Source organism: Gallinula chloropus, assembly GCF_964237585.1.
Source record: "Gallinula chloropus genome assembly, chromosome: 16".
NCBI lineage: Eukaryota > Metazoa > Chordata > Aves > Gruiformes > Rallidae > Gallinula > Gallinula chloropus.
The window spans coordinates 10,848,017-10,915,918 of record NC_140101.1 but is presented as its reverse complement, the minus strand read 5'-3'; the positions used below and the strand labels follow the sequence as shown (position 1 = coordinate 10,915,918).

Below are 67,902 nucleotides of genomic sequence, written 5' to 3'. Positions count from 1 at the left end.
GACAGGAGCCCTCGGTGTTCAGAACAGCCCCTGTTGTCTGCTGGCTCTGGCGTTTGGTGGGTCAGACAGATGGGTCCCAGTACCCGTTTGATTCCACCCTCTCACTGCTTCCCCAGTACCAGTTTAATTCCAGCCTCTCACTGGTTCCCTGCTCCAGGCTCTCTTCTTCTCCTCCCCAGGATGCTGACACCAGGCTGCACTGCTTAAAACCCAGCTTAGAGTTCTGCTTTAAATTCAGCATTTTCTTTTTCTTCCTTTTCCTTTTTTTTTTCCAAGCTACATAAAGGCAGTAGCAGGAGGACAGGACAAAGTGTGGCAGACACAAGCACTCTGAAGTTGCTTTGAGTTCTCAGTACAAAGAAACATCACCAAAATTTCCCACACAAATAACAACAGTATTGTGCTATGAGTTTCCATTTCAGACCTGTGCTTCTGTCTGTGCTCTGCAGGGGAAAGAACAGCATTGCTGCTGCCCTGGGCAGGGACTGCAGATCACTTCTTCCATTTTAATAGGTGAGGATGGGGTGGTTTTATCTACCAACCTGGCCTTCCTATGGGTTACCTAAAGGGGGGTTAATGCTTTAATGGGATTGTAACTATTGAATGAGTAGCACACACAGTACCTGAAGTACCTTCCACAGCTAAGAACCAGTTAGCCATGAGCACTGTGTGGTTGTTACCTGAAATAGCAGGCTACTACATCTAGCTATTTGCACACTGCTTACTCGTTGCTAAGTAGGAATCGTGGATATTTGGGTTGGGTTTTGTTGGGGTGAAGAGGGATTAGGATAAATTACCCAGTCTGTTCCTAACAGCTTTCTATCTGTTTGAATGCTCTCATTAGCTGAACTTACAGTCCTGTTTTAGAGATTAGAGTATCTGCTGTATTTTAGACTCTCCTGAAGTGTGTAATAAACACAATCAGAATCTCTTTGTTTAAAAAGAAATCTTTTTTTTCCCAAGTTGTGCTGCCTCTCTCCACGCACTCATTGAAAGCTGCCAGAACTCTCAGGCTATAGAAACACAGAGACATAAATAACCTATTCATATAAACGATCCATTAAGGGAAAGCCTTTCAGATCCTTTAATCTGTGAAAAATTGGCGAGTTAATGCTGTCAGGCATGTGTGTATCTGTATCTCTGACTCGGAAGTAGCGCACTGTCTCCCAGTACATCTGTCCTTTCCTAGAAGGAATGAGGGAATGGTGTGATGGCTAAATTAATTTGCTGCCCCTAAGAGATTTTGGCTCCTAGAGCCCCAATGAAGGTAGTAAAGGCTTCGTTTATTAATAACATGAGCAGGGGATTAGCTGGGGATTCAGAAGCCTGATAATAGGGATTTTCAGTAGCCCCTTGGCGTGTGATTGTAGCTCAGGTTTACATGGCTGGAACATGGAGCTGTCTGGTGGCTCTTTGGGGCTGCTGTAAGATCGGTATGGTAGCCAAAAGACCTGCGTGGTAGCCAAGCTCTGGCAAGCTCTCGTGGTTCCCTCAGCAGAGGAGGACTAGTGTGGTGACTCCTTTAATTCCCAAGCACTTTTCTCCAGGCTGTTTTGTAATTAACATCCCAAAGGGAGCTGAAGACCTCATTAAGTCAATTTTATTGAAGGGGAGGTTTTCAAAGGTCTGCCTCCAGATACCAGCCGGTAGGCAGCACCTCGGTGAGCAGCTCCAGAGCCCAGGACCGGGCTGAGCACTGGGTTCCCTTTGCTAATGTGTCTTACCAAGTTCCTTCCCTCAACAGGCCAAGCCTCAGCTCCAAAGAAACGTGACCAGGAGTTGAGAACTCCTCATTTCATCTCTGATGGCGTTCAAGCAGCTCTGCCTCCCTGGCCACACTCTGGAGAGCTGCAGCCATCACCACCCCCTTGAGCTGTCCCACGCTCACAATGCATCCTTGTGCTCCTCCAGCACAATCCCCTGAGACGGGATAATAAGTAGCTCGTGACTGAGTTCCAGTTCACATAGTTCAATTAAATCCCTGTTAATCTTGTTCAGACCTAATTTACTTTCATTCTCATACACACGCTTTTCCCCGCTTCCAGAGATTCTGGTGAGGTTCCCTACTGACAGGAACCGAAGAGCTCGAGGCCATCTTTGCAGGGGGACTGATGTTTGCAGAGCAGCCCCCTTGTCAGGTCAATAAACTTATTTCCCAGCCTGTCATGAAGCATGTGAAAACATCCCTTCACATCTCAGGAAGGGTCAAGCCTGGATGTGACGATGCTCAAAGAGAAAATCAGGAAGCAGTAGGAGGGGAGGACCCACTCAGTGTCCCTGTTTCCCAGGGCACTGCTGAACTGTTCCCTCTGTGTGTGTGTTCATTTCTGGGCAGCTGAGAGCCGGGGTGCTGGAATTCTCTCTTGGGAACCTCTCTCGTACGCTGATTCTTCTCCCAGGCTGAAGTTAGGTTGCTCACAGCCTGCGGCCAGTGGGGATCGAGATGACTATTGATTCAGTTGTTTGTTTATTAATCCCATGAGACCGACTGCAGCGAGAAGAGGGGATGATGAATGGAGAGTGCTGGAGCATGGAGCGTGGCTGCTTGTTTGGCGACGAGGCTGATTGCCAGCTTTGGCGCTGGGAAGGCATCTGACCCATCTCCTCTTCCTCATCCAGCTAGAAAAGGTGATTTGGTTAGGGAGCATTCCCTTTCTCTCTGGCAAGAGACACAGCCTGTAATCAGTATTTGCATTTCTTCCTAAATTAGCAGTTACTGCAGGTCCAAGGCCCTGCTCTTCTCCTCTGGTAGTTTGTGGCTTCGGAGTGGCTGGCTGTGGGGGTGTTTTCTGGCTTGTGGTACCCCGGCCAGTGTGCAGGAGCTGGTCCAAATGTCCCTTGCTCGGGGCTGGCAATTGCACGGAGATGAACTTGGCTTTGGGCCACTCCCTTGAAATGTGGCTGATTTTTCCCAGTTCATGTTGATTCTTCCCAATTGGTGGCTTTTCTGTCCCCACAATTCACCCCCTGTGCCCCCTTTTGCTGCTTCCACCCTGGAGACTCGCATCCATTGCAATTCTGTCTGCAGCCAAACGTTACCTGCCAGTGACAGACTGTGCTGTCACCTGCTGTTACAAGGACAAAGAAGGAACACGTGGAGAAGCATCTAGGACAGGGACAGGTGTCCCCTTGTAATCAGCCCCTTCAGCAAGGAAGCTGTGCCACACACTTCAGCCTACCCCTGAACCAGAAGGACTTATAATGATCAAATACTGCGCTTCCCAGCTCTTGTGATAAGTGCACTGTGGTGCTGTGCGTGCTTCAGAACCTGCTCCCAGCCAGCACACACAGACTTCTCTTGGGCAATCCCCAACCTCTCACTTCCCTTCTCCCAGCTTCCCTGGTTTTATTTACTGCCTGGAGGCCCTGGTGTGACTTTGATGCTCCTTGTACCCTGCTTGCTGGAGGCGTGAGCAGCCACGCACCACGGGGAAACCGCAGTCCCGCAGCGATACGAGCGGGTGGTTGGAGCAGAGAGGCAGACAGGTTCCTCCGTGGCTCAAATCCACCCTTTCTGGCTGGTGGGTACAAGGTAAACCTGCTTTGGATCACACCTTTGCTTCTTAAACTCTTGTCCTGTTTGAAGGGCTCAGCTCCCAAAGCAGGGGTGCTGTGGGTGGAGGGGTTCAAGGGCTCTCACTTCTTTGCCAGAAGGTTGGCTGAGCCTCAGAGGTGCCAACCCTCAAAGTGTCAGGTTCAGCCAGACCCAGTTCATGGACTGGAGCGTCGGGAGGCAGCGGCGCTGGTTGGAGACGTCCCACAGGCAGTTCCTGCTGCCTTCGCTTGGGCTTCTGCACAAGTCATCCCCACTGTGCCGAAACCAAAGTCCAGAGTACAACAGACACAGGCTGGTTCCGGCCAGGGATCTGGCTCCAGACATTTCCTGGTGTTATTTGTGCCTCTGCTCTGGGCAGGAGCAGTGCTGTAGAGTGGGGTGTGTGGAGTTGTGTCCCTCCTGCTCCCCGTGGCCCCCGCTCCTCAGGGTGTGCTGGGTGGGCCCGGCTGTAGCGGACTGGCTGGACCGTGGGTGCTGGGTTCTGCAGAGGAGAGGGTCCTCGAGGCTGTGAGCAGCTACTTCTGCTGCTTGGGTGGCTGAAGCAGATGTCCCCAAGTGCCAGGCCCCTGCGGCGAGGGGAATCGCAGGGGGAGCAGTTTTTGAGAGAAGGGGAGAAGCTGCGACCATTTCTGCTCTCTGCCTCCCCCCCTTATTTAGTTCCCTTTAATCTGAGCAGGATCCACATGTCATATGGTTTAAATTTTTCAGATCAGACTTTGGCCTCCTTAGCCCATCCCGCGCTCGAAGGACCAAGGCTGGATGATTAAGGGGAAACACCCTTGTGTCTGTGCAGGCTGCAGCCGGGTGCTGGCAGGGGGGCTGCCTGGGACACCTCTGCTGCTGGGGGGAGCCCCACAGCCCCTGGGGCAGGGTCACCGGGACGTGGCTGCCAGAGCTCTGCGATGCTGCTGTTAGCAAAGCAAGCCACAGCAGGGCTGTAAATCTCATCTGGACATGTTTCCCTGGGCTTTCCTGAACCTCTCTTCCTATTGATAGTAAAACTGGCCAAAAAGCTGAGTTTCCACTGATGGGAAATGCTCATATTTTGCGTGCAGCTTCTCGGCTGAGCTGAGGCAAGCAGCAGAAAGTGTCGGATTTTTGCCCAAATGAGCTATTCCAAGATACCTAATTCAGATTGTATCGAAATGTCATGTTTTCTCAGTCAGAAACCTGGCAGGAAATGTCATACCTCTATCGAACACACAGATAATCCCCCCCTGCCCCCAGCTGCAGAACTGGTGCTTCCTTATCAAACATTTGCACATCACCAAGTGGAGTGGGTGGTTTCCCTCTGTCCTTTCCCCCAGGGAATTTTGTGGTGATGTTTCCTGGCTTGGGGCTGCCTCTATGCCAGGGTTAAGAGCCCCTTTTGCACGACGGATTGTCACGGCTCTGAGGGACACGACGGGTCTTGAGCTGTCCTGAGTCCTCCTCAGCTGTCCCTTTTTATCCTACAACCTGTGGGATGCTGGCATTTGCCACTCCACTCCTGCAGCCCTGACACTCGGTGCTGGAGAGAATGGCCAGAATTTGTGTTTCTACCACAAAATACTGCCAAATGGCTCAGACAGGAGTTGTTCTGGTCAACCCCCTCTCACTAAATCAGCCTGTAGCTGCAGGCTCCCTAACAGGGCTGGTGGTGCCCATCGTTTGCCATCACACGCTCGCTGGCTGCAAGGCTGTGAAGCACAACGTGGCTGCTTCCGAGCCTGTCCAGCATCTCTAACACAACCATTGCAGTATTAATAGTAATAATTCCTGCAAATACATTTGGAATTTGCAGTGAACAAAATGCAGCTAGCCTCAGGAACAGAATCCATTAGACACAACTTATTCACGCTTGCCAAAGGGATGCTTAAAAATAAATCTGGCTGGAGATGAATAGATGTTTTGTTGTAAATCCGCAGCTACGTTGGCGAGGTCAGGACTCAGATCAATTACTGAACCCAAAAAGCAGCCTCTTACTCCTCAGGAAGATTTCAGGAGCCCTGTGGAGCAGCTTGATCTGCATGCCTGGAGCAGGAAGGAGCCACGTACTTACGTACTCACGCCTGTAGTAACTCTCAGTCTTAGTTCTCCTGATAAAACTTGCATAAAAGTATGCAGGAAAGCCCCAAAAACCTGAGCATGTCTTGATTTCTCATTAGAATATTGTTTCAAGACGTGAGAATAACTGATATCCCAATAACAGATATCCCAATGCAGCTCCCTTTAACCTGAAAGTACCTGGGTTTCAGTTGCTGTAACCCACTTCCCCTCCCTGGGACAGGCTTTATCAGGGCTGTTTCAAAGTGAAGAGAAAGGTCTCAGGACAGTAAGTTTTAGGGAAGTGAGTGAAATCCCTGGTTGCGTTTAAAAAACCATCAATTGTTGATGATACTGTTTAAAGGTAAATACTTGGAGTGGGGCAGGTGGGGAAGGAAAGCAGGCTGCTGGGGGTGTCTGTCAGGCTCAGGACCTATGGCTGGCCAGGGACACACTGAGGTGTGCTGGGTTGCTTAAACTTAAATGGTCTTAAATGGCCTTGAATGGCATTATCAGCAGCACCACGGGTTTCATGTCGGAGTCCTGCAAGGGCACATTACTAAACCCAAGCCCAAACGATGAGGCTGGCCTCAGAGAGTATCTCTTTGCCATTTTAACTCTGCACGTTGGCACCTTCTTCAGAAGAGGTGATGTCCTGGGCTAGGTCCAGCGTGTGAAACGGCCTTTGCTGTCTGCCTCCCAGTGACAGGCCAGCACTGCTGGAGAGGGAAACGGGGACGGTAGGACAGCCTGTGGAAAAGGAGGGGATTGCAAAAGAGGAAAACAAAATTAAAATATTTATAAGTCATAATTGCATTTTAGATTTGGGTCTGGATCCAGCAGAGGCTGAGTCACCCCAACCAGCTCACCCGGGACTGGGACCAAGGCCCCGCTCCCCTGGGGGGTTTCCCCTCCAGCCCCAGCTCCTCACACTCACTCTGGGACTGAGGGACCGGCTGCTCCAGGGGTCAGGAGGGAGAGGGGAGTGTCCCTGTGTGGGCAGAGTGAGTGGAAGCCATGGGGGACCCCAGGTGCCCAAGTCTCTTTGCTCCACAGTATGAGCACGGTGTGAATGAGCAGAGCAGTACCCGGGGCTGCCCCATGCATGCAGTTAATTCCTGTGGGATATTAGGTCAAGGAATACCATGCCAGCCGGATAGCAGAGAGGGTGCCTATGAAGTTAACACCCCCAAAAAGCCTCAGTACAAACCAGGCTGCCGTTTGATGCTCCAGCAAGGAGCGAGCAGGGCTGCTGCCCCAACCCCAGCTGCTCCCCAGCATCAGCCGCCACCCCACGAGTGCTCGGGGAGCCTGGCCGCCTTCTCCCAGCCCTGGGAGGGAACCGAGAAGCCGGAGGGAAAGCGTCTACCCTGCTCAGCCCGGCTGTAGGGACCTTATCAGCAGGCAGCTCCTCCCAGGGAAGGGCCCCTCTGCGAGGACGTGCTGGCCAGGGGTGATGGATCTGCGTATGCGTGACTCCTTGTTCCTGGTGACTCATGGATTCGCTGGCCTTTGCCAGTATCATGAGAAATATTTCTTTAATAACTCAAAAGAACAAGTCGGGGGGCGGGAAACTGAAAGAAACAACGTCGCCACATAGTTCTCTGAACCACGTTAACCTCACAGATCGTTGCTGAGGAGTCAGGTCGTGCTCAGGAGAAGGGGAGTTCAGAGATTCCCTGCTGAGGGGAGGGAAGGGTTGGTCAGAGGGGTGAGCCGAGGAAGACGGAGGCAGTGCGGAAATACAGTCTGTGGGTCACGGGAGCTGGCTGGTGGCCAGGAGCGCCTCATAAGCCAGCTAAGTCGGGGTTTAAGGAGCGGACTGCTTCACCCCGTTTGTTTTTGGATGAAGTGGCAGGGAACACCTTCATGGATCACTAATGGGGGAAGTGGGAGGGCTGCCAGCACTGCCGAGCTGGTCGGGCTGCCCCAACGGGCTCGGGACAGGTGTTGGGGCGCCCGGCTGATCCCTGAGCCCGTGTGTGCACCCCAGGATGCTCTGTGTCAGGGGAAAGCCTGGCATTTTCCACCGCCTCCCCGCGCAGGAAGGTGCTGAGGAGCAAGGGGGAGGACAGCCACGGGGCTGTGACCACCCCCATCTGCCTGAGCAGGAGGCGGGGGACTCGCACCTCACCTGCACGGGGTGACACTGCCAGCCAGGGACCTGGCACCCCAGGAACACCCACAGCTCTGCTGCATTTTGGAGACCAGCCGCAGGGGCAACCTGGGGGTGTACTCACCCCCCAGGTGTTTGGCACAGGTGAGTGAGGGACATGGCAAAGATGGGGCACATGCCCCAGTAGGGCATGGCCTCCAAAGGGGGTCCCCAGGACATGGTTTATCTTTCCCTGCTTTTGCTCTACACTTGAGTTTTGCCTGCATCTGACTTCAGAGATGGGGGAATGGGGATTGTACCCCCCGGGTTGGTGAGGCATCCCTCCTAGGGAGGGAGACAGGCAGATCCAGCCGCAGAACCTGGTGGGATACCGTTCCGTCCAGCTATTCGCATGTGTCAGAACAGTTTAATAAAGCAAACCTCAACCCAGCCCAGGGTTTAACCCTCCATAAAATCACTTCTCTAACCAGCTCCGGCTTCCAGCTGAACGCAGCAGCACGGCCCGCCGGAGCTTGGGGCGCTGGGCTCGGGTGGGGGGGGGCACCCACCGCCGCGGGGAGCCCGGAGCCCCCTCCCTCTCCTCCCTCCGCCCCAAGCCCCTCACCAGCAGGAGACGCACCCAGGGGACCAGGGCCGCCGCTCCCACGCGTGTCCCCGGCGCGACCAGGCGGTTCCCTCCGCCGCGGGCCGGGACGCGCCGGCAAAGCCCGGGGCGGGGGCGGCCCCCCTCCCGCTGCGCGCCCCGCGGAGCCCGGCTGCCCGGAGCCTTCAGCCTTCAAAACAAAACCACGGAGGGGAGGGGCTTTTCCCTCCCCTCCCGTTTCCGGTGCTGCCATATTCCTCTTTTTATTCCCCCCCCTCTCCCTCCCCGTGGGTTGCCCCCTCCCGCCCTGGAGCAGGGGTGAGCGGGGGCGGGCGCGGCAGCAGCGCGGCGGATTCGCGGTGCTGCGCGATGCTGCCGCCGGCGGCGCAGCCCTGAGCTCCCGGCCCGGCTCGGCACGGCCCGGTGCGGGCACCCAGCGCGGCGGCGGCAGCGGCGGCGGCAGCGGGGGGCGGCGGCGGCGGCCGCGCCCCCGGCGCGGAGACAAAGCCGGGGCCGAGCGCTGGAGGCGAGCGGAGGGGCCGGCCCGGCTGCGCTCATAGGCGAGAGGTGAGCGGGCGGCGGCGGAGCCCGGCTGCACGGCCGGCGGGGGATGCCCCGCTGTGGGGTGGGTGGGGGGTGCCCACGGTCCGGTTGGGGGGTGCGCGGGGTCCGCCCTTGGGGTCCCAGCGGGGCGGCCGGGGGATGCGCACAGTGGAGTGAGCTGGTTTATGGGTGCGACTGGGGATGCTGGCGGTTTGGCAAGGAGGCTGTGGGTCCGGTCGAGGGTGCCCAGGCTCCGGTGGGGCAGCAGGGGGTCCGGCAGCTGCGGGTGCCCTCAGTCCGGCCAGTTGGCTGTGGGTCCAGACAGGGATGCTCGCGGTCTGGCTGTGGGATTCGGTGGGGCGGCTATGGGTCTGGCAGCGGATGCGCATGGTCTGGTGGGTTAGCCGTGGGTCTGGCCGGGCTTCCGTCCGATCTAGCGGGGCAGCAGCGGGCCCCGCCGGGGATGCTGAGGGTCCGGCGGGGCGGCACCGCCTGCCCGCAACTCCCCTTTGTTGTGATCAGGGGCTGCGGGGGACCCCCGGGAGCGCAGGGCGGGGAGAGCCGGGCTGTATGTAGGCCAAGACATGAAATATTCATTGCCCCCCTGCTTTGATGTCTCCTGATCCGCTTCCCTCGGCGTGTTTGCTCACCGGTAATTCTGGGGCTCGTGTCCAGCCGTGGTGGGCCTGGAGAGCTGCCTTCGGCCGGGCTCCTCGCTGTGCCCCTCGCTGGGGCCGGCTGGCTCCAGCCTGCTTGGGGGGCTGCAGAGCCCCGCGTTGCCCGACTAAAGGCTTTATCCAGCCGGGAAGTTCCCCCATCGCAGCCCGGGCGATCCAACCCCCGCATGTGGCTGTGAGCGGTGGCATCGGCGTCTCCCCACCGTCCGTGTCACAGTCCCTGGTTTCACAGAAGAGCATGGTGGGGCTCGCTGGGGTTGGGGTGGGCTTTTACCCCTGCTCGCTGCCCGGGGGGGCCGTGCCAGTGCCCGGGCAGGCAGTGCTGCATCCCGGAGCTGGTTGGGACGGGCGTGAGGGGGCAGCCTGCCGGGATGGGGCCCACCGCGCTGGGCTGGGTGTGCTGGGGATGGGGGATGGAGGAGGGGGGCGGGGGGTGGCGTCTCGCAGCGCTGACCCCAGCGCGCTCCTGTCTGGTGCTGAGCATTGTCTCGGGGAGCTGCGCAGCCTCCTGCCGGACCCGCTGGAAACCGGTGGGGCTCTGCCGCATCTCCCCACGTTTGCCGGCCTTGCACAGCGCACTCCTCCCCTCCCCCAGTCCTTCCCCACCCCGACCACCCAGCGCTGTGGTGCACCAGGGCTGGGAGGTGACTGCAGTCCTGGTCCCGGTCCCGCTGCCGTTGAGCAGCTGGAGATCAGTGAAGGGGGCAGGGAGTGGGTCGTGCCACTCTGTGCGTGCCCAGGAGCGATGCAAAGGAGGGAACATGATGTACTTGCAGCTGTGGGGGAGGTGGCTGCCCCGTGGGATCGGTGCTGGGGGCAGCGGGGGGCACAGAGACTGGGGGGTCCCTGGGCTGAACTCCTGCCCGGGGCCGGCGCTGGCTGCGCAGCAGTGACAGGGACAGGACAGCACGTACCCAGCAGAGCCGCATGCGACCTGTGCTGCGGGAAGGTGGCAACAAAAGACTTGGATTTTTTCTTCTTCCTCCTTCCCGGCTGGTGCTCCCCAGAGGGGCTGGGAGGTGCACGGCAGGAGGGAGCTGGAGGGCTGCTTTGTCGCTCTGTTCGCAGCCAAGGAGATGCCCGCTGCCCGCAGCCGCCCGTGTGCGGGTGGGGGAACCGAGTCATGACACCCTCGCACAAGGTCCAGCCGCTAACGGTGGGAAGCCCGTGGTCCCTGCAGGGCTCAGAGCCGGGTCAGACAAGGGCAAGGGGCTGGCAGCGCTCTGCGGGGAGGTGTGATGGTGGGGACGTGGGGTGTGACACACACACACACAGGATTCTTGCACTTTAAGGCCAAATCCTCCTTGTTTGCGCTGCGGGGCTGCTCCCAGCACCTCTGCAGCTGGAGCAGGGCTGATCCTGAGCTGCCCAGGGCTAAGCCAGCTGCTCTGCACCACTTTGTGCTGGCTCAGGATCCGGCCCGTAGCAAAACCTCTGCTGCTCAGTGTGTCTGGGATGACGCTCCGTGTGCTGGCTCCCCGGGGAGCCGCTCTGTAATCATTAGCCACTTAATGCTTGCCTGTCAGAGAAGGGCACCTTTCCTTGAAAGATCGAGTCCCTTCCCGGTTCCAAGCGTTGACCTGGGAGCAGCAGGGCTCCTCCTGACACCTCGCCGGGGTGGCTCTGCCGGAACACAGCCCCATGATTCTTTTTTTTTGGAGATGGGGTTATTTATGGGCTGATGCTGCAGCAGCTAAGGGAAGTCCGATGTTCCCTGTCTCGATCGTTAGTGGCCTTGCAGCGCTTCCTGGGTGATGGAGATGCCCTAACGATAGCTCTGCCCTTTAATGACTTTGTGCCAGAGTGATGAAAAATCACGGAGGGACTGCAGGGAGCAGAAGGGGCTGCCCAAAGCCCCCCGGCTGGGGAGCTGAGAGATGAGATGAGAGGAAAAGAGCTGTGGCCTGTGGGGACCGACCTTCATGGAGGTTCTGCTGCAGAGGCAGGAGGCTCCTCTGCTGCCTTGGTGGCATGGAGGGGACATGAGCGGTTCTGATGTGGGGATGGCTTTTAGCAGCTCCAGGGAAGCAACATTGTTTTGCTGGGCTCACCAAGGTGAGGAGGGGACAGACCGTCTCTTGTGCCTCTGAAATCCCACCCACGTTCCCTGCTGCTGGTGCCAGGGTCATCCCAGAGCTAAAACTCTTACCTACGGAGTAAGACCCCCTACCTGAGGGTCTCAGCCCATAGCACCTTGTTTTAACAACCAGCAGACAGCTTGAAAGAGAAAAGGTAGGAACGAGCAAACTGTCTATGTCTCCTCCCAGCACATCTAAGGGGGGACTCACACCCCCCCCTCCAAGCATCACTGGGACGAAGCTCCTGGCATCACTGGGGGAAGTTGGAAAGCCTATCTGAAGCACTATTGTTTCCTGTACTGTCTATTTTGCAGCTCGGTTTCCAACTTGTTCCTTTATCTCTTGGAACAATTTCCCATCTGAGCTCACTTCCGCAGGGCTCCGCATCTTGCCCCGGAGCCCACGTCCAGCACACATCCCATTGGCCACGGGGAGCAGCCTCAGTGGATGGCAGCGTGTCGCACGCTGCTCCATGCAGGAGGGATGCCTGGGATCCAGCGATGCCTGGAGAGCAACTCAGCCCTCCGGATGGGAATGCTCATCCCTGTGATCCCTGTGTGCCCGTTCCTGGGACAGGAGCACAGAGTGTGGCCATTCCCAGTCCAACCTCCTTCCTTTCCCCACTGCCTGTACCCACGGGTGGTGCAGACCAATTCCCCAGGGCTGAAGTTTCCACCCATCAGCAAAAAATCTGATGTGTGTCTCAGGATGATTTTTAAAGCCTCCAAAAAAAAAAAAATCATAATGCCTTTCGGCCCTTTATCTTCTGAATAGGCGGTGAGCTGTGAGATAATCCAGTGTATCATCCACTTAGGAGGGGAAAAAAACACCCATAATATAATTAATGAGCTGAGCGTGGTGGCATCGGTGTGAGCTGCGTACGGTGCTCGGGTGCACCCAGGCCCTGGGCTTGGCCCCATGTTGGCACCGGTGACCTCGGCGCTGGCTGCAGCAGGAGCCGGTGCTGCTCTGCACATGCCCCTGCGCATGCATGCTGTGAAAATCAAGCCCTGAAACAGATTTCAGGAACAAATGTGGTTTGAACGTGGGCCAGGAACCGGGACCTGCGAATCTGCGTCTTGCACTGCAACTTCCCTCCGGGCTACGTATCTCCTGGCTGCCCTCGCTGCGGAGCGGGGAGGTGTTTGGGAGGGCTTAGAGGCTGGCGAGGCTGCCATGGGGCATCAGCTGCTGGGAGGGGGGGGATTGTAGTCCAGAACCTAGAGAAACCCGCTGCAGCCCCTTGGCTCCGGGTGGTCTCGGTGGAGATGTCACATCTAAAATACCCACAGGCTGGTGTGCAGGGTCAGCGGGCTCATCTGGGGGAATTTGGGGAGCGGAACTGTCTGGGCACCTAAGGCAGAAATGTGAGAAATGGAGCTTAACAAATCCAGCCTGTTCTGAGTATGTGCCCCCTCCCCATGCCATGCCTGGGTTGGGGGCAGTGTGACAGGGTTGCGTTGGTGGTAAATCAGTCTTAAAACCATCTCACCTTGGGGCACCTTTAGCAGGAATGTGGGGATGGAGTTGCAGGGCTACATCTGGGTTTCACAGCTGCACTTTGCTTCCCCAGCTAGTAAGGAGCGTCATGTGCCTCAGTTTCCCCTGGCAGCACTTAGGAAGCTGCCTGGACAGGGAGGGTGTCCACACTGCTGTCAGAGGTCAGTGAGGCTTTACGCTAATTGCGTGCCTCAGTTTCCCTTCTCCCGCCCCTCCCTCAGTCCCCAGCTGTGCTGCCTGACACGGTGCACCCACCGTGGGCAAACTCCTCTTCCTCCGGGGCACGGACGATGTGGTCTCTGGGAAGCCCCACCGTTTCTTCAAGAACTTCCTTCCCAGACCGTGGCCCAGCTGGGCACCAGCTTCCCCAGCCGAAACCAGCCGCCGCAGCTCAGTGGCTTCGCGGTGCCACTGGCGGGTTCAGGTGGTGCCATCGGGGCCTCTGGACGCTCCCGGGGCGGAAATGTGCTCTTGGTTACTTCTGCAAAAGTGTTGATGTGATGGAGGGGGCTGCTCCCTGCTAGGCCAGGCCCTTTCCTCTTCCCTTCCCCCGGCAAGTGTTTGGGGCCTGGCAGTGCCAGGAAGGGGTCAGGAAGCCTCGGCGGTGCCGGGGCAGCGGCCGGCGAGCACCATGCCAATGTCGTGGGGCCTGGGAGAAGGAGGGGTGTGTGTGTGGCATCAAAAGTCACTGTGGCTGGGCTGAGTTTTACGCCCTGACATCACGGGCAGTTGAGTTGGGAAGCGTGTGGGGAGGAAGGCTGGGGAGGAAGGCTCAGGGGGCTGGGCTGGGCAAGGCAAGCAGCATGTGGGGGCAGCTGACTGCGTGTGGGCACAGCCATGTGGGTATGGGCACTGATCCTAGCCCTTCTTGCCGCTTTGGGGATGGGGGTAGCTCTCTGCACTGGAGCTGCCATGAGCTGCTGGTGAGCAGAGGAGATGTCCTTTGTCCCTTCGTGCCTTCTTCCTGTCCCCCAGGCTCTGCCGAGGGCAGCTCCGGCGCGGGGTGGCTATTTTGGGTAGGAAGAACCGCAGGAGGGAGGACCGCAGAGATGCTGAGGTCCACGTGCATCTTGTCCCGTGGTGCTGGCTGGTGTCAGCGGCTCAGGGCAGGTCCCATCCACCTCTCCCACAGCCCGTCTCTGCTCCCCACCACCACTGCAGCGAGCGATGCCGCGCCAGGAGGTGTGCGGAGCCCGGAGGTGTGCGGAGCCCGGCTCTCCCCTCCAGGAGTGGCAGGGATTAAAGACACCAGCTCAGCGTTTTTCTTTGTTTTTCATCTGCTCGGGCTGTTTATAGCAAGCACTGTCTGGGGCCAGCTCCTCTCCTGGCCAGCTCCTCTCCCAGCGGCTCCCTCCGAGCTGCTGAGCATCCCGGTTGCCCCAGGAGCAGCTGGGGAATCCCACGCAGTTTTTTTGGATGTGGAAACACTGCTGATCACTGTCTGCCCCTTGAGACCCTCCCCAGTTGCTTCCTCTGATGTCTCCTGAGCCAGTTGCTTTGTTTTGGTGGTGCTGATGGGAGTGGCCGTGGGGACCAGCATCTCTCTGGGCTCTGCCACCAGCGAGGTCCCGGCTCCCTGGACATGCCTGGGCATGGGGTCTGGTGGTGCCATGACCAGATCCATGGGAGCTGCTCCTGCTATGTCCATGCCTGCAGAGGTGCAAGCAGGAGTCGAGCGTGCATCGTTCATCGCTGCGGACTGATCCCATCCTCACACTCCCATCATCCAGCCTTGATGCTCAGCCACCCGCTGCCCCTGTTGTATGTGGGCACTGGGGCTGGTGGTCCCTGGAGCACGTGGCTTGTGTGGGGCAGACGCCCCCAAGTCCCAAAGTAACTGGGGGAAAATAAGCCGAGAACCAGCAGCAATTTGCTTATTCATTTACTCGTGGTGGGGTCTGCAGAGCAGGAAGCGTTGGGAGCCAGTGATGGGAGACCCTTGGCCTCTGCTGGCTCCTCCTTCATGCCCTCCCAGTGCAGTGAACCCCGGCACACATCCTGCCAAGTCCCCATGGCTCCCAGCTGGGGCAGGGGCAATGCCCGGCCCCGCAGGGTTCGTGTCGAGGGTGCAAACACCCTCCCTGCCTTTTCCCTGTCTTACCAGCGAGCGTTTCGGTTCCTGTTCCGTGTCAGAGGTGGGTGGGAGGGTTGCTGGCAAGGTTTCATGCCACGGGGGTCCCACAGGACCCCTTTGGAGGGCTGGCAGGGCTGCTGGAGGGACGCTGGAGCCCCAGGGAGCTCCTCTCCTCTCCTGGCTGGACTGGATGGGCTGGTTTCTCTCAAAGTGGAAATGTTTTGGCAGTGACGCCAGCGTGGCCAGGGGTGGTTGTAACTTGCTCAGACCCAGAGCTTTTCTGCCTCCTGTGCCTTCATTGCCCCCTTCCTCCCCCTGCCCTGGAGATTTGCCACCCGCCTGTGCTGCTGTCCTCACCCTGGGGGGTGAAATTGGGCGCTGCTGGGTGCTGCTGGGTGCGGCAGCCCTCGGGCTGGGACCTACGCAGGTGTTGGCATCAGGTTTTTTTGGCCGGATCTGAGTCGCCCGTGAATCACATCAGCCTCTCGCTGCCGCCTGCCCCTTCCCGCAGAGCGAGAGCCAGGCATGGGGCAGGCTGGGTGCTGTGCCACAGCCAGGAGTCCACAGGGAGCGCCCCGGGGTAGATGTCCCCTTCCAGAAAGCAGAAGCAAGCTCCGTTTCCTGGAGCCAGAGGCTGGCCTTGCTGGAAGAAGTGCTGCAGAAATGGGGAACAGAAATCCCCTGCTCCTCCTCGAGAGGCCAGTTTGTGTCACCACATCTCTGTCAGCCTCTCCACCAGCCTGGCTGGTCCCTCATCCTGGTGCTTTGCCTGGAGGAGGATGGGAACAACGTTGATGTGATGGGGCTGTGGGAAACTAGAGAATCAGGAGGCAGGTGGTAGGAGCTCCTGGATGCCCGCTTGCCCAGGGACCAGTACTTAAACTGTACATTTGGGGGGCACCAAACCCCCAGTGCTGAGCCAGAGCGCTGTTCTCAGAAGCATCACCCTGTGGTTCCAGGCAGTCCCGTGACCAGGAGCTCGCGTGTCAGCCCAGCTCAACATGGGTGCTTCCTGGCCCTTCCCGTGGGTACTCCCTCCCGCCCTTGGAAGCATTTCCTTTGTGTTTCTTCCTCCTGGACGTGGCAGGAGAGAGTCATCGCCCTCATCACCCAGCTGAGAGAAGCCAGCTTCAGGTTAACAAAGGCCAGAGACTTTGTGTGCCTTTGGGAAGCATTTGCTGTTGCTGGTGAGACAATTCCTGGCTTTGGCTAGTGTCCCGGTGGGAATGCTGGACGCACAGGCTGAGTCAGGCTGAGAGGCACCTGTGGGCATCCCTGCTCCCACCCAGAGCAGTGCATGGTGCCCAGCCAGTTGTGAGCATCTGCTGGAGATCCCACCGCTGCTCCAGCCTCTGTTCCTGTGCTGGACCACCCTCGTGCTGAAGAAGTTTCCTTCTTCTCTGTCTCCAGTTGCAGGGAGCAGCAGTGTGGAAAGGGCTGGGAATGCATCCTGGCCAGTAAGTGGGGTGCTCCCTTCTCCCCTTCCCTCCATGTGTGCAAGCAGCAGACTCAGGCTGGGTTTGCAGGACCCATGTCCATGTTCTCCAGCTTGTCCCAAGAGCCCTGTGCATCCCACTGAGCATGGGCATGCTCAGCTCAGGGATGCTGTCTGGGAGGGGGCTGTGCCAGTGCCCCCAGCCCCAGCTGTGCCATGCCCCTCAGTGCAGGACTGTGCTGCCACGCAGCCATCTCCTGCTGGTGGAGGGGATCAGCTTTGCTCTCCCCACCATGAAGCCACCTTCCACCTTGCAGCCTGGTCCCTGTGTGGGTGCTGCACCAAAATGCTGCTGAGCCAGGGAGCGCGTGGTCCCCCTCTCACCCTGGGCTGGATGCTATCCCGCAGCAACGCAGCCACCTGCAGCCACCCACAGCCACCCTCCACGGGAGCTGGGGCTGAGCCAGGCAGCTTCTCCAGCCTCTTGATCACACAGAAGGCTTGTCTCCAGCTTCTTCCTTCTAGAGATGGGGGCTGACCCTGTGCCATGAGCCATCTTTCCGGCAGCTTGATTTCCCTCCAGGTTTGTGGGAGGCTGGGTGAGGCGGTCAGTGCTTTGTGCGTGCCTGTGGCGATGCGTGGTGGCACGTTAGGTCGTGTGACACACGTGTGACGCCAGGGAGCAGCGTGCCAGGAGCTCCTGTGAACTTCGCTCCGTGGCGATGGTGCATCGGTCGGGAGAGGCAGCTGCCAGCTCCCTCTGACGCTGCCCGTGCCGCTCGGCCACGTGCGTTACAAACCCGCTGCCACGGAGGAACCTGCCTGCGTGTGAAGCTTTACCAGCCCCCAGGGATGGGGAGAGCATCACACTGGGTCATCCTGGAGGCATCTGAAGCGGCTCCATCAGTACCCAGGACTGCTGCAGGTGGGTGATGGGGATGTGCTGCGGCGTGGCAGCAGCCACCTTCCCTCTCCCATCCCGTGGGGCAGAAGGTGGCTTGCACCCGCGACCCGCCGCACATCCCACTCGCAGCCGCCTGCCTTGTGTCAGGGACATCAGTCAGCCTGGCAGCTTTTTCTCACCAGTCCCAAGCAGGGCAGTGCTGGTGGGATGCTCGTTGTTGGGCTTCCCCTGCCCAGGGTGCTGGGGAGGGGGGGCAGTGGGGGCACTGCCTGCGGGCAGAGGTGCTGGTTCTGGTGGAGATGCTGCCTGTCGCTCCAACACGCCAAAAACTGTGTGTGGAGAGGCGGGCTCTGCAATGGGGGAAGAGCTCGAGCTCTCTGACAGGCTCCCTGGATGTGTGTGGTGTTTCCCAGTTTCTCAGCCAGACAAACATCTGGAACCTGGGTTTGTGCTTCTCAGGGCCTTGGTTTGGTCTTTTAAGCTCCTTGTTTTGACATATCTCTTTGGAAGCATTTTGCTTCTCTCCTGACCGTGACTCTCCCCCACGCTTTGGGGGGGTGAATTTGGCTGGTTGATTTAATTACCCTTTCCCTTTTTGTGACCCACTGGCCCCCGCTAGCTCGGGCTGTGGAGCTCTAATTAAGATGGTTTTAAATTTAACAGGAGTTGACAGGGTTGGATGGGAGGGGCTGGGACTTACATACACAGGGAGCATGTAGCTGGGCCCCTGTGCAGCAGCTGTGCCGCCCTCCCCTCTCTTCTGTCAGCAGTTCCTTTCATCGGAGAGTTTTCCATCTACTGGTGGGGGAGCCGGGGAAGGGCTGGGGTGCCCTAACTCAGGTGCCTTCCACAGGCAGGCACTGGGTGAAGCTGGGGTGGGCATCAAGGGCACCTACCCGCAGCTTCCCTGGTCGCCAGATTGGACCTGAGGGATGAAGTGAGCGTCTCCACATCTCCTGGCTTCAGGAGTCAGTGCAGGTGGGAAATGAGTGTTCTGGCGGAGGAGAAGGGCTGGAGATGCCACCCAGGCGTGCCCTTGCTGCATCAGCCACGCAGGGAGAGGGTGTGCAGCATCAAACCCTGGTTTGTGGGGCTGGGGGAGCAGCTCCCCCTTCTTCACCAGCACCTGGGACTCATTGCAGTGGGGCTGGTCTCAGCCTGGCAGAGACCCTAGCCTCAGTTTCCCCAGCGAAGCCCTGTGTCCTAGGACAAGCGATGGGAATTGCTTTTTCCAGGGAGACGTGGTGACCTGATGTATTGGGTGGCAGGAGGGGATGGTGGGCTGAGCAGGGGCAGCGAGGCTTTCCCCAGAGCACCAGGGGCCATGTGGCCGTTCGCTGGCCCCCAGCTGTGATGCTTGCCATGGGAAAGGGCAAAACTTCAGTAGCATCCCCTGCGACCAAGGAGGAAACTGCTGTGTGAGCGTGTCCAGGGCTGCATTTCCTACCCTGATGCAGGGAGGGTGCAGGAGGTGATGGGGGGGATAGGGACAGGGAACTGGCTGTTTGGGTACCACCCTCACAGCAGTTATGGAAGCACCAACAGAGCAGCAATTCATCACTCCCAGCACAGTGCTGTGCCTGCAGCACCAACCCCACTGTCTGGACTGCCAGGATCCTGGGGGGCAGCACTGCCACCCCCCTCTTGTGCTGCCTGCACTGGGGGGACATGGTGGACAGCAAAGTGCCCTTTGACTCTTCCCTGCCTGCATCCAACCCAGGATCTCTGGATTTCATGGCACCCCTCATAGGCGGCTTTGGTTTGTCCTGCATGGATCCGCCCCGGTGGAACCCCAGTCCTGCTGGGACGGGGCCGGTTGTGTGCAAAGGAGGATGGAGAGGGTCGGTCTGGGATCACCGCTCTCTGCTCCTTCCCATCCCCAGCTGCCATGGGCTGGGTGCTGCAGAGCTGCTTTGTCTCGCCCGCCGTCCTGCACGCTTCATTTTTCAGTCTGGCATGAGACAGGTGTCGTTACTCACTCGCCCCGGCTCCGCGAGCCGGGGATGCAGCCCGGCTCATTCCGGCACAGGGTGGATGCTGGTGCCCCCAGCCCCTCGCCCACCTCTCCCCCAGCGTCCCCCCCATCCCATCTGCCGGCGGTGCTGCTCGGCACCCACCCTGCTCCTTGGCAGCCCCAAGGACGGAGCCTGTTTTGCCGGAGATGTCTCCCTCCCTCCCCACGGCTGGGTGTCTGGCGTCGGGCCCCAGCCTGTCGCGGCATTTCCCAAGGTTTCTGCTTCTGCCTCGCCGTACCGCTGTGTTTTGTCTGCTCCCAATCAGTGCCTTTTGTTAGTGTCTCTGAAAGGAAGATAACATCGCTTCCCCCCTCCGCCGCCCCGCTATCAGCCTGGTGTTGCCACGGCCATTGTATCCTTGAGCGATCCGGGCGCCGTGGAAAAGCAGCCGGAGCGGATCGTACCGGAGAGCAGCAGTTCCCGTTACTGGTGGGTTTGGTTTCCAAGAGCATCTCGTCCATGGGGAGGGAGGGCAGAGGATGGAGCCTTTTCCTGCATCCTGACTTGCCGGTTAATTTTTGGGTGGGGGGGTGCAGGGAACCCTGGGTATGTGGGTGTCAGGGGAGCGGGGGTGCTGGGCAGGTCAGGCGGCAATACCAGCGCCGGCGGGGGCGGACAGGGGCTGCCGCCGTCTCGCGTGCTGTGATCTGATCCGAGCTGAGCTGTGCAGCTGAGTGTGCTTCATTTTTAATTGCTTTTGGGGAGGGGAGGGTGCGGGTGGCCTCTCGCCGCGGCCTCTGCCCCGGGCAGGGTGTGTGGCTGGGCTCAGCCCTGGCATTCTCTCAGCCCAGCTGCTGCCTGGAGGGGGAGCTCAGGAAGGAGGGGGGGGCGGGGTGGACAGAAAGACCCCAAGCGCAGAACCCATCAGCGCATGGGGATGACAGTGCCTGAGCCGTGGTGCCTGTGGCCGAGGGTGCCTGTGGCCATGCCGGTGCTGGGATTGCAGCCCTGCCATGGAGCTGAAGACAGGGCTCTGTGAAGCTGCAACCACCTTCAGCCACCAAATACCCAAACCTGTGAGTGTGAGGGATGCCGATGCATCCATGCTCCCAGCATGTCCATTCCCCTTTGGAGGACCTCACTCCTCACCACCCCAGTGCATGGCTGACCCCAGGCTCTGGCCTATTTGGGTTTCCCTGGTGCTTTTTCTGCTCCTGTTTTGTCTGAACGTGGCCGTGGCCTCGCAGCGTGTGCCCCGGTGTGCGCAGGCAGCGGGGACACGGGCACCACGTGCGGACCCAGCGCAGCCTTATTTGTATGTGCTGCAGCCCGGAGTTGAGTCTGCAGCTTCCCCCACCTTCCCTCCCGCGGTGCAATTATTGCCAGCGAGTATTAGTCAAGCACAAATTACAAACCATTCAAAGTCTTAAAGAGCTGTCAATCAGCTGTGGCTCATTATCCTAATCAAACGCACTAAAAATAGTGACAAAACTTATTAGGGGTGGGAAAGGGGGGAGGCCATTGATACAGACCTGTGGGGACATCCTCTGCCTGGCACTCACCTGGTGAGAGGGACACGGCACTGACCCCACTGAGGTTTGCATGGGGGTTTCCACTGTCACACTGGGGTGTTTGCAAGGTGCCAAGCCCGGGGTGTGTGTGTGCCATGGGGCAGCATGCTGTGACCTGGTAACACGCCGGCTGAATGGGTTGGGTTGGGGGAGCTGGGGCAGGGGAGGCTGTGATGGCAGCCAGCAGTACTGCTGTCTCTGTGCAAGCCCTCCCCTTGCTGCAGCTTGGTGGGCAAGGGCATAAAGGCGGGAGGCTGTGGCTGGTCTCTTCCAGGCTTGGTCCCAGCAGAGTTACGTGGTGGCACAGCAAAACCCTGCGCACCCTCTCCCCACCCAGCTGGGATGTGATGTGGAACCTGCCCAGTGCGGGAGCCTGATGGGATGCTGCTTGGGGTCTTGAAGCTGGGGGTGTGATGGGGGCTGGATCCCCTCTGTGCTGGGCAAGTGGGGGCTCCTCAGGGACAGCTGGAGCCCCTGCCCAGCAGTGGCAGAGATGTTGCTTTTGGTAGATGAGGGGGAAGAAGGGGCACCTTGTGCAGGATCTGGAGGCTGGGAGGGGGTGGCAGAGCCAGGCGAGTGACTGTCCCTGCTCTCCTTTAAACCCGAAGCTCTGCCCTGAGCTGCTGCTGCTGAGTGTTCCCCCATCATGCACATTCCTGCTGGGAAACCGCCCCTTTTGAAAAACTTGGCCAAAATGAGCTTTTCTGGCTGAGTCAGAGCTTGAGCGGTGCGAGGTGCTCCCAGACCTCGTGCTTGGTTCGTCCTGTAGCACATTGGTGCTGGAAAAGACAACCCTCGTCCCTGGGGACAAGGTCCCTGGTTGGTAGCCAGCCTCCCCCCCCCCGCCCCGCTGCAGGTCTCGGCTGTCCAGAGAGGGAGCAGCTGGGCTGGAAATGCGGGTGTGTCCCGAGGAACCACCTCCGCTTCTCCCCTGAAAAATGTCACGGTCGGCTGGGGGTGCCTGTGTTCCCCTCTCACCCCGGGACATCACTCGGGGTGGCTCCAGCCCCCTCCTCTCCAGTCCCCGGGTGGGTTTGATGAAGTGGAGCAGAGAATCGTCCCCTCTTCACACATGAGAGACCAGAGCGAGTGGGTGTGAGCTGCTGGCCCTAAGCTGGAGGGATGATGATGATGAGGAGGAGGAAGGCAGCAGCAGCAGCAGCCGCCCTGGGCACTGGACCGTGGGATGGGGGGAAGAGGGCAGTGGGGCACAGGGAGAGCGGCAGCTGCCACGGATGCTGACATCCCCTCTGACATCCCCTCTGTCTTGCAGGCTGCAGCGGGAGCTGAGCTGACTTCTCCGGCAGTCCCTCCCCACCCCGCGGCGAGGCTGCAGCCGGAAAGCGCTGGTAAGGCATCCTCAGCGCCTGGGGAGGGGGCACCAGGCTGCTTCGCTGAGTGAACCCACCTGGGAGAAGGGAAACCTTCCCCAGCCCTGGGAGGGAGGGGGTGGGAGGCTCACATCTGGGGTCCCAGGTGCTCTGTGACAGCTGGATGCGGCCCTTGAGCATCAGTGGGTGGTGAGGGTGCTGGGGGCGAAAGCCAAAGGCAGAGCCCCGGCTTTGTCCTTCGCGTCCCCTGGTGCTGCCCGCGGCGTGGCCGGCCCCCGGGGGCTGAGCTGAGGCCCCGCGTCTCGGCGGTGGTTTGCAGTGCGCTGACCCCCGGAGCGGAAAGCCAGGGAGCTCTTGCAGGCTGCGACGTGCCCGGGGTGCTAATCCCCGCCGCAGGAAAGCTGCCTCCGAACGCGCATCAGTCGGAAGCCAGCGCCGGGAATGCTGGCCATGCTCCAGCCTGCCAGCGCCGCACCAGCCTCGGGAGGGGGGAAGCCCTGCTGAAAGCCAAGGTGCCATGGGGATGGGGAGCGATGCTGAGCCCCTCCCTCCGCCCCCCCCCACGCCCCCGTCCCAGCGCTGTCGGCTGTGGAAAGCACAGGAGCAGGGAGATACCCCTGGGGTTCTGGCTGGATGGCAGCAGCTCTGGGCAGCCTGTTACACATGGAAATACCCTACGTTAGACATAAACACCGCAGAGCTCTGGGCGGGGGGGTATGTGTTGCACTCTGGACTCTGTTATGCTGTCCCACAGCTCCCAGTGGGGCTGCTGGGATATGCTGGGAGCCACTGTGGCCAGTTCATCCACTTCTTTCTCTGCCCCTTAGCTTTGGAGAGGGGGGTGTGTTTCCTTACCGTCTCTGATGGAGGTGGGGGGGACTGGTCTGTGTGGCTGCTGTGTGGCCCCCCTGGGGACCCGGGGACAGCATATTCCTGCCATCAGTAATAACTCCTCAGCCTGGCTCTTGCACAACCCCCTGCATCCTCCCAGGGGAACTGGAACCCTTTCCTCGCTGCCTGCCAAGGCAGCGGTGTGGAGGCTGTGGGGGATTTCTTGGGGCCCCCCTCCCTCTCTCCTTGGGGCAGGTGGAGAATGTACCCCCAGGGCAGCTGTGGGACTAAGGCCACACGGCCACGTGTGCTGAGTTACCTGGGACTCAGAGCAGTGGTGGTGCAAGGCTGCCCGTGCCTCTGGGTGTGTTTTGGGGTTGCTAGCCTACATTTTGCACTAGCCGAATCAAAACTGGCATGCACACATGTTCAGATGCATGTTTGCAATGGGAGAGCTTGCAGAGGGGCAGCAGGCTCGTGCCTCCTTGTCCTCCTCCTCTGCTCCCATCTTCTGCTCCCACAGCCGAAGTCCCATGGGCTGGATTGGGCCCCATCCAAGCGGCATGTCCCATCCCAGTGCAGACCCAGCAATGCCCTTCCAAGGAGGGTTGGCAACCAGGCACGAGCTGGGAGCTTGTGATATGTGCTGGGGAGCTCTCCCTCCCCAAAACCGGTGCTCATGGAGGGGTGGGCTTATGGCCCGTGACATCCCTGGTGAAGCATGTCCTGCACCTGCTGGCTGCCGAGTGTGAAGGCGAGGACATCCCTTGCTTTGGGACACTGAGAAGTGCCTGGGGGATCCCACATCCCTTCCTAGGCTTGCTCCCGGCTCCTTTCTGGCTGAGAAATCAGTTGCCGACCCCGACTGGCTGCCCCACGGGGTGCGCTCAGGGCACATTCATGTCCCCAAAGTGCTGCTAAATCTGTCGCCCTGGCCGGGGTGTTTTCCTGCCAGGGGAAGTGCTGCTTCCAGGGGAAACTCTGAGCGGCTGCGCCCCTTGCTCACGGTCGCGTGGGCTGTCACAAGCTGCACGGTCACAGCCCCGCCGTGTCCCCGCTTCCCTCCCCGTGCTGCCGCTGCCATCCGGGAGTGCCAGTGGGTGCCGGAGCCCTGGGCAGAGGTGAGCAAAGGGGGGGACAGGGGGGCTCATTTTCCTTAGTGGTGGGGGCTATTCCTCATCGCTTCTAAAGTCCTGCTTTCCCCCAGAGTTCTGCTTTAGCATCATCTCCTGCTCCAGGCTTTTGAAAGTGGGGTTTGTTACGGGACAGCCCCCTCCCCTTCGCCATGGGAGCTGCCTCCAGGCTGCTGGCGGTGAGGATTTGCAGGCACAAAGCTGATGTTTGACCTTCCTTTGCTCCAAGGCCCCCAAAGCCCAGCGCAAATATGCGTGGGTCGAGTCCCATGGCAGATAGAGGCATTGGTTCCTCCTTGTTGCCTGCACGCGTAGGAGGAAGGACAGCTCTGCTCCCCACCAGAGCAGCTGCTGTAGCTGTGCCCAGCCCCACAGAAAATCAGTTCATTGCGATTCCCAAACACTGGCAGGGGCTGATCCTGCCTGCTAGCTTGCTTTGAGCCGAAGGAAACCATTGTGGAAGCGGGACAGGGGATGCTGCTGGTCATCCGTGAGATTTGGGAGCTGGAAAACAGTAGATGGAAGCTGGGTCTCCTGGAAAATAAGCCTTGGTGGTCAGGCAAAGCCCTCGCTGTGGGGAGGGGAGCAGACTTGGTGCCTGGGCCCCCTAAACGTCCCTGTGGCAGGAGCCAAACAGCTCTGCTCCCCCTGGGATGCTGGAACTGTGCAGGCTGCTGGAGCTGCCCTATGGCTCTTGTCCTACTTCTGGGGGCTCAGGCCAAGCTTCTCTTGGATGCTGGGTTAGGAAAAGTGTCTGTTGGGTGATGCTGAGCCCTCAGTGAAGCCTTGCAGTTGGGTGCACCCAGGTCCTCCTCTGCTCTGCACCCTGCGGGGCAGCAGCTGCTGCCTCTGCTCCTTCCTTGCTTTTCTTGCTAGGGAGATTCTCCTCCCCGGCTGTCTCCACCTCCCTTTGCCCTCCTGCCATGTGTGAAGTAGCCTAAATACTTCATTCCGTAGCTTCAGGACACTGCTGGGTATCCTGCCATCTTTGGAGACTGCAAATAATTCCCTTCCTTCATTTATACCATTACCTTGAAGGTATTTATAGAGCACGATCTGAAGTGGGAAGGAAGATGTGACTATATATAAAGCTGAGATCCCTTGGTCTTTAGCTGTTAACCGCCTGGAACTGCTCCTGACTTAAACTTTCCTCCCATTTGCTGCATGTTTTGGACTTCACAGGACCATCCTCTGCATTCAAGTCCTCATCCTGAGCAAGGAGCGTGAGGCACCTATGGCTTCTCCAAATTTCTGCTGCCAGAGTCATCCAAACTCATGAATATTCATCTGGGTCCTGGCTTCTCCTGGCAGAAACCCTCATGTAGGAGAGGTGGCTGGAGAGCTGAGCTACACCCCGCCCTGGGCACCCTTCCCTGGGGCATCCACAGCCATGTTCCCAAGCACTGGTCCAGGCTCTGCACTCAGCATCCTTGTCCCACAATCCCACAGCCAAGCGTGCTTCTTCCCTCTGCTCCAGGCATTTCGCTGGCTGCTGCAGCGAGGCGGGAGGTGGCTCTGTGTTAATGAGGGACGATGCTGTCCCAGGGCAAGGGCAGGATGGCCAGACTTTCCGGCAACTGGTGCTTGAACAGACTCCAGAGGTTGTTTTGTTTCCTTGTGGGCAGGCATCTGGTGTGCAAGCCCTGGGAGGCTGCGTAGTAGTAATACTAATACTACTACTAATAGTAATAATCCTTTGTGCATGTGTGCTTGTCTCCTGCAGCCTGGGACCATGGGGAGCAGCAAGAGCAAGCCCAAAGACCCCAGCCAGCGCCGACGCAGCCTGGAGCCCACTGACAACACCCACCATGGGGGCTACCCAGCCTCGCAGACCCCCAGCAAGGCGGCCGCTCCCGACACCCATCGCACCCCCAGCCGCTCCTTCGGGACCATGGCTGCCGAGTCCAAGCTCTTCGGAGGCTTCAACACCTCTGACACGGTCACCTCGCCGCAGCGTGCTGGGGCACTAGCTGGTTGGTGTGGGCTGGGGCTCAGTGGAGGTTTGGGGGGTGGGGCTCAGGTCTTCGTGGGCTTGGTTCCAGCTTTTTCTGGTGATGATGGGGGTCTCCTGCTTCTGAGGGACTCTGTCTTCCAACTGGAGGGGGGGCTGATCTGTGTCTTATTGGCCAGTGGGAAGATGGTGGGAGGGGAGGTGCCAGTGCTGTGCTACGGCAGCACCAGCAGCTGTGCCCATCCTGAGTGGTCTCTGTTGCAGGTGGAGTCACCACCTTCGTGGCCCTCTACGACTACGAGTCCCGGACCGAAACGGACTTGTCCTTCAAGAAAGGAGAGCGCCTGCAAATCGTCAACAATACGTGAGTGTCCCTGTCCTGGCAGCCGAGCCCACCTGGGTGAACTGGCACCCTGGCCCTTGCCGCAGAGCCCCCCAGCCCAGCCCCTGCAAGGGCAGCTCTCCCCTGGGATGGGTGCTGGTGGGGGATGCTCCAAAGGGCCAGCTGTCCCCCAGGATGGGTGCTCAGGGGGGATGCTCCAAGGGGCAGCTCTTGCCTGGGATGTGCACTTGTGGAGGATGCTCCAACGGCCAGCTCTCCCCCAGAATGGGTGTTCGGTGAGGGGGGGATGCTCCAAGGGCCAGCTCTCCCCCAGAATGGGTGTTCGGGGGGGGATGCTCCAAGGGCCAGTTGTCCCCTGGGATGGGTGCTCAGGGGGGATGCTCCAAGGGCCAGCTCTGTCCCGGGATGGGTGCTCAGGGGGGATGCTCCAAGGGCCAGCTCTCCCCCAGGATGGGTGCTCAGGGGGGGATGCGGTGACTTGGTGTTCGCATTGCAGGTGATTGTTTGCCTGCTTCCCTGTCCTCCTGGCCCTGTTGCTGGTCACTGTTGCCTTGCAGCTTTGTCACCAAGCCACCTCCTCTGCTTGTGCCCCCCTGCACGGGGCCGCATGCCCTGTCCCCATCAGCATGTGGCTCTTTCTCCTTTGCCTGAGTGTATCTCAGCTCCTCGGGTGCTTTCCCCTGTGCTTGCTGCAGTGTCTCTCTTCTCAGCTTCTCTCTTGACTGTTTTTTCTCTCCTCTTGTGCCACGCTGTCGTTTAGGAGAAAAGTGGATGTCAGGTGTGTATCACAGATCATTTCTATTGTGACGCTTTTAAACGATGAAGCCGGTCTGCTGCCCGTCTTAGGGCAAGGTTGGGTGGAGCAGGACTGGGAGGAGATGGTGGCCTGATGGTTTTCTGATCCCTTGGGTTTGTCCTCCCTGAGCAACCAGGGCAGAGCGGGGAGCCCCTTCCCATGCTGGGGAACTGCTCCATCCATGGCTGTGTCTGCACCCAGGAGCTCTGACCCTGGCTGCTTTCCTTGCCCGCACCTGGCACCCCTGTGCAGTCCCTGTGCTGTTGGCTCTCCCAGCTTTCTTTTGCATTTATTTTTGCAGGTTTTCATTTTATTTGTATTTTTTGTGAGTAACTCAGGGGACTCAAATGTTCCCTTAGGGCTCTGGCTCCTGCTTGCCTGCTTTCCATCCCAGCTATAGCAGCACACCCATGGCAGAGCAGGGCAGTGTGGCCAGCTGCAAGCATAATCCTGTATTAAACCCACGTGTGGTCTGTCCTGTTGTGAAGTCCCTGAGGTCCACAGCTCCTGCTGACCCCCCCTCCCCCCCAAACTGCTGCCTTCCATCCCAGACACCCAGGACAGTTTTCAGAGGCAGAGGGTAGAAAGCCAAGGCAGCATCTCAGGGACCATGCTCCTGCAGCAGTTGGGCAGTGTCACACCAATCTCACCCTCATTCTCCATGTCCTGATGCTGTTTGTTAATGGTGATTCATTTAATCCAGCAAGGCCAGGATGTGCTGGGCTTAACACCACGGGAAAAGCCTGAATCCAGGGGTTTCTGTGTTTCTTGCTGTCACAGCCCCAGCAGAGGGCTGGCCCCGGGCTTGGGGTGTGGTTTGGGCTGCGACAAAGTGAGCGCTGCCCACTGGGGGTCTGGATCAGGTCCATATATGAGGGTTTGGGGGCTCTTTATGTCTCAAATCATTTCTGGAGTTTCTGTAGTTCCTTTCCTCTTCTGCTGTGGTCTGGCAGAGGGAAGGGTCAGGCTGTGAGGGCTCTGCAGCACCCTGGGCAGCAGCAGGGCTTTTTTTTCTCCTTTATTTGCATCAGGCTGGGGTGTGCCAGACCTGGCAGACCACGTTCCCAGTGTCTGCTGCAGCTCTGGGGTTGGGGTGTCCCCAGGGAGAGAGGCAGGGGGACAAAGCTGTGCCCTTTGTGTGGTACTCGGGGAGGGGTACATCTCCTCTCGCTGAGTGCACTGGGGTGCCCAGCCACACCAGTGGCCTTGTGGGGTGGCTGCAGAACAAGGCTGGGGTCATGCTGGGCAAGAGGAAAAGCCTCCACACCCCCACACCACCATGCTCCCGAGTCCCAGCAAAGCCTGTGGTGACCCTGGGTCCCCCAGACGGGCTAAATCCATCCAGCCCAGTGTGGAAAGGCTCCTGTGGTACCATTTCCAGTGGGAGGAGGTCTCCTCCCAGCCAGCTGGCAGACAGCAAGGATGTGGTGGGGTATTTTGGGTAAGATTCTGCAGGGAATTGTTGAAATGCTTTGTTTTGATGATGTTGATGATTATTATTATTTTTTTCCCCGCTGAGACATTTTTGGAATAGTTTGTTTGTGCCGAGTTCCCAGCTCGCAGCCCGAGCTGGAGGAAAGCCACCCCTCAAAAGCTGGGCATTTCTCAAGCAGATGTTTTCTCTCATCCCGTGGGAAAGGAGCCCAGCCCAGTAAAGGTGACCAGGGCAGCAGCTCCAGCTGGGGAGCCCAAGCTACCTGCCAGGAGATCCACCACAGCCAGGAGAAGTTAAACTACTGCCTGGGGCTGCTGTGAGACTGGGGACAGGCTCTGGGCTGGCAGAAGAGCCTGGCTGTGTGGTTGGGAAGAGATGTCTGGAGGGATCCCACTTGCCCCAGCCCTGCAGGCACCAGCGTGGGGAGCTGGGGCTGTGTCCAGCATCTCCCAGCTGCTCTGAAGCATCGCTGGTTTAGCTGGGATGAGCAAAAGTTACTGGTGTGGCTGGAGTGAGAATGGAGGTTTTCCACATCCAGAGGGGTCAGGGGTGGGTCTGGATGTGGTCTGAGGGGCTTGCAGCGGTAGCTGGGGTCATGAAGTGTTTGCAGAGGTCTTTGCCAAGTTCTTGAATCCTTGTGGTGCTCTTCCCAGGGCTGCAGCTCTCCCATAGCCTCGGCTCAGGGTAAATTAGGCGATGCTGTCTGATGGGCGAGGAGACGCAGGTGCTGGGAGGAAGCTCTGCTGTCTGTGGGGAAGGGGAAGCCGCCTCCCACCGTCTTGTGGTACTTCTCCTTCCTGCCCCGTCCCGTGCAGGAGCCTGTGGGGAGCAGGGCAGGGCAGCCAGGGGGCTCCCGTACCCTGCCAGCTCCTGGGGATGTGGCCCCAACACCGTGCCCATGGGTCAGCCCCAGGTTTTTGGGGACATCACAGGGTCTTGCACAGAGAAGATCCACCCTCGAGGGCAGCAAGCAGGGTACCTGGACTGGATGGAGCTGCATCCAGTGCATCCCATGGCTGTGGGGCGGGTCTCACCTTCCCCTCCCTGCCCAAACCCCAGCCCTGTCCTGGTGCTTTTCCCCAGCATGTGTTTAACAAACTCTCTTGGGCTTTCCTGGTGCTTTTTTCAGTCGCTTTTCCCCTCTCTCCCCTGTCGCCCCCTGCTGCCTCAGAGCCCCAAAGCCTCTCACCCTCCAGCCAGACCCGGTTCCATTCGGGTGGCTCCGGAGGCATTTTGGCTCACTGGCTGCCCTGCCCGATTTATGTTTAAAGCCCCCCGTGTAGGGATGGGTGGCCCTGCTACCCAGAGCTTACCCATACAGAGCCCATGGGCAGGGGCTGGCAGCGGGAGTCCTCCTGGCTGGGGTCTGGCTGCGGGGCTGGGGGCTGCGGGGCTGCACCCGTTCCTGGTGGGGGTCTGCACTGGTTCATCTGCCCCAGCGCCCGTGGGCAAGAGAGGAGCAGCCGGGGGCTCCTGGCTTCACACTGAGTGTGTTTTGGTTCTCTTGCAGGGAAGGTGACTGGTGGCTGGCTCATTCCCTCACTACAGGACAGACGGGCTACATCCCCAGTAACTATGTCGCGCCCTCAGACTCCATCCAGGCTGAAGAGTAATTGCCATTTCTAGACAGTTTAAAGATGGGCGATAGCAAGCACCCCCTGAGCGCTCCCAGAGCTCCCCCTGCCCCTCTCCTGGGCAAAGCCTGCAAGGCCTCGGATTTTCCTATTTGGTTTTTCCCCCCCTGTGAATTTGCAAACCCCATAGACGCTTTCCAGCCTTTCTTGGAGGCCCATGAGGTGTGGAGGTGCAGCCTGCTTGCACGGCAAAGGGGTGAGCGGTGGTGTTGCAGGGGCCGTGGTGGACCTGATGCTTTTGGTCTGGTTTTCCCCCTTCCATGTGGACACACATCCATGTGGGAGGATGCTGCCGGCTCTGCCTGAGCCAGAGGTGACTGTCACGTGGGGACGGCAGGCAGGGGCAAAGCCGGCCCTACATCCCAGAGCAGGAGGTGCCAGCTACATCCCTGCAGCCCATCCCCAGCCAACGGCACAGCGTGTGTCCCCCAGAAAGAGTTTGTGGGGTTTCAAGCGTCCCCAGAGCACCCCATTTGGGGAGGCTTTTGGAGTGAAGGCGTTTCATGGTCTGTGGCGCAGGATTGCTCCTTGGGTGGTGCCCAGCCTGGGCTGCACTGGGGCACGGGGCACCCTGGGGTGCCCCAGCCTAAAGATGCATCCTGGGGTCTCTGAAATCTGTAGTTGGAGGGGGGAGGGGCAGGGTTGAGCCCCCTGCTTGGAACGGGAATGGAGGGGGTGGGCAAGTGCCAGGAGCTGAGCTGCTGCCTTGCCCCCACAGGTGGTATTTCGGGAAGATCACTCGCCGGGAGTCTGAGCGGCTGCTGCTCAACCCTGAGAACCCCCGAGGGACCTTCCTGGTCCGGGAGAGCGAGACCACAAAAGGTGAGTGGGGCTAGTGGCGGGGGGGCGGGGGCTGTGTTGGGGAAGCCCCTCTCCAGGGGCAGGGGGGCATCTGCACAGGGACCCCCGGTCCCCTCATTCACTCTGCATGGTCCCAGTTCCCCCAGCTTAGGCATACAGGGGAGGGAGAAGGAGAAACAAGTCATACAGTGCGGAGAGGAGCCAGTGCCCCTTGGCACGAGCAGCCTCCCGGGGCTCTCCCCAGATGGGGCTGGTCCCTGGGGAGCAGGCGCCCACCAGCAGCCGACCTCCAGAGAGGTGGTTCAGCTCATGGCAGGGTGGGAGCGGGTGCCTCACCACCTCCGGGGTCCGCCAGACATGATGCTATTTTTTTCCCATTCAGGGTATTTTTTACAGCCCCAAGTAGATAGTTTTTGTTTTCTCCTGGCCCCTTGTAGTGGTAAAATCTTGAACGTGTGCTTCCTGGGCGAGCAGGCAGAGGCAGTGATGAATCTTTAGGTCCTTCTTTCAGGTCTAACAACTCTTCAGACTTGCTTTGTGCCTGCCGAAAGTGCAGGTTGTGATCTTTGCGGTTCAGCTGCCTGAGGATGCTGTTTCTTACCTGGAAATGTGGTTTAGTTTGGCTCCAAATGCACCTTTGGGAAAAGCTCCTTGATGTTCCTTTCTGGTTTGATGTCTTGAACTTGCCACTGTGTATTTTATTCTGGTGGAAACAGCTCCTTCAAGAGGCAGCATAAATCCTTTGTTCTTTGTGGCCCCAGCAGCAGGATGGGTAGAGCAGAGACAGGTGTACAAAGCAATGCATTTGGGTTTGTCCTGCATCCCAGGGGGGCTGCTCTCCCTCCTGCCCACTGGACCCCCCAAAACACAGCAGGGTCTCTTCCTTAATGCCAGCCTGGGGGGCACAGTCTGCCCAGTGGCACCAGTTCCGCTGCAGCACAGTGGCTGCTGCGCATCCCATCCAAGAGCAGCGTCTGATGCAGCAGAAGCAGCAGTGATGCTCCGTGCTGTGTGTTGCTGGAGAGAAGCACCCGGAGGGGCTGGGGGCACTGGGAGGACTGGGAGGGGTGATGCCCCTCATTAGCATTTCCCCGGTCTCGCAGGGATGCTGACACAACTCTTGGCCACCTAAATCTGCTCCCCCATGCCCCGCTCCCTGTGGGACCCTGTGGGGAGCACCCATGTGTGGCACAACCCCCCCCAGCCCTTCGGTCCTGCCCACAGGTGCCTACTGCCTCTCCGTCTCGGACTTCGACAATGCCAAGGGACTCAACGTGAAGCACTACAAGATCCGCAAGCTGGACAGTGGTGGCTTCTACATCACCTCCCGCACCCAGTTCAACAGCCTGCAGCAGCTGGTGGCCTATTACTCCAGTGGGTATAGCCCCTCGGGTCCCTCGGGCTCTGGGTGACACCTGGGGTGCTGCGCCTGCCCTTACTGTGGGACAGGTGCTGCTGGGAAGCTGCTGTGGGGCTGGGGGACTCCAAACCAGTTGCGGGGGGACCCTGGTGAAAAGCTGCTTGGGTTTCAGGAAAGAGGGTGAGGGTTTGGGTATGGATCCCTGAGGTGTTTTGTGGGGTAAAGACATCGTGTGCCTTGGTGCCCAAGCGTCACCCTGCTGTTGTCCTCTCCTGTGCCAGAACACGCCGATGGCTTGTGCCACCGCCTCACCACCGTTTGCCCCACATCCAAGCCCCAGACCCAAGGCCTTGCCAAGGATGCCTGGGAAATCCCCCGGGAATCGCTGCGGCTAGAGGTCAAGCTGGGACAGGGCTGCTTTGGAGAGGTGTGGATGGGTAAGGACTGCTCCCACCCCACTGTCTCCCCCGTGTCACCACCCGCATCCTCTCCCCAGCCAGTGCCCAGAGCCTGCAGTGGGGTAGGGGAGCAGGCGAGGGACATGGCCCCTGCCCCCCAGATGTGTCCTGAGCAGCACGTTCTGCGCCACAGGGACCTGGAACGGCACTACCCGGGTGGCCATCAAGACGCTGAAGCCCGGCACCATGTCCCCTGAGGCCTTCCTGCAGGAAGCCCAGGTCATGAAGAAGCTGCGACACGAGAAGCTGGTTCAGCTCTACGCCGTGGTTTCCGAGGAGCCGATCTATATCGTCACCGAGTACATGAGCAAGGGTGAGCGCAGGGGGGATGCTGGGGGTGCAGCCGAGCGGCTCCGCTTCTCTGGATGGCCGTGACCGTGGTCTTCCTCGCAGGGAGCCTCCTGGACTTCCTGAAGGGCGAGATGGGCAAGTACCTGCGGCTGCCCCAGCTCGTGGATATGGCGGCTCAGGTGGGTTTGTGCATCCCTGGGGCTCCCACGGTCCCCTCTGAGGGCATGGGCTGCTTGAGCACCTCACTGGGCTGTCCTGGCTGGTGTCTGGTGGGTGGTGGGGGTGGAAGGGGGCTCAGCAGCTTTGCATGGCTCGGGTTAGGTGCTGCTGGCCACACTGGGTGCTCAGCCCAGAGCTGGGACTGTCTTTTCACCTATTCCCATCACAGCCAGCTCTCCCTGGCCAGCAAAACCTGCATCCTCAGGGCCTTTCTTGGGCTGCTCCCACACCCTGGGTTGGGTCCCACTGTGGAGCTGTTCCCCCCTGGCGATGTCAGGTGCTCCCTGGGGACTCTCACATCACCCTACCAGCCTCACTGCCCCGTGTCCTCATCCTCACAGATCGCATCTGGCATGGCCTATGTGGAGAGGATGAACTACGTCCACAGGGACCTCCGGGCAGCCAACATCCTCGTGGGGGAGAACCTGGTGTGCAAAGTGGCTGATTTCGGCTTGGCACGCCTCATCGAGGACAACGAGTACACTGCTCGGCAAGGTGAGCACTGTGCCCAGGCGGGTGGCACCGGAGGGGTGGCCACTCTGGGGTCCCCAGAGGTGTTCAGCACATCTCGAGCCAGCACATGGCCCTGGCTGTGAGGGGGTCCTGGGAGCATTCGCAGCCCATGTGCCCCCAGCAGCCCCTCACCCTGCTTCTCCATCCAGGCGCAAAGTTCCCCATCAAGTGGACGGCCCCTGAAGCTGCTCTGTACGGCAGGTTCACCATCAAGTCAGACGTCTGGTCCTTCGGCATCCTCTTGACCGAGCTGACCACCAAGGGCAGGGTGCCCTACCCAGGTGAGGGCTCACACTCACTGGCAGAAACCCCCTCCCCATCCTGGTGCCCTGATGCCAGCTGCCCGTGCCCAGTGCTTACCCCTGGTGCTCCATGGCCCCCAGAGCTATCTTGGCAGAGCAGCAGAGTTTCTCCTGCAGTTTAGGAAGGGAGGACAGGCTTGGGGGGATCAGATCCTGCCCTGCTGGGAGCACAGGGTCACAGCCGCCCTGTCCCACTCTGGTCTCCAAGCAGGGTGATGGGCTGACAGGGACAAGTGCTGTTAGGCTTTGGGGGTGTGGGGATCCCTCTTTCCCTGGGTCACATCACTGGAGCTGCCTGTAAGGCTCATCCCAGCACGGTGCCCTTGGTGTCCCCTCTGGGAAGACACAGAGCAGGATCTGTCCGTCCCTCACTTGTCCCCCTGTCTCTGGCCACACACAGGCATGGTGAACCGGGAGGTGCTGGACCAGGTGGAGCGGGGGTACCGCATGCCCTGCCCGCCCGAGTGCCCCGAGTCCCTGCACGACCTCATGTGCCAGTGCTGGCGGAAGGACCCGGAGGAGCGGCCCACCTTCGAGTACCTGCAGGCTTTCCTGGAGGACTACTTCACCTCGACAGAGCCCCAGTACCAGCCCGGCGAGAACCTATAGACCTGGAGCTCCTCCTGGCACCAGGGACGCTGCCACCCTCGCCCGCGGGGCGCAGAGGGCTGGCCTGCCCGCAGAGGGGGGCCGGTTTTTGCAGAGCAGCCCCGAAGCAGGATGGGGCATCGCCTCCGGATGCAGCCAGGGGAGGTGCTGGGTTCCCTCGTCACTCATTAAGACTTCTGGCCTGTTTTTAACGAAGCGGTGCCGTCCCGCTGGCGAGAGGAGCCTGCGGGCGCCGGCAGGGCCAGGGCTGTGGCTGCGGCTCAGGAGCATCTCCTGCTGAGACTTGGCTTTCAGGAGAACTTTTCCCCCTGGCAGCTCTGGAGTGAACCCAGAGGGAGTGGGGGACAGCATCACCCCACCTCAGACTTGTGGCCCTGGCCTCCTGCACCCTTTTTCTAAATCAGCACAAATTTCCCTGCCCATTTGCCCTCCCTTTTACCCACACCCCCCCCCCCCCAGCTCCTTTTCTCCCGAGGGCACCAGCAGAGACATTTGGCCACAGTGAAGCCCTGTCTGGTTCAGCTGATGTGATGTGCCGGGGCGTGTCTGGGTGTGAGGTGGCAGTGGGACGCTGACAATCCTGCTTCCCGGGGTGTCCCTCGAGCCTCACCATGGCAGGGCTCCGTGGCTGAACTCCGTGGCTGAGCCGTGAAGTGTGGCTGTGGCTCTGGTGGCCACCCCTGTCCCATGGGAGTACCCAGGCACCTGTTTGAGTCTTCCAGCTCCGCCTGTCCCCACAAAGGAACCATCGTTTCCCTGCTGGGAGCAGCACTGTGGGGGTGCTGGCAGAGCCCCTCGCCCTGCCCTGGGCCAGTCTCACCTCCCTGGCTGCACTCCCTCCCACCTAGCACTCCTGGTCTTCCAGCTGCCCTCCCCACCAGCTTCCCAACCAGCAGACACCCCCCTCAAAGCTGCCACTGCCACCAAATCCAGCGCTGCCAGGTGGCACCTACGGCTGCTGCAGGGTATGGGAGTGTTTTAGGGGAAACAACCTTTCACAGATGCTTTTGTCCAGCCGGTACATTTTTAGCTGCCTTCCCCACACTGCAGCTGCCGAGCTGCAGTGCCCCTGCAGTGGGAGCCTCCCTGGCTATGGGCTGCCAGCCTGGAGGACAGTCCCAGGAAGCGTTACGCCCCATAGCTCGCTCGCTCCCAAAGGCCTCAGCCATGTTTCAGCAGTGGGTAGCTCTCCGTGCCCATTTTGTCCCCCCCCAACATTTGGGGCTGAACCCCAGGGCTGGTGGGGCTCCTGTGCCCTCCTGCCCAGCACCTGCTTTGTACATAGCCCTTGAGCAGCCCCCACGTCCTCCCCACATTGACTTAGTTGCATGTGTTGGTTTCCCCACCCCAATCCTGTGGCTCTACCGGCTGGAAACCCTTCGCCACGGTGGCTGGTGAGGCTTCGCTCCCTCCTGTCCCAGGCACCCTCGCACAGAAAGACCTGGGGGCTCTTTGGATGCTCTCCGGGACCAGGAGGTGGGATGGGGCTTAAGGGGGTGCCATGGGGCAGGGGTACTGGCACACATCAGTGGGAAGGACCTTGAGAATGGGAGCCAGCAGCTTCTCCCACCTCTTGGTCCTCAGGCAGAGGACTCTTATTCTCCCCATCGCCGGAGGGATGAGGTTTCCCTCTGGCACAGCCTCCTTGCAGGCAGCAGACCCAAAACACCTCTAACCAGCCTCTTCCACAGTGCCAGTGTCCATGAAAGCCAGCTTGGAGCTGAGCATGGGCGGGGGCGTCCAAAACCCCCTTCCCAGCCCCAGGGGAGCATGGCCCTGGCACATGGCTGCCTCTCACTCACTCTGCAGCTCCCCAGCCATTTATTTATGAACCGAGTCCTCGCTTGGTTGGTTGACGACTCCTTTTTTTAACGAATAAAACTTCAAAATCAGCTTGACCAGGCTTTTCAGCAGCACAGGGAGATCCTGCTGGCTTGGAGAGCAGCAACTGGTTTAAAGGACTTCTGAAATTGTTTTGGGGCTCAGAGCCTTTTCTCCTCCCTTCTCAGCAGGTTTGCTGTGCCTGCATTTCTGCGTGCAGGCAGGGCATCTCCGAAGTGTGGTGGTCTGGGTCTCTCTGTGTTTGCATCCCTGGTTTAGGCAGCCACCACATCGCTGCTGGAGAGACACCCTGTCCCGTGGCAGCCAGTCCCAGGGCTGACCAGTGCCATAACTTTGTCTAAACGACACAAAGTCCCCGTCCCCAGGAGAAACCTCTACAAACTGCCAACGTGCGGAAGCCAGATTGGACCCGAATGCTGGGGAGAGAGGAGGCACGAGCATGTGCCAAGGGTTGGCCTTTGGTTTGCTGCAGCACACGCAGGGTCTTGCACAAGCGCAGCAGGATGGGAACGGGCTTGACCCAGTGGTTTCGTTTTCTGGCCCTTTCCGGGAAGCGGCAGAGCAGGAACGCGCCCTGGGAGCAGGGGACACGCGGGCTGGCTCGGTTCCTAAGCCTTTCTGCGAGCTCTGGTGAAGGACATGGGCTGGGGACACGTCGGGGCAGAAGACAGTGAAGCAAACCCAGAGGAACTTCCCTGCAGGAGGCTGGGGCTGTGTGTCTGCGTGTCCGTCTGTCCATCCGCGTCGCCGTGCAGCCGTTTCAGTGGGATCCAGCATCTCCAGACTCGCTGCTGCAGCCAGCACGACCCGGGGATCCAGAGCCTCTCCTCCATCCCCATTGTTGTCTGCCAATTTATTTTTAAAGCCAATGAACTCCACGGGGGAGCCCCAAACCTAAGGATGCTCTTTGGCTTCCCCGCTCCCAGGAACACCCAACACATCCTTATTCTCGGCCGTTCCCGTTTTTTTTTTAAGAGCATTTTGTAAGATCTCCAACCGACTATGCAGAAAACATGTGGGTCTGTGTCTCTCTCCCCAGCTCCCCTCTCCCCCCACCTGCCTTTTTCGGTGTCAGTAAAATATTTAGCTTTCTTTTTCTTTTTTTTTTTTTTTTTTTTTTTGGATAATAAAACAACTTTGGAAAAAAAAAAAAAAACCAACCTGAAAAGGTCCAGCTTTGTGGGTGGTGAGGGGTGGAGCTGCTCTGAAACCTTAATGTGGATGTAAATACTTTGCAGTTTGATAATTAAATACAACCAGACCTCACGCACACCCCAAAAGAAAAGCGTGGCTTGTGTATGTGAGGGTTTCTTGGCATCCCTGTGTGAGGAGTTGGTGGTTCCTGGGGCTTCCGAGGCTTTTTTCCCAGGTTGGTGCATCTGGGACCTGGTGTCCCTTCTGCTGGAGCCATTCCCATCTCCCCATGTGGGCTCATCATGGCCCAGCACTGTCCCAGCAGCCGCTCCTGCAAGAGGAGCCTCTACCATCGCATCCCTCCTGCTCCAGGGACAGCTGGCTGGTGGTGGTGAGCAAGTTCCTCATGGCTGGACCCCTCTGGTGGGGAAGCGCTGCTGTGGTGGGCCTGGAATGGGGTCGGTGTGCTCCAAACGGAGAGGGGATGTAGCCTGCATGGCCAGGGGAATGGCAGCAGCAGCCACCAATGCGGAGCAGAGGGCTGTGGTGTGTGCCACTGGCACATGGTATCAACCATAACGGATCCCACGGGCTCCTCGCTGCTTCCCAGCCTCTGCTTGTGGGGACACCCAAGTCCCAGCCCACACACAAGGAGCAGTGGTCCCTGGGGGGCTGAGTGATGCAGAGATGCTGCTGTGCACGTGGGTCTGGCCAAAGGCAGGAGACCTGATGTCAGCTGGGATGGGGGCAGCCCTCCCTTCAGCAGAATCTGCTTCATCAGCAAGCTGATGAGCAGCAGGCCTGCTTCATTAGGATAATTAGTAGATGCTGATTGGGATCCCTCACTTGGTGATTAAGTAATTGATAAATAGCACGGCACTGGGGGAGAGCAGGTCCTCTGAAAGCAGGGTTGCTGCTCCACCACCAGCATGGTCTGGGTGGCTTTAGTGTCCCCAGCCCCCAGGTCTGGCTGTTCAGCGGTGGTGTGTGGCTGCTCCCTCCTCCTCGGGCTGGTAAGTGACTCAGTCTTATCACCTTAAATGTTTAATACTTTGTTCTGTTTCTCCTTAAAGCAATTCAGCAGTTGAGGGGTTATCTGTCTCCTGTTGGCAAGTCCCTTGTGCGTGATGTGTGGGCTGGGGCAGTCAGGGCTGGGGCTGCTCTGGCCCCTGGCTTTGCCCCATCAGTTTGCTGCTCAGGAGCAGGGCAGCCACAGGGATGGTGTATAAGGAAAGAGGTTGTGTCAGGCCCTCAGCCTTGGCTTGGACAGTTGGCAGTACCTGCAGCCCACCCTGGCTGTGCTCAGTGCCTGTTCTGCTGTGGGGCTGCTCCCCTTGGTGCCCTCAGACCAGCCAGAGCCCCTGCCAGCCCCCGCAGCCTGAGCCAGGCAGATGCTCCTGAGGATTACACCCCACGCCTCCTTTAATGGGCTTAATCTTGCTGCTTGCTTCATGCCCTGCAAGTCTGGGAGAGGATTTGGGCATTAGAGCGGGGGCTGCAGCTGCCCCCACAGCAGGTCTGGTGGGGAGGTGGGGGTCCTGTGCTGGGCAGCTCGTGCTGGCAGTGGACTTCTACACCAGTAAGGATGAGTGGTTGTTTGGCTGAGCACCCCCTTTGCTTTCCCCAAAGCACACTGAGTCCTGGCAAGTGAGTACATAAAGGGACAGCCCTGACCTGCTCCATGTGCTGGGGACCCTCAAAGCAAATCCTGGCCTGGGCGTGGGTCTGGGGTCCGTCCCATAGCCCAGACCTGGCAGAAGGCCTCTTGGGGCAGGAGCAGGGTGGTTGTTAAAGGGATGGTTCTCGCTGGTAGTGAGGGATGAACAGGAGGCTGATGGCACGTGTTGACTCAGGGGACAAAGCCTGTCTCTGTCCCCTGCAGACTCCACCACTCATATCTCATCCTGTCCTGCAGCCAGTCGGGGTGACTCCTGTGCCATCCAACCTCCTGTGCCCTGCTACCAGGGGATTTGCCTTTGCTCAGAGGAGTAGCAAAACCCTCTCTGCTAATCTCCAAGGAAGGGCTAAAGTCCTTACCTAAGTGCAGCTTGCCACCTGCGGTCACCGAGGGCTAGGAAACCAATACAGTGCAAGAAGCAAGAGACAGGCATGACCAAAGGGCATGGGCAGGGCTCGGCTCTCTGTGGTCCTCAGTGATGTTTGTGGCTTCCCTGGCTCTGGGGGGTTGGCTGCACCAGCTCTGGGGTAACAGCACAAGGGGACAAGGTTGGAGGCCACGGGAGCCAAACACCAGATCCTGGCATTTGAGATGCACCAACATGCATCTGCAGCAGATCTAGGGTTTGAAAAGCCATGCCAGCCTGGTAGCCGCAGCCAGACCTTCATGGGAAGCCTTGCTGTGTCCCAGTCACTCTCCTTGGGGATGCTGCCTCTCCCTCAGGAGTGGCAGGAGAAGCCTCCAGACCCCCAGGCTGCAGCTGAGCTAAGCTGCTGCTGTTTCTAGGGATCTGAGCCTGGGTTTGGCTTTTTATTTGTTGGAGTTTTGTGGGCTTTTTTTCCCCCCTTTCTGGACCCTGCTGTGACACTGATCCGTTTTGTGACCTAGAAAAGAAAATGATCTCTCCTTCCAATGGAAAGACAAAGGAACAGCTTAAGGCTCCTGGTCCCTGTATCCAGGGAGCACAGGGCAGATGGACACTGTAATACAGCAAGGTGATGAGACTCACTCTGTGCCAAAGCCCCGTCTGGCACTGTCCAGGCTCGATGGGACCTGGCATTATGCAGCAGTTGTTTTAAATCCCACTGCTTTGAGTCACTGGTGTAACTACCCCCTGGAGCGCCTGCCCAGTGTGTGGTCCCCACACAGAGAGCCCACGGTGTCCCCAGGTTATGGGGACAGGGCTGGCAGAGAAGCTCCCTAAGGCAGGGCAAAACATCTCTGAGCTCTCAGCAACAGCAAACGCTGTCCTGAGAGCATAGGTGCTGTGTCTGTAGGGGCTCAGTCCCACTCACAGTGCTCTAGCAGGGAAGCTGTGATGCTGCTTTTCAAAAGCCATCGGGTTTGACCTGTTCTGCAGCCCCAGGCTGGTTCTTCACGGCCTCCTTACAGGGAAGGACAAGCAGGGCATTACCATGGGATGTGAGACCTGGTCGGGTTCTTCACTCTGCCTGAGGCTTTCTGTCTGACCACGGTGAAGCTGCTTTAATTTTGTCTTTAAAACAAAGATGGTATCTTGGTGCCTTGAAGAGGGCAAGACAGTGTGCTGGGGAGGGCTGTGGGCATATCAAAGGGTGCTCTTATCTCTGCTTGGGCGGGAGGGCTGCAGGTTTCTTACCCATCAGTCTCCCATCTCCACACTGGCAGCCTCCCTCTTTTGAAGTGCCTTGTCACTCTGAGCTGGGTCTGGCAGGAGGGGAAGCCTGCAGCTTGTCTCCAACCCCACATACAAAGCCAGGGCTTGCTCTCACCCAAAGGACCGTCTGGCTTGGTGGCTGGGATCTATTCAAATGGCTGTGGAGCTCGCTTTGGCAAGGTAGCAGCAAACCTACTCTTAAAAGTTTAAGCTAATGCAGTCAGCCCTTTTGAAAGCTGCTCAGAGCACAGCCAGCAGCCCTGCTGTAGCTGGCACTGAGGTGCCCTCCCCTCTCCCATTTATTTCTGGTGACAGTGGCTGGGGTTTCCCTGGCCTGACAGGTGACAGAGCTGTCACATCTATTCCTGGTGATGTGACACATGCTTTTTTTAACACGTAAACACTGATATGCCCTGAACCCTCTCCAACTTGGACTTGGTCTTTAGGACTTGGAGCAAAGGTAGAGGAAGCTGCCTTACAGGACTGTGGGACCTGGTCTGGCTGCAGCATGTGTCACCCTTCTCCCCTTGGCACTACACGGGGCTGGGGAAGGGCTGACAACCCAACCTGCCCCTGGGTGGCTCCTGGCAGGTGGGTTCCAGCCTGGTCTCTGCCTGTGACAAGGGGACAGGCTGACACCCTGCAGGCACCACTTCTGCTGCTGTGCTGGGGATCAGCAATGCTCAGGACATGGATCTGAGGTGTGGGGACAGGTCAATCTGTCATGTCAAGTGCAGACACAACCAGAAGCAGCCTCCTGTGAGTCTGCTTGGGAATTGCCAGCGCAGTTCTGCCTGCATGATCAGGCAAAGGAGAAGGCTCAGTACTGGCAGCTGCAGGGCCAGGAGGCTCTGCCTCTGGCCGGAGACTCTCTGGGGTTACAGAACAGACACACAGGGTTGCTGGGCTACGGCATCGGCAGTGAGTGGCCAGTGCATCGTGCTGGGGAGGAGGCCACAGACCAAAGTTTATAAAGCTTTATTAAACGTTTTGAAGAGCTGTGCAATGAACAAACAATACTTGGGAAGATTCACAGCCTGAACTTCCTCAGGACAGCAACAGTCACTTCTGCTGCTCCCCACTACCTGGCTGAATAGACAGATGGCGAATGGGAGGGAACCCCTTAGGGTTTAGAGACAGCATTTTTTAACCTCTAAGGTTTCTCACAAGCAAAGCCCTGCCCCAGAGCCACGGCTGCAGGGTGATTTATGCAGCATGGAGCTCAGCTGTGGCCACAGGACTGACTGCCACCCCCACCCCCCCCCACCACCACAGCCCTTGACATCATTCTGTGGGTGGTGGTGGAGACACCAGGAACTCCCCTGGTCTCCAGTCAGTAGCACTTTCTGTCACCAAAACCACTGTCACTGAAAGTGGCTGAAGCATTTGCTGCTTCAAGCCATGCCTCCACCTCGTGATACTCTCCTGCCCTGCCTGCTCCTGGTCTTCTGGGCTAGCATGAGTGTTGGATGAGGTTCACAGTGGCTTTCAAAACTCCACATCTTGCAGCATCCCAACGGTCAATACCTCGGTAAACCCTGGAAATCTAGGAGGAGGCAGAGCCAGTCTCTACTACCCACGAGGCTTTATAAAAGCAGCAGCATAACTGAGGCTTTCAGGCTATGATCTTGGAGCGTAAGTAGTTCAGAAAGCACTTGGGCAGTGCATGCATCTCTTTGGCAGGCTGAGCAGGAGGAGATGACTCAACTGCCTCTGGCTCCAGCAGCTTTTGGCCAACTGCATCCGTGAGCTGTCGAGCTTGCCCTTGATCAGCTAGGTGGGAAGGCTGGCTCCCCACAAAGAGAAGGATGAAGAGAATCCTGTAGCTACTCGAGCAGAATCAGTGGGCTGAGCCCTGAGTTAGACCTCCATGGCCTAATGCAGACGAGTGAGTGACACACGACTCCACCACTGCACAAGAGCTGGGCAGGCCCAGCAGCAGGGTCCTCCAGCAGTTCTGTCAGGAGGGCTGGTGTCTGTTCCCAGTGATATGGGAACGAAAAGGGGGGAGAAAAAAAAGATTTCTGCTTCTAAAAAAGCAGGTGGCACTGCCAGAGTTCACACAGTAAACAAGTCGAATTTCACAGGCAGAGTGGGAGCAATTTACCACTCCAGTCCACACACAGGAAACAGGCTGTTTTTACTCCAGTCACATGCCTAAACCCCTCCCTGCCCCCCCCTCCTCCCTAGCCCACCCCCTTTTTTAAAAGCAAAACAAGAGCCCTCAGCAAACTGGAAGATTATTGTCTTCTAGGTGCCCACTATGCTGGGATCGTGAGCTGACTCCGGCAACTGGGATTCTGTGCAGTGATACAAGAAGCAGTTCCCCCAGCAGCTGTAGCAGATGAGGAATAGAGCTGCCAGGAAGACCAAGGCACAAATCGTGCAAGGTTTCCGTTCCAGGAGGAAACTGAGCAGGTAGAAGCCCATGAACATTGAGTGACTGAACCACAGCGCTGGGTTGAGGGGCTTGGGTATGAGCAGGACAGGCAGCAACCACTGAAGGCAGTACATCGTGGCTGGCTGGCTGCAGCCTCCAGGCAGCAGCAGTTGGGGTGTGCTCCAGAACAGTCTCCAGCAGCTCCTCTGGCAGGCAGGCGCTCAGGCTGGTCTGTAGGGAGGGGTGAAATGTCAAGACTGTCAGAGAAACACAGCACAAATAGAATTTAAAATCGGCAGATGTTCTTCCTGTACAACTTCACTCACTCCCAAGCATCATATGGTGATGCCTGAACTCCCAGTGCTAAACTCTGCTGGTTCTCAGAGCCAGTGGAAACCTTCCTGCTTTCTGACCCACTTGGCTGGGGTCATGACTGTCTGCTGCTGGTGCACCAGTGTATCCCTGGGTGCTCTGTTTCTCAGGCTTTTACCCAGGCTGAGAGTTGTGAGACCCTTTTCTTTAGCACAGTACAGGAACAGAAAGGGAAAGGGGGAAAACAGAAAGGAAAACAAGCTGCCCCAGCCTTCCCTGCATGTGTATCCAAAACCATCTGAAGGCTTGAGCTATGGTTTAAAGATATGCAACTCTGGGATAAGCTGCTAGGTGCTGCCAAGGAGTGCTAAGGAAATGTTGGTGCAAGAAGTGTCTCTGAAGTGTTAAGCACACAAACCGCCTCCTCCCCTCACACAGACCCGCTGTAAAGTGCCTCAGTGGGACAGTGTGAAATTCAAGCTCCAGATGTAGCTATCCAGGAAAGCCTCCACAGTGCCCAGGCTGCAAAACAAAGGCAGGGGCAGCCCCTGCTTAAGGGATTTATAATCCTTGCCAATCAGCTAAAGTCAGATAAAACAAAGTATGTGAATAGATCAAAGAGGGGGGCAGTCTCAAAATGGCAATTTTCATAAGTGCTGTAAACACAGGATTTCCTCTCTTGGATTATTCTAAAGCCCTGTGGAAATACTGAGCTTTAAGGGCTGCTCTAACTAGGGATGGCAGCACACAAGCCCAGAAAATACCTTTAGTAACCACATCAACCACTACATGAAGCGTGGGGGGCCTTTTTTTTCTAAGTCGTATACAAACATCTCCATCCAAGAATGCCAGATGAGTTTAAAAACAATAAATGCCTTAGAGGTATTTTTACAGAGCCAGAACTGCTGCAAGGGGACAGAAGGGTGGAGTTTAGCAGCCTGGGATGGCAGTAGCAGGTCATGCTAGAAGGTATCAGGACTACTGGGAGGGAGTAACCGGTCAGTTCATGCAGCAGGGAGGTGGTGAGGAGTACTGAGACTCCTAACTTATTGCCCCCAAAAGGCAAAAACTCTGCAGGAGATTGCTGGAAAGGCCTGGGAAGTGTGTCCTTTCCTGCTGTCCTGTAGTTGTGTCATGGTGATGTGGAGCACAGGGCAAAGCAGCTGATGAGGGGCACAGAAAGACAGGCAAGAGGACAGCCCGCCCCAGCCTTGTAGAATGCCACAGCCTCTCCCTCACCAAGCAGAGCCTGGGCAGGACAGCTCCCTGTGGCAAGCCTGGTAGCTGAAAAGACTCAATGGAGTAGTGCTCCCTCAGAAAGACAAAGAGCTGAGCCTGCTGGGATTACAACTGGGGGTGGGAAGGTTAGTAGGATGAAGGAGTGAGAAGGTAAACAAACAGCACATTCCTCTGGCTGCTGTTGGCAGGAGCAGGGATTTCCTGGTGAAGGGAGGGAGAAGGAAGGATTGCACAGAAAAGCCAAGAGAAAACCACACATGGTTCTCTTCCAAAAAACCACTGAGGTCAGACTTGTCTGACAGCTCTGTAACCTCATAGGTACCAGCTGGCTCTGTTGTCAGAAGCAAGAAGTGTGCTGCCATCCACTGTGTTCTTAGCAGCAGGATCTTTTCACGTTAGGGAGAGAGAATGGAGGTCAGCATCGCTGCTGGGGCAAACATGTTGAGGGTATTTGGGGAAAGTATGTTGTGCTGGCATTCCTGCAAGAGAGTCCTCTCCAGCAGAGAGGGCAGCTAGGCTTCAATCAGTACAACTACACTGCAGTTAGGCAGCCAAAGAGTAAGGAGGAAGTTTTTTTATGCTGCAATATAAAGTCAAGTCAAAGGAATAAGTCCTGATGTTAGTCCTGTTGTGTGCAGGTCACTTGTACCTTTAAGGGCAAGCCTGTTTCCCCCATCTATAAACTGGAAATAAGGATTACTTAGTCCATAACCAAACATGCTGCCTGCTAGCCTGTGTGAGTTGCTTCAGTGCTTCTGGAGCAGAAGTACTGCAGGTGTGTTAGGGAACCTTTTACAAGCAGAAGAATGGAGAGAAAAGATTTAACAAGTACCTGAATGGTACCTAAACCCTGCCATTCAACTTTTTAGTTCAGATTGCATTGAATACCACGAACAAAATGCTCCTTCCTTGAAGCTTCCTAGAGTCTTTCTCTCTGAGAAAGCACAGATCACTCCACTGAGCAGCATAACTCACTGCGTAAGCATCATGTCATACTTTTGCTAGATCCAGCCCTGAAGTCCCATCAGCCTGACTGTGTGTGGCAGTTCTTTGCCTGTTCTTGAAGCTTTGAAGTGCCTACAGACAATTGCTTTGGGCTTTGAGTCTCTGGAGTAAAGAAAGAGATTAAAAACCAACCTAAAAGGATGTGTCTGTCAACACAAGGCTGGTACAAAGCTCTAGAATCCTTCAGGACTGATGTCACAACTCTCTTAGCTTCAGAAGGCCACATGCTGCTATTGAGGCTTTAGCCCTCAAACTTCACAAACAACTGCAGGTCAAGAGTATAATTATCATCTGTGACATAGCTGCATTTCACTCCATGGTCTGGCCTCAGCGCAGCAGAGGCTTGAGAGAGAACACTGTAAACAGCGGGTAAGCGTTACCCAAACCCTTCTTACACAGACAAACCCATCTCAGAACAAGTTACCCATTTAAAAGTACTTGTATTTCCTGCAGGAGCCAGTTGCTTGTAGTGATCAGTGCAACCACTCTGCAGAAGAGCCATTTAACAGTGGTTATTTTGACTGTGGCATGTGCATGTCAGGGCCCTTCAATCCCCAGACCTCTTGGCTTCTAACAGATGCAAACGTCTGAGCGGTTATTTCTGCATGTTCACGTGCTATCTACCTGTTAAAGGCTGAAAACCCTTTGTCTGCTACATCCCACAGCTGATCCTAGATAAGGTACCTACTACCTGAGACTTCTGCAGCTCTTATCTCCCTCAGGGGACTTTCCACTAGTAAGATACTGACTCTTCCTAGCTCTTCACTGGAGATTCCTTTACACAGCTGGCAATAAGACTGGGTTCTCTTGCCATGCTACTGATCAAAGAGAAGCAGCATTTCCTGCAGTCAACTCTTTACTGAGCATGGAACCATCACTTGGTGCCCAGGACAGGTAGTACTAGTAATGCTATTCAGTTTTCCCTAGGTTCTCAAGCAAGGTGAAACCTGCAAATGAAAAATTCCTACCTTGTTGTCTTTGTCCCCTCCTTGTGACTCAAGCTAAAGATTACCAGGTCCCAGAGCAAATAAGAACCTCTCACCCAACAGTGTTTCAACCAGCTCCCTGTTTCACAACCGCATCCTGCTGTTCCTCAACCAGTTGCTCTTGTTCTCCCCTGACTCATCTCCCTCCTTAGCCAGCTGGGTGTCCTGTTATCCTCAAGACTGCTCTCCAGCTCAAGTCATCTGACTTGGCGGCCACTCATGTTTACCAGGCAGCTCTTTTTCATCACACCACCACTACTGCCTCTTGCTCCTCCACAGCTCTCAGAGCCACTTGAACTCGCTTCAAGACCCCTCAGGAGCAGAGAGCAGGCAATGTTCCTGCTGCTCTCCTCGCAGACAGTGCTCTGCAGCTCCTTCACCTCATCTCCCTGTGCTGCTGGAGCCTCCTCCCTGCTGTTCCCGCAGGCAGAGGAGCAGCCTGGGGAGGTTCCCTGAGCACCTCATTAGTAAGCAAACACCAATGTTTTTCCACATGCTTATTAACCAGCTTCCATCATGTTCATAGCCCTTCCTTCTGTTGTCTTCCCTCCCAGGACCATTCAAGACCAGCAGGGTCCTACAAGCATATGTTTGTGGGGAGGATTTTCCAATTCCAGTGTGAGGGTATCAGCACACCTTTCCCAGCTAGAAGCAAAACTTTAATTACAACTCGAGTAGCACAGTATGAGCCCATAGTGCTCTGCAACAGACCAGTCACATTTCAGAATGACTCCATCTGAGGAGCTAGCAAGCTGTTCCTTCATGTCCTACAAGATAATTCAGCAGTTAAGAGGCCAGGAGGTGTCCCTACCGCAGAGGTTTTATACATCAGGATGCCAACACCAAGCCTGTACCTTTCTCCAGAGTGTCTTAATTCCTTAACAGTCCATTTACCCTGATAGGCAGAATAATCAGCTGGCTTGCACCAAGCACTGAGAAGGTAGGGGCTTGTTCAGACCTTACCACGGCAGCTATTACACCAGTAATGTGCATAAGGAACTTCCCAGGCCACAGAAGGTCACCCAGGCTGGCAGCACAAAGGTCTGCAAGACCCAGTAACCTCTTTAATGGGTGGTGGTGCCAGTCTCATCCTCTCCCAGAAGCTGAAGCTTCTGCTTGGTAATGAACAGCTACATTTTCTAGATAAAACCCTTTCAAGTTGCTCTAAGCTTCTGTGCACTGTGTAAGCCTCAGGGACCTGCACTGAGTTTTGTACCTGTAAGGCTGACCTGTAGTATAGTTTGCTTAAAATTGTTTAAATCAAAAAACCCTGTTGTGGCCAGGTAACCTGGACTGATAGGCACGGGCCGTGCTGCAGCGTGGGGCCGCGACCAACTCTCCAGCGCCACGTAGCACCCAAACCAGCTGCTAAAGAACCCACAATGGCCAAAGCACTGGGGGGGGGGGGGGGGGGGGGGGAAGAGGTGCAAGAACTATTGAGTGACAGGCTTGAGGAGTTGAGCTAAGAAAAGCACCAGCAAACCAGTTTTCTAGATACCAACCCTCCCTCTTAAAAAAAACAAGAACTGCAACAGTTGAAACTTCAAGACCTATTTGTAGCACTGGGGGATTTAACTTTCTCAGGGTTTTTTTTTTTATTTTTGGCCTTGCTGCTATTTTTAATGGGTTTTTTTCAAAGCTTTATCTGCTTGTATGACTCAGCTGGAAAAAGTGATTTCTGGCAAAGGCCTTGCCCCAGTCTTTGAGAAGTTCATGCCTTGGACACTTGATGTAGACTCAGAAATGGTGCAACAGACTTGCAATGTTTCCAAAAGAGCAGCGAACCCTTAACTAAGCAAGCCTTGGGGTTACAAGGTATTCTGATTTCTCAAACCAGAGACAAGCCAAAGCAACTCATTCTGTCAAAAGCAGAGGCTCTTTGTTGAGCCACCCTGCTTGTCACTTCCATGACCACTCTCTGAGCTTGGTTACCAACTGGGAAATTGATTAGCCTGTATGCAGAGGAAGAACAGTGTGCTCAGAGCACTGGGGTGGACAAAGCTCCACCTGTGAGCAGGAAGGCAGTGGGTATGGTCTGTGTCTTTCTGCACACTAAATCACAGGAGCAGAACCTTGAGTCAGCCAGCTCTGTGGTGGGAAGAAGCAGCAGCATCAACAGCTGTCACCTGAAGTAGGGCTACTTTCATCTGTACTGGGTATCAGTTCTCAGTGGTCCTTCCTCCCACCTGTAACTGCCAAAGATCAGGAATTCCAGGCCCATTCTAAATTCCCTGAAAAACAGGATTATTCTCAGGTTTAATTGGGATCTCTTCTCTGTCTTTTGTGCCTTCAACAGGCTGCAGAAGTCTGAATACAGCCTGATAAAGCCCAGTATTCTGCATCTGGGGTAAAGACAGGTAAGAACACGGTATTGGCAAGGGGTGCTGGGGAGTTACGCGGTACCAGCTGGACAGGCAACAGTTACTCCACTGGGACAGTGTTTGCAAGGTCAGTTATGATGTTTCAGCGTGGATAATGAAGCACAGGAGAGTTTGGCGGGCTCTGGCCTGCATTCAGGAGCTTTGCTTTCCATCTTCTCTTGCACTTGTGTGCTCAGGATGTTGGTAGGACAGAACAGCTTGTCAGCTGCCTTTGCAAGTGGCTCGAAGTGTCTGCAGGGCTGCGGGGAGGCTGCTGGGCAGGGCAGCGCTGGGGAGTGCCGTGTTCTCCCCTGGACAGCCCGATGTCCAAGTGGAGAAACAGCCCTGGGCTTGCGTTTGGCAAGGGGAAGGGTGAGCGAGGAGCTGAGCCTGAGACCGGAGGTACGGGGGGGAAGCGGGGGGGGGGGGGGCGGAACGGAGCGTTGTTGTTTCCCTCCCGGCCGGGCGCTACCCCAAGTACGCTCACGGGAAGCTCAGCCGCCTCTACCGTAACCCGCCCTCCCGCCCCTGCCCCGTGGGCATCACCCCTCCGCGAGCTCCCCCCGGTTACCGGCGCGGATCGCTTCACGGGGCCCCTCTGCCCCGCCGCCGGCCCGCAGGCGGGCCCGGCCCCGGCAGCCTTGGCCCCCCCGCCCACCCGCTCCCCCCCGCTCCCCGCGGCCCGTACTCACGGCGCGGTGCCGCCGCCTCACGCCGCCGTCCCGGGGCCGCCTCCGCCCTGAGGAGGGAAGGGAGAGGCCGCCCTCGGAGCCGGCCCGGGGGACGCCCCCCGCCCGCCGCCTGCGCGCCCCGACAGGGCGCCGCCGTCCCGACAGGACCCCGCCGCAACTGTCCGCCGCCCGCCTGTCCCGATCGCGGCGCGGCTCGGCCCGGCCCGGCCCGGCCCCGAGGCACGGCGGCTGCCCGGCGGGCCCGCGCTCCGCTGCTAACCGCGGGAGACGGCAGCGGGAGAGCGCTGCTCTATCCGGCAGCGCCGCGGGCAGCCCCGCGGGGTGCGCGCTGCGCCTGCGCGGCGGCAGGGAGGCAGTGCGCCTGCGCGGAGCGGCTGTGGGGCTGCCTTGCCGTCTGCTCTCCGGGTCTTCGGGAGGGGGCGAAGCCGCTGTCTGGGGCGGAGGGGCTGCTCTCGGGGGAGCCGCTGTGCGGGGCGGGGCCGCGTTCTGCCTGCCCGGCTGGCTGCGCCCCGCACGTGTCCCCGCCCGCCGCCCGCACCGGGTGCCGGTGCCCTGTCGAGCCCCTGCGTGCTATTTCGGGGCGTGCGCGCTTCCTCGTCGCGCGTGGCAGCGCAGCTCTGCTGCCGGCGCAGCGCTGCGGAGCCCCCAGCAGTGACCCAGCAGGGTGGCACCTGCAGCCCCCCGCACCACCCCCTTGCCCGGTCCCCTCCTGGCGCCTCTCAGGCGCAGAGCAGAGGCGGTGCCATGGCCTCCCTCCCCCCTTAAGACGCTTTCTATTCTTGCCACCGCTTGCTGGCAGCTCTCTGGCAGCGTTGCTGGCCCAGCAGGTAAGTCTGGACTGTTCCAGCAGCCACCCAGGTTACCAAGCTGGTGACCAGGCGCAGCTGCTCGGCTGTGCCCAGCTCTGGCTGATGTTGCAAAGGGGCTGTGCAGGGAAAGGAGAGAAATCACCTAAAAAAAAAAACCCAAACACAAGATCTGGGGATTTTCCCAGCTGTTCAAACCCACCCAGCCACGGCTGCAGGGCTGCCTGTTTCCCATGGGGTTTTCTGCTTGGCTGGCCCCGGGGGTGTGGTAAGACCATCCTCCCTCACGGGTCTGGCAGGTGCAAATCCAGCCCAGGACGGTTTCCCTCCTGCTCTGCCATTATTCCAGGCCCTCACCGACCTCTTTACGGGCTGTTTAAATTCCTGGTTTATGGCATTGCATGGGAATGACCCTGGAGCGTTTGGCTGATGTCAGCTTCCAGCTGCCCCCAGCACAGGCTGCTCTTCATCTTCAGCATGAGGACCTTGTTTCCTGCAGAACTGAGAGTGGGGTTTGAAGCACCACTGTGTTTCTCGTGCTATTTTTGGGTGGTTTGGCTCACAGTGCCAGCTGCATTCATGGGTGCTGACCTCAGCTGGTGCTCAGAGACCTTTCCCAGATCCCACCCAACACCCACAGCACACAGCCTTTCACCCAGGGAGCTGGGGTGAGGGGACCTGAGCTGCTCCAGCACATGCTAAAGGTTGCAGTCTGTGAGATTGATCCTGAACCTGACCTGAAACAACCCAAATTCCCCAAAGCCTTTTGCAAATGGCAACATGGACCCTTGTGCCTGCAACTTCTGGCCACATCCCCCTGCACTGCTGCAGGACCTGAGCACTCACTTGAGTTTTGGTTAGTTGTAGTTCCAGCTTTCTATAAAGAAATCCTGTTTTGCACTTGGAGCCTGGCTGGTGTGAGCTCCCAGCCCCGAGGTGTCCTTGGTAAGCAGGGACAGAGATGGTCCTAAAGTCGGGTGTTTTTGCAGGCTGCATGAAGCCATCCAGTGGAGTGGATCCATAAGCAGCTGCAGAGAGAAGGGCAGCTCAGGTAAGGTAAGGAAAGGAAAGGTAATCCCAGGTCAGAACAGTGGGTACTGTGCAAGACAGGAACCAGTGGTGTTTTTATGGTCTCTCTTTTCAGGTGGAAGCTTTTAAAGGACCTCTGGGTGTGCTGTGCTTTGCTTTGCTTTGCTTTGCTTCTGGGGAATATTTCTTCTGATGATTCCTCATGCTTTGTTTGGCTGCTTGGAGCCAGTTGTCTGTTCCCATCACAAAAGGCACATCCAAAATGCATGTCCTGAAAACTGCTCCCTCAGTAGCTGACCCACACCACCAGCATCTTCTTGATACTCTGTGTTGTACAAAAATAACTGAGAAGCACTGTGGTGCTGTGCTCCTGCCACGCAGGCTCTGGGAGGGCTGAAGCTGTTGCCCACTACCAGAGCCTGGCTGGTTGCACCTCAGCACTGTGGGGGTTTGCTGAGTGCTGAGGCTCCCCAAAGCTTTGAGGACACTGTGGGTGCAGGGGAGCCATCAGGCAGACACGCAGGAACAATACCAGAGAGGCAGAGAAGGATCTAGTGCTGCAACACAGGCATGAGCAGGTGGAGGGGTTTCAAAATGCTGCAACTAGAAGCAGGGAGTAAAAGCTTGGTCTAAAAACCTTTGGTGTGGCTTGAGCTGCGAAACATGACGTGGGAGATGGCAGAGCAGATGAACCCATCTCCTCACCACAGACCAGCCCCTTCCTGTGTCTGTGACTCCTCCCAGCTAGAGACCCAGCAGCTCACAAGTCAGCCCTGCGGGGCTGAGGAACTAAAACCAACCAGGAGCAGAACAGATGTACAAAACAGCTCAAGTTTACTTCCAGCATCGTTCCCAGCACATAAGTTACCCCTCTCCCAAACAGAAGCCGTAGCCCTTCCCCAGTCCTGTAGCAGTGCAGTTCAGCAGTCAAGGGGCTTGGAGCTGTTTCCCATCTTGATGACAGAAGCCATCCCTCAGCTTGTTGGATCCCAAAGAGATTCAGGCAGCAAAATGGAGAAGGCTGCTTCCAGTGAGGACAAGAGGCAGCAGCGCTTTGCTCCCCAGGTCTGCCAACGCCGGCTGCCCTGGTTTCTCTCAGAGGGGGGGCACCCCCCTGAGTCTGCGGATCATGTTGGCCAGTCGCTTGGCCAGCCCGCCCCGGCTCGGCTCTTCCACGTGGAATGTTCTGGTCAGCAGGTTGTAGAAGGAGCCGTAGCACACTGCCACCACGGTGCAGGTCAGGCAGATGACGTTATAGGGCATGCTGAAGTCTGGCGTCGGCAGGTTCACCAGCAGTGGCTCCGTGTACATGCGCACAAAATAGCTGGAGCCATCAGAGGAAGGAAACCTGAGAGCAGAAGCAGGAAAAGGGAGTGTCAGCCTGCACAGGACCACTGCTTTGTGCTCACCAGATAGGATGATGGCAGCTGGTGGCCCACAGGCACTGCTGTATGGCCCCGCTCCCGACGCTGGCACACTCACAGTGAGGTGAAGAGAGGGCTCTGCTCCACATCCACGTCCTTCATTGCGATGACACTGGGCAGCAGGGCACTAAGCACGGATGAACTAAGGAGACAAAGGACATGCTGGTGTCAGTCCTGACAGCAAAGAGGCAACAAAGAGCTCTTCCTGCCCCAGAGACCTGGGCAGCAAGTCCTACGCAAGGCCCAGAAAGAAACGAGGAGCTGAGGCATGTCATTACCCGACGTAAAAGCCGTGATTGGGGTCAGGCGTGTATTCTGTCCACTTCAATAAGGCCCTCTCAAACTGGATTGAGATCTTGGTGACGGAGTTGGCTGGCAGCTGGATCAGCATCTCCAAGAGGTGAGGCCGTCTCCGGTCCTGTGCCGGCTGGTAATGGATATAACCTAACCCCAAAGAGATGTGTCAGTGGCTTTGGGGGGACCTTGTCCAATCTCACACTGCCTGGGCATCTCTTGGGGGTAGGTGTTCCTGCTTCCACTCTGCTGTGAGAAGTTTTCTGGGCAGGTAAAGATGCACAGGCAGCAAAAAAACGTGTTAAAGCTACATCTGGCTGGTCTTTATAGCTGATGACCCATGAAAGTCATATGTTCAGTAAGGACAAGTACAAATGCAAAGTAAGACCCAGTGATCAGTCTTAATTAGAGCCTCCTTTACTACAAAAATTGATTCCCTTTGGTTTAAGCCCTTGTTGTATTATGAAACACTGTATATGTGCCTCTAAAAGTCTGGTCTGCCACAAGTGCTGAACTGAAGGCTAGAGAAACATCTTAACCTGTTTTGTTTCCCAGTCCCTTTTCCCAGTAATCACTGAGGCCCAAGGGAGGGACTAAACCATCTCTGGAATGAGCCACCTGTGCCAAAGGAACCGTCACGCTCACTTACTTGGCTTGTTTTCCTTCCCCTTGGTGATGATGGTCAGGGTGTGCACGTAGAGTCGCAGGTACCAGGGCACAGTCTCCAGCAAGATCACCGGGAAGGCCCGGTAGGGGTGAGTGTTGTAGATGAGAGTGCTGATCTCTCCAGTCTGCAGCCCGTACCCACTCACGTAGCGCTGCGCATGGAGCACGGGTACCGGCAGCTCCGCTGCGGCAGAGAAAAGGAAGCAGGAATGGGGGTGATGCCCGGTGACACTCAGGCCTGGAGCCCTGACCCCTGGTGCAATGCAGTGCTGGTCACTCACATCTGTCTTGGGGCCGCTTCCACTTCAGCTGCACGTTGAGGCTGCGGGATGCATTGAAGAGCGAGGGGCTCAGCAGGTCGTAGACAGCGTAGGTTCTCTTGTCTCCCTGAACAACAGCTTCATGCACAGATGCTGGGGGAGGGGTTACTTCCAGTAACTCCTCCTGCGAAAGCAAACGGACCATGAAAGGAAAAGTGCCCCTTGCAGTAAGTGGCAGTGCTGGGCAAAGCCCCTGCACTGGCCCCAAGCCTTCCCACCCACTAACATCACCATGCTCATCCCCATGGCCCTGCTCAGAAGGAAACCACCTCCCTTCATTAGCCCCAGAGGGCTCCTGGGGACCCGGCTATGCCATGGATTGGGGTGAGGATGTTTCAGAGCCACACAAAGTGGCTGAACTGATGGAATGGCAGGGGTGTTCTCTGGTCCATGAGATTTACCTTGTTCTTGGGGGAGATGTCAACGTAGACTTTGCTCTGCGATGCCAGAGGACACGCGTCAGTCAGTGTGCGAGAGAACATCTTAAAGAGGGACCAGTCTGCGGGAGTCAGAGGCAGTGGCAGGCTGAGTGAAGTGCTGTGGGCACTCAAACACCACAGCTGCTGCTGCTGCGCTTACCATTCTTTCCTTGGTTGCTGGAAAAGGTGTCAAAGACCACAGTAAGGGTCTGTCTGAGCTCCCAGGACACAGCCAGGCAGGAGGCATCCTGAACAAGAGAAAGAGAGGCAACTGATCATACTTTCTGGAGGTTCGGGACACCAGGAGAGAGCTGGAACTCCACCAGGTCTGCAAGAATCCCACGGGGACACAGGTGAGACCAAAGCAAGAGGACAAAAGCCGTGTTAAGGCACAACAAACCCACCGCAGGGGAGCTGGGCAAACTGGTGTGTCACTTTGCAGTGTCAAAAGCAAGCTTTGGATTTTCTCTTGGGGGTCTTGAAGGGGGAATCCCGAGCCTCCTGCTTACCCTGCAGACAGGGCGGATGTGCACTGCCTGTGAGTGGTAGCTGCTGTGGAACAAGCGCTCGGCCTTCAGCAGCACAGCAAGCCCAGCCTGCGGGGAGAGAAGGAGACACTCAGCCCCAGGTCCATTCTCTGCTTCCACTGAGAGAAAAGCCCTGGTGAGACTTCCCAGTGCATGTTCCCAGATCTCAGCCAGGAACCCAGCTCCATCGGGAGCGGCCCAGCGAGGCAGCAGGACTTGGTACCTTTGAGCCACATGGCAGCAGCTTCTTCCAAGGCGTGAGGTTCTCTGTGCAGACGACCTCCCTGGGCAGGACAGCGTATCGCAGGAGGTGATGATCTGTCCCTGGAGAGGGAGACGGAGGGTCACCAGGCTGGCAGTGCTACAGGCACACCTGTTCCATGCCCCAGGGTACCCCACAGCACTCCACCCTCTCAGTAGCTTTGAAATGCCACGAGTGCAATCAGGAACAGATCCCGCTCTGTTCAGAGGGATCTGGAAAGAAAAATAGAAGGGTAACAGATTTCTAGTGGGTTTTTTTCTGAGCCCTTAAATCCTCTCCTCACTTGCTGTTTCATAAAATATTTTTCAGAGAGAAAGACTAGAGCCTGGGACCATCTGCCACGAACTGCTCATGTCTCCTCTGTACAAATCCAAGCCAAGAGAGGAGAAATGCTTCCAGGAGGAAGTTAACAAACACTGTTGTAGACACCCAGAGTCCTCGCAGGACGGGCTCCCCACGGTGCCACCAGGCAGAACTGAAGCTTAGAGACAGGAGTGAGAGGGCAGAGCCGGGCAGTTGAGAGCAGTGCTGGGCTCACCATTGGCCAGGCCCAGGGGTTTGAAGGATGCTGTTGGAGTGACTGTGTTGGTCGAGTCAATGAAGTTGAGAGAAGCACAGAATATTCCTGAGAGGATGTTACTCAGTTCTTTCCAGGCTTTGTCAACACTGCATAAAAACAAATATCAGAGATTTCTAAGCAGCTCAAATCCTCAGAACCAGCAGCATTAAGCCAGTAAAATTCAATAAATACAGGCTGGCTTTCAGAAGCCACAAGGAGCATGTGGGCAGCATGCACCAAGCAGCTCGCTTGGTGTTTTACTTTTAATACGTGAGGTATGGGGAACATTCACCTGGCTGGCAGGGCAGCACACAGCTGGGGATGCAGCGGTGGGTGAGGAGAGGCTGGGGGAGCAGGAAACGCACAGGAGGTGTGTGGGGAAGGGGCTGTGAGGCCTGAAGCAACAACTTGGTGTACTTCTGAAGGCTGAGCTGACCAGCACAGGAGAGGGGAGCAATCTGCGAGTCCACACAGAGCTGCTGCCACTCAACAAGCAGCTCTGTGCTAAGGGAGATGGTGACAGGTGTTGGACAGGAGTCAAAGGAAGTGAGTCACGGATGAGAGGTCAAGATGAACCCCATTGTATTAATGCAGAGAGGGCTTTGTCATCACAAACTATAAGGGAATTACTTGTTCCTTTAGTGAACAAGGGTTTTCCCCCCAGCACCACATCCTGCCCCATGCACTGAGAGGGGCTATGTTCTGCTTTTCCTTGGAGCTGCCCCTGGTGCTGGAGGCTCTTTGTTCCAGCAAAGATCTCCCAACCCAGGAGGAACCCAGCAAAACACACACACTGCAGCTGCCTCACGTGAGGCAGAGAGGGGACCCGGAGCGACAGACCTGTGGCTGGGGTACCTACTCGGTGACGGTGGGCTGGAACCAGACCCAGAGCTCGGCGCCGGCGGGTGCCTGCAGGGGCGGCTGCCCCCAGGCCTGGGTGCGCCAGAAGCCCTGGGTAAGGGCGAGGTGCAGCTCCCGCACTCCCAGCGCCGCCACCAGCCGCCCCAGTGCCTTCGGGAAGAGCCTGTAGTGCGAGACTGTGGGACGTGTTAGGCCCGGCCCTGCCCGTCATATCCCCTGACGTCACACCCAGGCCCAGCCACACATGACATCACTCTCTGGTGCTGCCCCTGCATCCCTGTGCCCAGCCCCGCCCCGAGTCCTGCTCTGGCCTGTTCCTGCTCAAATTTAGCACCCCCCCGCCCCCTGACGTCACCCGGCCCGCTGACGTCACCCCCAAACGCCGTGACGTCACCACCGCGACGCAATCCGCCCCGCGAAATCGCTCCGTCCCCGCCTCAGCCAACAGCCGCCCGTCCGTCCGCGGGCCGCCTTACCCGCGCCCCGCGGCAGGTCCGCGTCCCACCGCGTACGGAACTGGAAGGTGGCGGCAACATTGCCGTCGGGCAGCGGGCTCAGCAGCAGCTCCTCCCGCAGCGCGTCCCGCCGCCCCGGGCCCGCCCGCCCGGGCCCCGCCAGCAGCAGCAGCAGCAGCAACGCCGCCGCCAGCATCCCTCCCCCCGCCCCGCCGACTGCCGCCCCCTTCGCCGACTTCCGCTTCCGGCCCGGCCGGCCAATGGCGGCCGCTTTCCGGGGTCGCCATGGAGACGCGGTGCCGCAGCCCCGGCCCTGCCCGCGGAGGGGCTCGGAGCCGGCCGGCGGCAGCGGGACCGGGGCTTGGCGCCTGCGCGCCCGGCAGCGGCTGCCCTAGCCTGGGCGCGGAGGAGACGGTGCTGCGAGGGCTGCCCGGCCGCTCCCTGCCCCGGCTTGTGCGTGCCGGGCTTGGGTGGTTCGCGGCAGGACCTCGCTGCCATGAGGGCTCCGCGGGCATTGAGCTCCCCCGGCATTGAGCTCCCCCCACCCTCTCCCCCGCTCGTCCCCTTTCCGCAGGGAAGCGTCCATCTGCGGGCGCAGGGCCGCCCGGAAGCGCCCTGCTTCCACCGCCTGCCAGCTTGGGTGGCCCCAGGAGGAAGCGGAGCGCAGCAAGGCAGCGCCGGGGGTGTGAATCGCACGGAGCTCGCACGGCTTCCTGCTCTGGCCAGTCGTTCCCAGAGACCGGGGGCACTCCAGCTGGTCTCAGGAAGGGCTGGCTGATGCAGGAGGGAGCACAGCAAGGCGCAAACACCCCCCTGAGATTCAGCTGGGATGCAGAGTGTTCCCTGGCTCCTGTCACTTATCTCCCAGGCTCTTTCTGGCGTGGGGGGTGACCACAGTCGTGCTGACGTAGCCAGAGCAGGGACAGCACTTTCCTGGCCTGCAGCCGCTGATAGAGACAGCGGGCACCTGGCCAGCTTTGTGCCTGGCTCCTCTTGACCTGTCTCGCAGAGAGCAAGCACAGTGGGCTGCAAAGCGGGTTTCTTTCCATGGCTCTTCACTCCTCCAAAGCAGCCTCCAGCCAGGTCTGCTGCCATCATGCTGTGATGCGGGGGCTGATGTTCTCCACTCAGCCGACCTGCATGGGAAGTGCCCCTGCTGTGCTCCCAGCCGGCAGTTACAGGTCATCAGCAGCCGGCTCGGGTCAGCTGTCTGTACTGCAGACGCTGGCTCTCTCCTTCCTGGAGGCAGCACCAGAGTTGCTCGGTATAGTGACCTGCTGCACCAACAGCCTTCTCTGTGGAGGTCCGTGCCGCCTGCTCTCATCCTGGGTACAGGAATCATCTCTGTTCTGGAGCTGGGCTTCACTCCCTCTGGCGTGGCATCCTTAGCACACCACCCCCACCATCCCCACCTAATCCTCATCCCCAGCCCTGGTGCTGTTTTCTCCCAATAACACACACACTCACTGCTTGTTTAGATCCGAGTGTTATTTCTCTGTATGCCATCGTTAAATGCTTGTCTGGACAGGACCCTTGTCAGTAGGATGGGGGGACTGGGATCCCAGGGAATGGCTTTCTGGGGATGGTGGGGCTGTGGAATGCTGAAGCATTTTGGGGGAGTGAAGCAGGGAGTGTTAGCAGCAAAGCCTTGAAGAGTTAATTTTGGGAGCCTACAATACCCCTTTCCTTCTCCCTTTGCTGCGAGGAGAACCTGTGGAGGGAGAGGAGGGGGAAACCAGCTCTCCCCTCCTGCAGGCAGCAGTCCAGGGTGGGGTTTGCTGAGAACCAGCAGCTTTCCCTTCTCCAGGCTGGCCGGTCCATACGGAGGTGGCTGGGAGCGAGGCAGAGCTGACTGCTAGCTTCTTGCCTCCTGCTCTTTGGGACTGTCCTCTTGCAGGTCCTCCTCATCCGACTGCACCACAGGAGTCTCGGCCCCCTCTTCACTGGTGTCCAGGCTGTTCAGATCCGTGGAGACAGAGGACGTGGAGGAAATACGCGACTTGCTCTCAGCTGCATTGGGCACTTGCAGGGTGATTTCCTCTGGGCACTGTTTGGCATCTGGCCCTGGGGGAAGAGAGTGGTAAGAGAAGGAAGAAAAAAGGCTTCTGGAGGTTTCTTCCTCCTTGAGCTTCATGGGTATCCACCCCAGCACTTATTCTTTGGCAGGCTGTGCCTCCCCAGCCACTCCTGGCTGCTCCCCACGTGGCTGCTGTGGCCATTCCCCACATCACACCCCCGGCTTGGCTCTGGGCAGTGCCGCACATTCCTTCCCCATTTTTGGCAGCAGAGCCTCTTCCGTCTCCCTTGGAGCCGCGCTGTGTGAGGCTATCGGCTCCAGCAGGCAAAGGGACGTTCAGCTTGGCCTTGGCAAGTCCCTGCAGTGTCTGTGTGTGGGGAGGAAGGTGCTGGCACCCCAGGTCTTTCTGCAGGACCCAAGACTAGCTCCCTGGGGGGTCCAGCTGGGAGGTGGAGGGGTCCTGCAGCCTTCCCCCCTCGGCACAACAAGCTCTGCAGCACCATGAGGAAATCATGACGAGACACTGGCTGCTCCAGAGGGGCTTCAGGACAAAAGAATTTGTTCCACAGACTCTGGGAAGTGCCTGGGCTCTGCTGTGTTCTGCAGCATAAGCAAGGCTCGGTACCCCTGGGCTGTGGAGGTGGTTACTGGCATGGTCCCTCCAACACCACAGACCCCAGTGCCAAGTGTCTGTCTGTGTACTGGTGTATGTGGATCTGCAGGCAGGGCAGCCAGGGCTGAGGAACAAGTTGGTGTGGGCACTGGGGGCCAGGATGGCTCCCAGCCTGGTCTGCAAAAGGCTCGGGCTGCACGTACCTGGCAGGGGCCCAGCAACACTGCTCTCCTCTGTCCCACAGCCCAGAAACACATCCACAGTGTCCTGGTCTGACAGGTCCATCATGTCCATCTGCTCCAGCATGTCCACGTTGACCTCCATGGAAGAAATGCTGCCTAAGGGGGCTGTGGAGACAGACGTCAGCAAGAAGGTGAGTGGTAGTGCCAGATGAGGGGCACTATGAGCTCTGTGCAGGCAGGACCCCCAGGAGGGCTGAGGAACTGAACTGCACTTGCTGGCAAGAGTCCCCCAGGAAAATCATGTTTCCCTGAAACCTCCCTCTGGAAGCCCCCGCTGTCTCTCTGCAGTCCTTGTCCCCGTTCCAAACTGCTGTCTGGAGGAGCCTGTCTGAAGCCAGCGACTGCGCAGGGCGCCAGCCTGGGTACCCGTGTGCAGTGACAAGTGGTGTGAGTAATGCACAGCACACCCACACACAGCGCGTGTGGCCCTGTCTCAGCGCAGGACATGCGTGTCCCCAGCTGCCTTTAGACCAGGGATGAGTCCCACCGATCTCTAACGCCTGTGTCATCGTTCCCCGAAACACCCCCAGCCCCATGCTGGTACCCACGGCACTTACGTCTCCGATGCTCTATCTGCAGGTGAGATATAGGGAAGAAGAAATCCACGTCATGCTGGAAAACCTCCTCAAAGAACTTCTGCCGGTCCCGTAGTTTCAGCTGCTGCTGCTGCATCTGCTCTGCATCCAGGCTCCGCTGCGCCTGCTCCATGTCGGCTGGGGAGAAAGGTGAGGAGCGTTGGAGCAGGTAGGGGCTGTCTGAGCCCTTCTGCCTGTTCCAGCTCACGTGGAGCGGCTGTGCGGGAGGGTAGGTGATTCCCTTCTGCTCCGCTTTACCAGCGCACATCGGTTTAGTCACCATGAATAGATGTTACACGCCGGAACAGCAGCGTCACCAGCACTTGCTGTGCCGGAGCCTTGGATCTCACTTCCGAGACACAGAGCAGCCAAGACTGGGGAGCTCATAGGCTGTGTTCATGACTGCTGGGGTGAATTATCGAGGGGGAGGAAAGGGTGTTGGTATGAGATCAGCTGCGGTTCGCTGTTCAAGTTTCGGTTTCCTTGCCACAATGCAGAGGGCTCGCTCTGAACGCCAACAAGCCGAGGAAACTCCCAGGGATAAGAACCGGTGTGTTAGAGCTCCAGGCTTTCTGAGCCGGGGGATGCAAAAAGGAATCAAAGGCGTCATCAACCCTGTCACCCCTGCACACGCGCACCCCTGCCGCCACCGTCGCTATAAATACAGCCGCGCCCCTGCTCGCAGGCTCCCCCGCTCGCGTCCCCCGCGTGCACAGCCAGCCTGGCTTCAGCCTGCACAAACATTTTCATTCCTGTAATTCCTCCTGCAGTTCAACGCCGGTGCCTGCGTCCCCGGCTCACATGGAGAGAGTGATGAGAGCTCCTCCAGATGTTGCTCAAGGAGCTTATTGCTGTATCCCCAGTCCTGGTACCTCCCTTTGGAAACAGCAAGGAACCAAATGGCACAGAGGGGCTGGCTGGTGACCCCAGCCCTTCCCAGTCTGGTGTTTGACCTCAGCCATTCCAGATTTCCTCTCTGCTGCTCTTGGCCCAGCCAGCACAAGGAAAATGTGATTACTGGAGCCGGCAGTGCAGTAACCAGGGAAACCAAACAAACATCCTCTGCTCTGCTTGAGCATGGCCCAAATCCTCTGCTCCTCTAGGCTGGGCAGGTGGGAACAGAGCAAGCAGCATCCCCACCCTGTCTGGCAGGAGTGAGGGCAGTGAGAGGGTGAGGGGCTGTCAGTAATTTGTAGTGGTATAGGACCCACATGGGACAGAGGTGGTGGGCTGGCAAAATGTCCTGGAGTTTGATGCCACATCTTCCTAAGAGCCCTTCCAGGGCTCCTCTGCACCCTGTTGGTTTCTGGGGCGTCTTTGAGCTAAACCCCATCATCTGCAGCACAGTGTGGGGATACACCATGACTCAGGACCAGTCGTCATGCACTTTCTGGAAGAGGCTCTGGTCCTCTTCTGGCTGCTCAGCATCTTGTTGTGCTGCCCAGGGCGCCCATCCTGGCTGCCTGACAGGGCCTTTGCCCTGGTACATCTGACCTAAGCACTCAGCGGGCACTGGCTCTGGTGCAGAGGCTTGGTGTGCCCAGGCTAATGGCCACAGTGGCAGGCACACCGTCCCCATGAAGGTTTCCTCATGAGAGTGACTGGTGGCTGCAGCCCAGTGCCAGTAGGGTAAGGAGAAAACCTCCCACCTCCCCCACGCTACCTGCAAAGGAGAACGAAGCCAGCGACAGGGAGGGGAGGACTCGACCATGGAGCTGGCTCCCATCAGCAGCTGGAACCAGCCCTGTCCTGCCTGTCCCAGGCAGAGCTCTACCCCACCATGTGCTGAATCCATGGCAAACCACTGTGGTTCACCATGCGGACAGCAGCCCAGCAGGCTCCAGCCCAAGGGAGGCCGGGCTCTGAGCGGAGGTTGCGCTGGCTCCCCGATTTAGGGTGGCATCCTGCCCAATGTGGAGGTAAGGAGGAGGTGTCTCATTTCCCCTGAGGTGCAAACCCAAAATAACCCCACATGCTAGCAGGCACTGGCCCCAGTGCTGTGAGCGTGGCTGATCCGTGAGGCTCGTGTTATCGCTGTCCAGCTCTGTCCCGGCACGTGACTGATACTCGGGGTGAGGGTGCACAGAGAGAGTCAGGATGGGTGTTGGGCAGCATTCCTGTGGGCGCCGGGATTTCTCATGTGGGAGAAATTAGCAGGACCTGTTTATGAACTTGTTTTGGAGCTCTCGCTGGGGAGCCAGGCACGAGCACTGAGATCCCATTATGTAAGGGAGATGGCAGCTGGGCTGCGCTCGGCCCTGCCTGACCCGTGACTTCGGTGAGAGTCAGGGATGGAGCCTTCCCATCTCCCGGGGCTCTTCCGGGCCCCTGGGGAGCAAACAGCCCTGCTAGTGTAACTGCTCCTCAGCAACCCTCACCAGGGAAATAAAGGAGAGCGGCGTTCCCTGCCGCAGCCCTTCCCCATGTGACGGCCGGTCACACTCCCCGGCTGTGAGTCGCTGGGATTGTGTCACCCGGCTGGCATGTTCCCACCGCGGGACACGTTCGCACACACAATGCAGCCCCTGTGCACGGCCGGGGATCTGTCGGTACCTGCTGGTGGCCTGGCTTTTATTACTATTGTCATGGTTATTACTACAGCCCGCTCAGCCAAGGGGCCCAAGGCTGATCTGCATTCAGAGCCAGGCTCTTCCCCGCTGGCTGAACCGCCCAGTGTGGCTGCGATGGCACTGAGTGCCCTGGTGCCTTCAAATCCTTCCGGCTCTCACGACTTACTAGCCAGCACCGCTCAGCAAGGAACCAGGACCAAACGTGGATGCCTTGGGTGGCCAGGGCAGGGCAAGATCCCCTGCAGGAGATACGGGCAGGGATTTCCTTCTCGCCTGCTCCAGGGCACGGAGCCAGCCCCTCGCATGGTGTGGGCTCCTGGCCACTGCCACGCTGCGGAAGGGCGTGGGAGGGCTGGCTGTGATGCAGGGCGCTGGAGAGCTCCCATCCACACCCTGGCTGAAGTGGGCTGGGAGAGGAGGAATTCCTGGGGTGCAGGTAGCATGGGGTGGAAGCCAAACAAGGCTTGGGAATGCTGGGAGCACTGGCTTTGGGTGTTCCGACCTAGCATCCAGGCTGGGAGTGTGTCACAGTTGGATGACCTAGCTGTGTTCCTGCTGGTAGGCTGGTGGATAGGAGGGGTGGATTTGGGGGTGGGAGAAGACCTGTTAGTGGAGGCACAAGGCCAAGAGAGGATGGGGATCACCTTTTCTTGAAGCAGTGGCTCTGCAACACCTTGCCAAGACTTAGAGGTATTTAAAGAAGGTCCTGAAAAATAATCTGGGCTGTAGAAAGGGACAAGGGGTGAGGGGGAGGTGAGCAGGGTTGAAGTGAAGGTGTCACTCCAAGCACGGCCAGTTCCCTGGTGAGTGAAAGAACTGGGGCAGGCTGGCCCAGCCACCATTTTTGTCCTTCACTCTGCACTTTGCCGGAGCCCTCCTTCCTCCAGAGAGGTCTGGGACACCCCACAACTGCCCAGCTTGCCAGACTGCACATTGTGCTCTCAGTCCCCTCTTGCAGTGCTGCAAGGAAGTGAAGTGAGGGGAAGATGCATCTCCACAGCCACAGCATCTTCCGGGAGGCCCTGCATAGAGATTGCAAACCTTTCCCTTTCAACCTGCACCAGCAAAAGTACTACAGGATGAGGGTAAATCCAAAGGCTTTTGGCTCCTTTAGCCTGGGGAGAAGCAATTGGTGTGGAGAGCTGGGAATGCCCCTGAGAATTGCGCAGGGTCTGGCTGTGTGGGGACAGGATGCCCGGACACAGCGGCTGCACAAGTGAGAATTCCCTGCACGGTCTTTTCCCAACCAGCACGTCTGACCTCGGGTTGCAGCACAGTAAAAAATAGCTGTGGCCCCGGTGAGAGGAAACGCACCGGGCGAGTGCAAGGGGGGCAGTGGTTTTGGCAGAGCCGCTAGCTGGCAGAAGGGTGGAGGGAGCACACTGTAGAGGGAGGATGTGGCACCTCACCTTGTAACCCCTGTCTGCGCTGAGTTTCATCTCCTGCACTCCTCTGATCAATCTCCAAATCCCCTGCGTCTCAGCACTAAAAATATCCCTGCCGCCCAGAGCTCCTTCCCCGGCAGAGGCTGTGTCACAAGACCCTGCTATTTACGGGGCTCTGCTTCCATTCCTGCCCAAAGAAGCGTGTGGACAAGCAAGCCGGGAAGGAGGGCAGCATGCTGCCCGAGGAACAGCGCGCACAGCCCCGGCCACGGATCCGGGGCAGGCCCGTGGCGTGGATCCCCCCGCCCCAAACCCCCTGTCACCCCCCCCGGCTGCTGCCCACCCTGCCACGTTCAGTGATGTGTCTACTCTGCTCAGCCTCCTCTTCCCCTACACCCCGCGGTTGCGGGGGGATCCGCTCCCCCCGCGGGACTCGGGGCTCCGAGGGATGCTGATTCCGCTCCGCAACAAGCCCGCGACCCAACAGGTTCCCGAGCTCAGCCACTTCCCAGGCAGGTGCACCCCCTTCCCCCCCCCCCCCCCCCCCCCCCCGGAGCATCCCCATCCCAGGCACGGAGCTTCCCGGGCAGCCCCTGCCCAAAGCAGCCCGGGGAGCGGTGCCGGCGCAGCAGGTTGGTGCGGGGAGAGCTGGGGGCTGCGGGGGTGGAAGGGCGGGGTGGGGAGGGGGGAGGATCGGGTGGGTGTCATGGAGCGGATGCGAGGAGATGTGGGCAGCCCGAGCTCTGCCCGCTGCGGAGCCCCGCTCCCCTCCCGCCAAGCACACCCCGCGGCCGGTACTTACCGGGCAGCCGCCGGCTGCGGCTCTGCGCCCCGGGCCCCGACATGCGGCGGGCGGCGGCTGCTGCTGCTGCGACCGCGTGAGATGGGGTCGGACCGGGCCGGGGCGGCTGGGTTCAGCTCGGGGCGGCCGCCCCCCCTCCCGCCGCCGGCCGCTCGCCCATGCTGCGCGCTGCGGGGCGGTGCTCGGCGCTGCGCGGGGCGGTGCCTGCGCGCCCGGCTCCGCGGCATCGCGGCGGCGCCTACCGGCTGCTGCCCTGCGGGGTACCGGCTGCTGCTGGGGGGTGCGGGGGGTGCCGGGGAGGGCTGCGGGGGTCCAGCGGCGGGGATGGGTGCGGGGAGGCGGGTTGAGGGGGTCCAGCGGCGGGGCTGGGCGCGGGGAGCGGGTTGAGGGGTCCGGTCCCCAGGGAGGGTCCTTGTAGAAGGTGTCCGTGCATGGTACCTGCCCCCCCATGCAGGCTCCCCTTGCACGGTTCCCGGCCCTCAAGGAGGGTCTCTGCGTTTCTGGGTCCCATAAGGAGTCCTCACGCAGAGACCCTGGTCCCCAAGGAGGAGTCCGTGCAGAGGGTTCCCCCCCACATCCACAGCCCCACCCAGGCTGAGCCTGGCTGCAGGTGCTCAGCTCCAGCCAGAGTTCTGCCAGCCGTTGCAGGGCTGGAGGCAGGGACCACAGATACCCGTCTCTTTCTAAGCTTGGTCTTTCTTTTTCTAAGCTTTTTCTTTTTAAAGCTTTTTCTTTTTTCAAGATTTTCCTTTTTTTTTAAGCTTTTCCTCCCTAAATGAGAAGGTTGAAGGTTGGCCGGCACAGCCTGCAATGTGGATGGCCTGAGTGCTCCCTCCCCAGCTTGCCCCTGGCCTTCTGAGACCCTCATCCTCCAGCAGATCCCTCTCTGGGATGTTTTCTCCCACGTTCAGCCCTGCACATCAGGGCTGCTCCTTGGCAGAGAAGCGGACTTGGCCACCCGCCTCCTTCCTGTATCTCAGCAGGGTGAGTCAGTGCCTCGCCGTGCCCAGCGCCAGCTCTGCCCGCAGCCTGGTCACTGCTGAGCCGGGATGGGGGGGTATTCACTCTGTGCTTTTCTCTGGCTGAAAGGGAGTTTCCAGTGTTTGTGGTGTGTTCCGCCTGCCCTCTTCTCAGTGTGTTTGTCTCACTGTCTGGATGAGTAAAGATACTGGGTATTGTTTGTGTCCCAGCTCTGTTTTGGCTACTGTTGTTTAGCTGTCCCGTCCCGCCATCCGTCCTCCCCCTGTCTCCTGGGAGGTCCTGTTGCCAAGAACCATCTTTGTGCTGAGGACCTGGTGCCCTGGGCACTTGCCCATAGCTGCTGGCTTCAGCTCACACACATGGCAGCGGTTCCTAGGGATGAGCTTTGCCCACGTGAATGTTTATTCTTATCCAAAAAGCACCCTCAGTCCTTCCTGACAGTGTCTGCCTGAGCGTAGGGTGACAGCACCATGGCTTGGCTTTGGAAAGCAGGGAGTGGGGGGACACACACAGCTTGCTGTAGCAGTAGCAGGGCTTCATGATCTCTGAGGAGCCGCAGAGGCAAATCCCTGCTGGGTACCTGCTGGCTCTGGCTCACTCACTGCTCCATGTGCCCTGGCATGGCCCCTGGGCAGCATCAGCTGGTTGCCATCATCCCTGCTGACCCCTTGTCCTGCCCCACCAGTGGGGAGGCGAGGAGGCAGGGAATTAGCTCAGATCTCTGCTATGTCACACGTCTGTGTTGATTGGCACCAGTTACTACTGCAAGGCGTGGAGACTTCCTGAGCATACAGGTCCCCCAGAGCA

The 67,902-nt window shown here is 58.3% G+C and overlaps 4 protein-coding genes across 5 annotated transcripts; 1 reads left to right on the top strand and 3 right to left on the bottom strand.

Moving 5' to 3' along the window:
• Positions 1-26,044: 26,044 nt before the first annotated feature.
• Positions 26,045-35,024, top strand: SRC (SRC proto-oncogene, non-receptor tyrosine kinase; the record flags this gene model as incomplete). The annotated part of the gene is made up of 11 exons (XM_084271341.1): positions 26,045-26,285; positions 26,528-26,627; positions 30,348-30,446; positions 31,190-31,293; positions 32,497-32,646; positions 32,914-33,069; positions 33,224-33,403; positions 33,484-33,560; positions 33,942-34,095; positions 34,263-34,394; positions 34,816-35,024. The coding sequence occupies 11 exons, from the start codon at positions 26,045-26,047 to the stop codon at positions 35,022-35,024; spliced, it is 1,602 nt and encodes a 533-aa protein (XP_084127467.1).
• An 8,494-nt stretch (positions 35,025-43,518) lies between these two features.
• On the bottom strand, positions 43,519-50,503 carry BLCAP (BLCAP apoptosis inducing factor). Of its 2 annotated transcripts, none has more exons than XM_084271440.1 (2): positions 50,285-50,503; positions 43,519-43,925 (listed from the first exon to the last, which is right to left on the bottom strand). In XM_084271440.1, the coding sequence occupies exon 2, from the start codon at positions 43,826-43,828 to the stop codon at positions 43,565-43,567; it is 264 nt and encodes an 87-aa protein (XP_084127566.1). In that variant the 5' UTR covers positions 43,829-43,925; positions 50,285-50,503; the 3' UTR covers positions 43,519-43,564. The 2 variants fall into 2 exon arrangements, with proteins under 2 accessions (XP_084127566.1, XP_084127565.1); XM_084271439.1 differs by having other exon boundaries at positions 50,289-50,503.
• A 2,437-nt stretch (positions 50,504-52,940) lies between these two features.
• Positions 52,941-58,106, bottom strand: PIGT (phosphatidylinositol glycan anchor biosynthesis class T; the record flags this gene model as incomplete). The annotated part of the gene is made up of 12 exons (XM_084271520.1): positions 52,941-53,471; positions 53,606-53,689; positions 53,826-53,991; positions 54,491-54,691; positions 54,789-54,951; positions 55,229-55,326; positions 55,407-55,494; positions 55,756-55,842; positions 55,997-56,097; positions 56,574-56,701; positions 57,454-57,631; positions 57,932-58,106. 12 exons carry the CDS (start codon positions 58,104-58,106, stop codon positions 53,219-53,221), a joined length of 1,722 nt encoding a protein of 573 aa, XP_084127646.1. The 3' UTR covers positions 52,941-53,218.
• A 1,284-nt stretch (positions 58,107-59,390) lies between these two features.
• DBNDD2 (dysbindin domain containing 2) lies at positions 59,391-66,254 on the bottom strand. Its single transcript, XM_084271622.1, has 4 exons — positions 66,115-66,254; positions 61,340-61,495; positions 60,744-60,887; positions 59,391-59,974 (listed from the first exon to the last, which is right to left on the bottom strand). Exons 1-4 carry the CDS (start codon positions 66,155-66,157, stop codon positions 59,766-59,768), a joined length of 552 nt encoding a protein of 183 aa, XP_084127748.1. The 5' UTR covers positions 66,158-66,254; the 3' UTR covers positions 59,391-59,765.
• Positions 66,255-67,902: the final 1,648 nt, after the last annotated feature.

Coding starts and splice junctions, on each gene's coding strand:
- BLCAP (XM_084271440.1), bottom strand. CDS start 43,828: ATGTACTGCCTTCAGTGGTTGCTGCCTGTCCTGCTCATACCCAAGCCC.
- DBNDD2 (XM_084271622.1), bottom strand. CDS start 66,157: ATGTCGGGGCCCGGGGCGCAGAGCCGCAGCCGGCGGCTGCCCG. Junction 61,496..66,114: donor CCGCAGCCGGCGGCTGCCCG/GTAAGTACCGGC, acceptor CTTTCTCCCCAG/CCGACATGGAGCAGGCGCAG. Junction 59,975..60,743: donor TGTTGCTGGGCCCCTGCCAG/GTACGTGCAGCC, acceptor CTCTTCCCCCAG/GGCCAGATGCCAAACAGTGC.